This window comes from Nicotiana tabacum, chromosome 8 (genome assembly GCF_000715075.1).
Source record: "Nicotiana tabacum cultivar K326 chromosome 8, ASM71507v2, whole genome shotgun sequence".
Classification (NCBI taxonomy): domain Eukaryota; kingdom Viridiplantae; phylum Streptophyta; class Magnoliopsida; order Solanales; family Solanaceae; genus Nicotiana; species Nicotiana tabacum.
The window spans coordinates 140188516-140260604 of record NC_134087.1 but is presented as its reverse complement, the minus strand read 5'-3'; the positions used below and the strand labels follow the sequence as shown (position 1 = coordinate 140260604).

General features: G+C 37.1%; 2 protein-coding genes across 5 annotated transcripts in view; both read left to right on the top strand.

Moving 5' to 3' along the window:
• LOC107800133 (protein DEFECTIVE IN MERISTEM SILENCING 3) overlaps positions 1 to 10368 on the top strand; it is a 12198-nt gene extending 1830 nt beyond the window's left edge. Inside the window, exons 2-8 of one of the 4 annotated variants that reach the window (XM_075219700.1) lie at positions 7 to 138; positions 316 to 430; positions 619 to 856; positions 1718 to 1909; positions 2000 to 2320; positions 2960 to 3182; positions 10043 to 10368. In XM_075219700.1, the coding sequence (XP_075075801.1) occupies positions 7 to 138; positions 316 to 430; positions 619 to 856; positions 1718 to 1909; positions 2000 to 2320; positions 2960 to 3182; positions 10043 to 10072 (1251 nt within the window). In that variant the 3' untranslated portion in view covers positions 10073 to 10368. Of the gene's footprint in view, positions 1 to 4; positions 139 to 296; positions 431 to 618; positions 857 to 1717; positions 1910 to 1999; positions 2321 to 2959; positions 3183 to 10042 lie in introns of those variants that run through there. The other 3 variants (XM_075219699.1, XM_075219702.1, XM_075219701.1) reach the window with 3 other exon arrangements.
• A 20287-nt stretch (positions 10369 to 30655) lies between these two features.
• Positions 30656 to 36853, top strand: LOC107827560 (E3 ubiquitin-protein ligase SINAT5). Its single transcript, XM_075219698.1, has 4 exons — positions 30656 to 30800; positions 30974 to 31196; positions 33787 to 34173; positions 36307 to 36853. Exons 1-4 carry the CDS (start codon positions 30670 to 30672, stop codon positions 36667 to 36669), a joined length of 1104 nt encoding a protein of 367 aa, XP_075075799.1. The 5' UTR covers positions 30656 to 30669; the 3' UTR covers positions 36670 to 36853.
• Positions 36854 to 72089: the final 35236 nt, after the last annotated feature.

The following is a 72089-nucleotide window of genomic DNA, read 5'->3' as shown; positions in this document are numbered from 1 at the left end:
TGTCAGTTGCCAATCAATGCTAATCCTATAGTTGTGCATGAGCCGAGGTTCAATCAAGGAGGTCAGGCTGATTACTACTCTTTTGCGAGGGACACAATACAAAATGGAACGGCTGAGGCAACTATCTACAACTCCAAGGTTGTTAACATTATGCATGAAATTTCACAAGTTGTATTATTTTATCTTGCAGGAAATGTAATATGTAAAATTAGTGAGTGCCTGTGATTAATGGATACCCGTTTACAGCTGTTACTTGAGATTTACCACATTTTTTAATATTGTGCAAAACCAATCAGTACCAGCTATATACTGCAGAAACTTGAGGATGTTGTGCATGAAATGGGTCTAAAAATTAAACAACACGAAGAGAATATCAAATTCCTGAAGACTCAAAAGAATGGGTTGGATAATTCGATCTTAGATATGCAAGGTACCTTCCTTTTACTTAAGTTTAGCTAGTAATTAGATATGGATGGTCATTCTAGTTATTTTTGTTGAATCAGTGGGTGTCCCTTAATCAATGCATTTACCCTTTGTATTTATGCAAGCTAAGTTTAACATGAGAAAACTACAATATCAAGATCTCTGTTTCACATTTCCTGTTTGTGGGTACTGTAGTCGCTCTTGGCAAGTACCAGACAGAGAGTGAATCTGGTCCTGAAAATGAGGAACTTTCCCATGTATTGAGTGAGCAGGAGACAATTGAACAAATCTTAAGATATGAGAAATCTGCAGCTGGCATCTGGTGCCAACTAAAAACTCGTCATGGAACTCAAGCTTCTCATCTTCCTTTGACGAAGGATGTTCTGGGAATTGTTGCTATGCTTGGGAAAGTTGATGACGACAATCTTAGCAGGTTAATTTTATTTCAATTAATGTATTTGCTTGCCTTTTCTGCTATAATTTAGCTACATCGCAGTTTTTCCCAGTTTTCTTCAGCCATATCCTAAAAATTGTAGCACCTATTCTTTCTATCACAATCAGGATGACGACATGTTGCTAGCTGATATTCAAATTGACTAGAGATATACTTAATACAATTGTGTGCAGAAGTCGGATGGGTTGTAGAAAGGTTTTTACTTCAACAAGCAAGATAATATATTGTGGTGTTCTATGTTAGTTTCATCTCTTAAATATTGAAATTTGCATCCCATAATGTTTGTTCATCTTCCTCATCTTCTTGCTCCTGCATTACTAATGGTGAAAAGACATTCCCATTCCTAACTAATCAAAAACCAATATGATTCAATGTGTTGAAGGTGCTAGTGTTTGTGGGATTTGAGTGTTGAGTAACTTCTTTTGTTCCTCATATTTTCTCTTATTATCGAGTCTTTTCCTTCAGTAATTTCTGGAGAGATTATGAGGTCAAGAATGGATTGGAATGAGATAATGGAAGAAATTGTCCTTAGATATTTAGTGCATTTATTCTAGGCCACTGCAGTTCTCAACTCTTTGTCATGAGCGGATTCACATTTACTTTTAGATGTAAAATGTGTTTGTGCATACCAAACTTGTCACTGTGTTTCTTCATATCTCTATAGTCTCAAAGAACATACAAAAACATGAATTTCTTTCTGTTTGAAAACATGAATTTCTTTCTGTTTGAACTAGTTGTGATGATATGAGAAGTTAAGAAGCATGCAATTTCAAGTAGGGCAAATAATGGCAGCTTGTTCTGTATTATGGCTGACATGTATATTTGATCTCTGAAATCCAGGCTTCTCTCAGATTATTTGGGACTTGAGACTATGCTAGCAATCGTGTGCAAGACATATGATGGTATCAAAGCACTGGAAACATACGATAAGGAAGGCTATATAAACAAGACTTCTGGTTTTCATGGACTTGGATCTTCTATTGGGAGGTCTTTGGATGGCCGATTTCTTGTTATCTGTGTTGAAAACTTAAGGTTTGAGATCAAGATTATGTTTCATGAAAAAACTGATGCACCTCTTTTGACATACCTTTGATCCCTTTCCTTCTTTTGGTTCAATTTTAGACCATATGGCGGTGAGTTCATAGCTGACGACCCTCAAAGGAGGCTTGATATTTTGAAGCCAAGATTACCCAATGGGGAATCTCCACCTGGTTTTCTTGGTTTTGCTGTGAATATGGTCAGTATAGACAGTGTGAACTTATATTGTGCTACAAGCAGTGGTTACGGTCTAAGAGAGACTCTCTTCTATAACCTGTTTTCACGCTTGCACGTATATAGAACAAGAGCAGATATGTTACAGGCTCTCCCTTGTATTAGAGATGGAGCCATATCTTTGGATGGAGGAATAATAAAGCATAACAATGTGTTTGTCCTGGGCAAGAGGTAAAGAAGCTTGTTTTAAATAGTTATATCTCTGTATTTCAGAAACTACAGAAAACAATTTATTTCTATTTTCTGAAGCTGGTGCTGTTTCTGTTTATGCTTATGTGCGTGTAGCTTCAACTTCCTGAGTTCAGCTGTACAGCTTCTATGAACTTCCTCTTACAATCTGTCTCCTGTGGTCCCGAAAATATGTTCGTCAGTCATTTAATGCATAAACAGCAAGGAAGCTACAAAACTGTCTTTATCGATTTGTTTGTCTATTGTATTTTTATTTCATAATGATATGCCCACCATTTATCAGTGAATTCTTCATCCAAAGATAAAAAAGAGACCGCAGTATATAATATAATTTAATCAAGAAAGGTAACCCTATGGTAAGATATATGAATTTGAGCGACTTACATTACAACTCTAGAATATCCTTTTGTGAAAGAAAGACTAGTTCATGAGATTTTCAGGGACTGGACATGACATTAAATTCACAATCTTTTCTGTCAATTATCTTCTCTTGGGCTCTCTTTGGCAGAATGTATTTCCTCTTAGATTTATACCAGGAATAGCATAACTAAGTCATCATGAAATTATATATTCTGAATCTGAGTTGGGTTTATGTCTTTCTTTTGTATTCTTTGGTAAAAGGGAAGTAGATTTGAAATTTCCAAAGAGCTTTGCAAAGTCAAATTTGCCGCAGGACTACTTTGAAATCGAAAGACAGATAAAGGAGATGAAGTGGAAAAAGGAAAGAACTGTAGAAGATATGCAGAGAGAACAAGCATTGCTAGATCATGCAAGGTTCAACTTTGGTATAAAGAAGGAAGAGTATTTGAAGTTTCTTGCACAAAACTCATCTTACACAAGACAGGTAATGACAAAGAGTAGCTTACTCGGCTAGCAATATGCTGGTCATTGATTAATTCTGAACAGTTTGTGTTGCTGATAGTAAGCAGATAATGAAGTCAGTTATCTCTGAGTTGGTTCTGGTAAAAATCGTGGACATTTTTAACTTGATCATCATTGTCCATGAAGGATCCAGCTTTAGTTGATTGAAAGTAACTTTTGATAATTGCGAACACTCAGGAGCATTTTGTTGATTGTGTTGGAACAACTAATCCCACCATTAATCTTACACAAAATGATATAGTGTTTGGTTGGTCGCATAAGAAAAAATAATTGCTGTACAACTAAAGCAGTGTTTGGTTGACGGAACTAAATAAGTACTAGCATTAAGTTATATGGGAATGTATGCATTATTTTATACAGCATGGAATGTGGAATAAGAATACGTGTTCTGGAAATGTGGAGATTAAACTATTTAAAGACAAAAATGCAATCTCTTCATTGTTAATTACCACATAAACAGTCTCTGCGTTATAATTTTCACATAACTAATATGAGAACCAAACGATCCCTTAATGTAATTATTCCTAGCTGAGACTTCTGCATGGAGAGAACATGAGTGGTGTTTCTTTTTTTCCTGGAAACTTCTTAGTGTGCACCTTCTTTCAATATGGCAGTTATGATTATTTTGTTTACGCAATCTAAAGATCTAGAAATCGGGAATGCTAAAATGCTGGTGGATTTTGACTTTGATGTTTTCACGGGAAATCAGCAAAATGGTTTTTGGTTGTATGAAGCAAAGATGTCTCTCACGTAGTCTTTGCTGATACCAGTTCTGTTGTTTGCTTTTAATTTTAAAAACTCTACTCCATTTTACACTGAGCATGTGATATTTATGAATTGTCCTATATACCATCTAAAGTCTCAGCTCTTGAAGTATTTGTAGAGTATTCTAGCACTTTCGAAGACAGCTGTTTATATTAAAGCTCTTCAAGAAAATGCAGTAAGCTCTGTTTCAAGTTTGTAGGGAATTGTTTTTTTTTTGAGAAATGGTAATTATATTGCATATGCAGGCAAGAATAATGCTGAGATATGTACAGGTGAACAAAAAACCAAAATAAGATCCCTTTCTAATCTTGTAGGGATTCTTAGAGGCTAATCAATGATTTTGCTTCATTTACAAGCTCCTCTTTACACCAGAAGGAAAACAAAAAAGTACAACAACAACAACAACAACCCAGTGTAATCCCACAAGTGGGGTCTGGGGAGGGTAATATGTACGCAGACCTTACCTCTACCCCGAGGGGCAGAGAGGCTGTTTCCAGGAGACCCTCGGCTCAAAAAGGCAACAAGAGGCAACAAGAGACACTATATTAGTACTATCAATAGTCTCATAATAAAACACCATAAAATACCATAAAATCCATAACATAACATAAATAGCATACAAACAAAGTAACAGAGTAACAACAATATAAGAGATATAGGAAATACGAGAATATGTAGGGTATTAATACACAGAAGATAAAGCCCATCATTAGTAGTTGATCAATAGCATCCTAAGACTAATTCCTAACTAGCTAGTCTCACTCTAGTGCGCTGTAAAAAAGACATCATAATTTTCCCTAACCTACAACCTTAATGCTCGATCTCCACAATTCCCTGTTTAGGGCCATGTCCTCAGTAACCCTAAGTCGCGCCATATCCTGCCTGATCACCTCTCCCCAATACTTCTTAGGTCTCCCTCTACCTCTCCTCGTACCCACCACCGCCAGTCGTTCACACCTTCTCACCGGTGCATCAGTGTTCCTCCTCTGAATGTGCCCGAACCATCTGAGTCTTGCTTCCCGCATCTTGTCCTCCATGGGGGCCACACCCACCTTATCTCGAATATTTTCATTTCTAATCTTATCCTTCCTTTTATGCCCGCACATCCACCTCAACATCCTCATCTCTGCAACTTTCATCCTTTGGATGTGTGAGATCTTCACCGGCCAACACTCGGTTCCATACAACATAGCAGGCCTAACCACTGCCCTATAAAATTTACCTTTCAGTAACAGAGGCACTTTCTTGTCACACAGGACTCCCGTAGCTAACCTCCATTTCATCCACCCCACCCCTATACGGTGTGTGACATCCTCGTCGATCTCCCCGGACCCCTGAATAAACGACCCCAGGTACTTGAAACTACCCCTCTTAGGGATGACTTGATAATCAAGCCTCACTTCCACTCCCGCTTCCGTCGGCTCTGCCCCAAATTTGCACTCAAGGTATTCCGTCTTTGTCCTGCTCAACCTGAAACCTTTGGACTCAAGGGTATGTCTCCAAACCTCTAACCTCTCGCTGACGCCGCGTCGTGTCTCGTCGATTAGGACTATGTCATCAGCAAATAGCATGCACCATGGCACCTCCCCTGAATATGATGCGTCATAGCATCCATCACCAGGGCAAATAGGAAAGGGCTGAACGCAGACCCTTGGTGCAACCCCGTAATAACCGGAAAATAATCTGAATCGCCTCCTGCTGTCCTAACCCGAGTCTTAGCTCCATCATACATGTCCTTAATCGCCCTAATGTAGGCAACCGGGACCCCTTTAGCCTCTAAGCATCTCCATAAGACCTCCCTAGGAACCCTGTCGTACGCTTTCTCTAGATCGATAAACACCATGTGGAGATCCTTCTTCTTATCCCTGTATTGTTCCACCATCCTCCTAATAAGGTGGATAGCTTCTGTGGTAGATCGCCCCGGCATGAACCCGAACTGGTTGTCTGAAATAGACACCGTCCTTCGCACTCTCATTTCTACCACTCTCTCCCAGACTTTCATGGTATGACTTAGTAATTTAATACCCCTATAGTTGTTACATATCTGGATATCGCCTTTGTTCTTATACAACGGGACCATTGTACTCCACCTCCACTCTTCGGGCATCCTATTAGTCTTGGATATAACATTAAGCAACTTAGTAAGCCATTCCAAGCCTGCTCTACCCACACACCTCCAAAGCTCAACCGGAATTTCATCTGGTCCGGTAGCTCTGCCCCTTCTCATCTTACGCATTGCCTCCATGACCTCATCGACCTCAATGTCCCGACAATCACTTAGTTCATGGGGGCTGTCTGCGTTCCTCAATTCACTTAATACAATATCCTGATCCCCTTCCTCATTTAGAAGTTTATGAAAGTAGGTCTGTCATCTCCTCTTTATCTGGTCATCCCCCAACAAAACTTTGCCGTCCTCATCTTTTATGCACCTCACTTGGTCCAAATCCCGAGCCGTCCTCTCTCTCGCCTTAGCGAGTCGGAGTAACTTCTTCTCCCCGCCTTTGTTCCCTAGTTCCTCATACAAACGAGCAAAAGCTGCCGTCTTTGCCTCCGTCACTGCCATCTTTGCCTCTTTCTGCTACCTTATATTTCGCAATGTTCGCTCTCTTCTCCTCCTCTCCAGTGCTCCCCACTAACCGCAGGTAAGCCACCTTCTTCGCTTCCACTTTACCTTGTACAACTGCATTCCACCACCAGTCTCCTTTGTGGCCACCGGTGCGGCCTGAAGATACCCCTAACACCTCTCTCGCCGCCTTCCTTATATAGTCCGCCGTCGTCGACCTCATAGTGTTTGCGTCCCCACTACTTCTCCAAGCTCCCATTGTCGACAACCTTCCTTCCAACTCCTGGGCTTTAACCTTAGTCAAGGCGTCCCACCTAATCCTCGGGCGGCCTCGTACTGACCTCTGTTTCCTTCTTATCCTAATACTAACGTCCATCACCAAGAGCCTATGTTGCGTTGCAATGGTCTCACCTGGGATAACTTTGCAATCCTCGCACAACCTTCTGTCGCATCTCCTGAGGAGGAGATAGTCAATTTGAGTCTTCGCCACCGAACTTTGGTAAGTAACCAAATGCTCCTCTCGCTTCGGAAAACTCGAGTTTGCATCACTAGATCGAATGCCTTGGCAAAATCCAGCAGTGAGATGCCCTCTCCATTCCGTTCCCCGAAACCAAAGCCGCCATGCACCTCAGTATAACCACCTGCAGACGACCCAATATGGCCATTGAAATCCCCTCCTATGAATAGCCTCTCGGAAGGCGGAATACTACGAACAATGTCATCCAACCCTTCCCAAAAACGCCTTTTAATCTCCTCCTCACAACCTACTTGCGGTGCGTACGCGCTAACGACGTTTAAAGTACACTCACCCACCACCAATTTAATAGTCATTAGTCTATCATTCACACGCCTGACCTCTACCACCGACTCCCTAAGACGGCTATCTACTAGGATACCCACTCCATTCTTACCCCTCACGACTCCAGAGTACCACAACTTATACCCATCCGCATTTCTCGCCCTCGATCCGACCCACCTAGTCTCCTGGACACACGCTATATTAATCTTCCTCTTCTGAAGGATCTTCGCCAACTCTATAGACTTACTCGTTAGCGAACCTATGTTCCATGACCCGATTCTCAACCTATAGGCTCCCTTGCCCCCTCTTCCTCCCCTGCCTCCCGACCCACCCCCTAACCCCGGGCCCACTCTTTGCCCCACACTCTGCCCCACCTGAGGACATGCCCTTAATCTATCATCCCAGACTGCCGCCACTACACCTAATGACAGATCTACAAAAGACTCGCTAGTGCACAATGGACAACGAATCAAACTAGACGGAAACAAGTGACTACCTGTACACCTATTGAATGATTTAACTATTGTGAACTAAAGTAACATCAATTTAGCTAACACCAGTAGATCGGGAGGTACCAATTCCCGAGAACCAAACCTGTGTTGATTTGCAGCCCTCAATATACTTGCAAGCTCACGCACCGCTTCCCACCGCCCTTTGCTGACGCTCGTCCAGGTTGCTCTCCTTTGCTTAGTGCTCGTGCGCCCAATTTGTCTCCAACCACTTTGAGAATTTCCCTGAAAACACAGAAAATACCACGACCCAAAGACCAAAAAGGGCTATCACCGCTACCACTGGTGTAGCACCGAAAGTAACTAGCAGCCGAAATTAACTGAAGAAATATAACAAGCAAGCTTCTGAAATATGCGAGGATATCCGGCAACATAACAACAACAAACCGGTGACCAAATAGAATCTAAAGCATAACTACTACCATTAAATTGCAGTTGTAAGCTAGTAAAGGAAAACTGAAAATAGTAAGTAAAACCAAAGAAAACAGAGCAAACCAAACAAATCTTTTGCTACGTACAGAAAAGCTAGCAATTTCGGTTTTGGAAATGAAAATCCACGACGGCCGGAGCATCGAGGACTCAACCAAACCTCAAACTTCGACCAAAAAGCGAGATCGGAAGGGAGCAAAGCAAAAACTGAAAAGCTTCTGCTAAAATCTTCACAGTTTCGACGGTATGCAGGACCACCGATTATTTCACGGAACGGAGGCCGCCGGAAAAATTCTGCTTCGGAGCAGCGAACTGAGGCGTCGTCGACTTCAGATCTATATTCCTCTTGCGAGCAGTAATGGATCTATATTCTGAAGAAGAAGAAACAGGGCGAAAACAAAAAATATGTTTCCTATGAAGACTTACCAGAGAAATTAAATTCGCGAGAAGAAGCAAAAGACCCTTGAACCCAGTAATGAGATCCTAGTTAAAGCACCGATACAAAATACTGGTTAAAGCAAAATACTAAATTCTTTGTAATAAGATATTCTAATATCAAACAGAAACAAAAATCATATGCTAAATTCTTTATTTTATCTTTAAACCCCTTCTCTCACTGTCAGTCTGTCATTCTTTTTGTAGTGTAAGCATCAAAATTCTCGCCATCGTCTCCGATTCTACCAGCTCAACTCTCTTTATATCAAAGGAGATAACAATTAAACATATTAAACATGCCTGAAATTAGATCTGTAGGGAATATTAAACATGCCTGAAACATATTGTATCTTTATATTAAACATACAATTAAACATAATCTGTAGGGAATATTAGATAACAAATAAACCAGGCTTCTAATATTTGTAAGTTTTGGTGTGTATTTGGAGTTCTCATGTAGCAATATTAGCGAGGAAGTACTATTGTAGGCAAGATATCTGCAGTGCTTGGGAAGAATCTTTTGCAAGTATTAGAAATATAAATTCTGTTCTATCATAACATCTGAAAGAAAGGAGAAGAGATTAGATAATGAAAATAAATATGAGCCGAAGTTTCAGGTTGTGTCAAACCAAATGTTTTACCTATCCAACAGTGCAATCCTCCAAATAGAGCAAGATTGGTTCCGTTGGAAAGTACAAAATGGAAATTTGGATCCACAAAGTGCTTTTCTCAAGAGACAGCCAAAGGTGCATTTATCACACCTTGAAGGAGGAAATAGTGGAGCAGGATAGTTAAATTGGCAGTGGCAGGTGAAAAAGTGCCTCTTGCCTTGGAAGCTCTACAAGCATTGTGAAGATATGATCTCGTATATGTCTGTCTTCCCTTTATGCAATAGAATAATCAGGAAAATTATAGGACCTGAGCTTAATATTTTTCCTAGATGAAGCAGCAGGCGGTCCGTTGAACCTATAAAAAAAGGAAAATGGTTGTTGAAGAAAGTACCCTTGTGTTCCTACAGTATTCTAAATCTGGTGATTATAGACGTTAATTATCCCATGGTAGTTTATTACCATGCTATGTCACCTTTTCTTTTTCCTGGATAGAAAATGGGGAAAACAAAGATATTAAATAAATGATTGAAGACATAATAGAGTGTCAGAGGCTTGCTGATATTGTTAATGACGAGAGACTACATGAAGTTTCACGATGTCAAATTATGAAGGCATTTCTCTTTGACGGGAGTATACCTTTCAAGCTTTTTATAAATGTACTTCTAAAATATTCCTATTTGTGGATGACATATTGTTTCCATGTATATGCAGCACAGCTTCAAGCAGGAGGGGAGCGCTTGACCCCGATATCATGATTTGATGGAAACTCCTTACACCTGTTTCAGTATTGGACAAAAAGAAGCTCTATCAGTAAATCTATCCGCATAAACTCAGTCTGAAAAGTTGCCTTAAAGGATTAATTGAATTACATATGTAGTCTCATGAATTTCTGATTCCTTTTTAGGTCAATTTCAGGCATGTAACAAACTTAATTTCACAATTAGTCAAAGGGACAGTTACGAGAAGAGGTCCAAGGACCGACCTTTCTTGTCTCTCATGTTTGAACCTGTACCAAGTTGCAGAATGTGTTGTTAACTGTACATCTTGTGGTAGTATTGCAGATTTCAATTACAACTGAAGCTGGAAATGGATTTTGATCCAACAAACAAAATTTTCAACTAGTGCACCTTGAAATGTTTGAAATAGCTGGTATACTTGAATCAGATTCATCATTTTGTGTTTGTGTAAAGGCCAGCTGGTCCACTAGCAGTCCCAAGAAACATAATTTTAGGTGAAAATGGCGTTTTATGGATAAATTCTCTGTTGCACACATTTATTGCAGAAAGTGTAGCAAGTAGCACCCCCTTACACTGAAATGGGCTAGTGTAGATTAGAATTTCCCAGCAAGAATATATTTGCCAGTCATATTTTGGTAATCTACTACCAAGAAAACATGTGGGCTTGGCATAGGTGATGAGGTAAAGAGGAAGGAGAAAGGGCTTGAAGAGTTAAATTGGGATTGTGGAGCCTCAAATGACTTCTTGCGGTAAAAATTGTACGGTCGCCCCCATTTAATCTATACCCATTTTTTTAAAAACTTTTAACTTTTACCCATTTTTTAAACAACTTCAGCCCCCTTTCTCCTTCTCCTCCTCAAAGTTATATCCGCCTCTTCTTTCTCAAGCTTCTCCTTCTCCTTTTTCTGCAAAAGTAACTTCAATAATGAGAGAAAGAGAAATCTTTTGCCACCATCAGTTTATTTTCAATACTGTGGATGTTCTTTCTGTTTAGATTAATTACAAGAATAAAAATATATTTCTGTTTTTTGGAAACTAACAGAATGTTCACTCCCCTAGAGAATTGCATGTTTACATTATATCAATGCATCGAAAACTCAATGTAGATGCATATATCAAAGATTGTGTAAATAAAGAGTAGATTATTTTTGTGTGTTGGGTGGTTGTCTACTCTGCCCTTCAACCTCGCACCCCCATCCTTCCCGTTCTTTTATATATCAACAAGGCTTGGTGCTTATTGGTTTTCCTTTTCTTTTTGTTCTTCTCTTCTTTAGCTCTGTTCATCTATTACATGTCGTAGGGAACTCAATACCACAATGCAGTGCAAAAGTTTGTCGATGTGTGCAAGCTGAACGAATGAAATGGCCATGATCCCTGTGAACTGATTAGACATCTCTAGAGCTGAAGCTTACAAACAAAAACTTCAGCTCTAGAGCTGAAGCTTACAAACTGAAGCTTACAAATAAGAGCTGAAGTTCGATAGTTAAAAAACAAAAACTTCAGCTCTAGAGCTGAAGCTTACAAACAAAAATTTCGCCAGTTACAAATAAAAACTTCAGCTCTAGAGCTGAAGTTCGATAGTTACAAAACAAAAACTTCAGCTCTAGAGCTGAACTTCAGGCCCGGCTACTAAAATGCTGAAGTTTTGCGCGATTGTCTTTGCTACTTCAGCCCCGTATGCTGAAGTTATGCAAAAAAGCGGGTACGCTTGCAATTTTTGCAAAGCGGGCACAAGTTAAAACGTGACACAAAAAACGGGTATAGATGCAAATACCCCCTTCTTGCGAGGGCGGGCACTCATAGCCTGTTTGGCCTAAGCTTTTTTTTTTTAGGCCAAAAGTGCTTTTTTTTAAAAGCCAAAAGTATTTTTTAAAAAAAAAAAAAATTGAGGTGTTTGGCCAAGCTTTTAGAATGAAAAAAAAAAGTGCTTTTGAGGAGAAACAGAAGCAGAAAAAGTAGCTTATTTCCAAAAGCACTTTTTTTGAAAAGCACTTTTGAGAAAAATACACTTAGAAGCAGTTTTTAAAAGTTTGGTCAAATACTAATTGTTGTTCAGAAGTGTTTTTTAAATTAATTAGCTAAACACAAACTATTTCTTACAAAAAGTACTATTGAGAAAAACACTTCTTAAAATAAGCTGATTTTTGCAACTTGGCCAAACAGAATATCAGTAAATAATGGAGATTAGCTGCAGTGGATGTCCCTATAATCGTCGGTAGCGGGTTAAGATACATCTTCTACAGAACTGTATATGTACCTTGATATATTTGAATATTTTTCCAGATGCCCCTCCAAAAGTACAACAAGATACAACATAAAAAAGATCAACACCACATTAAAGAGAGACAAACAGCTTATGCTACAAGGAAACAGTTGTATCTTTAGATTCCTTTTTAAGAAATATTAATCTAACTACAAAATTGGAGCTATTACTTTAAGTAAATTTTCAGATAAACTTGATACATAACTAGGTTTGATCAGTATGTCAGTCTAATTTTACCAAATATCAATAGTTATAACACCGGCTTCCAAATGTTGACTATACAAGATGGAGAGTCAAATGTGTTTTTAGACCTTGACAAACTTTTTATTTTTTGTCTTTTTTACAAGAGATTTTTATTTTTTTACATAAGAAATCTGAAAAAGTAACACACAACAGTTCTGAAAAGATCATTTTCTTCTATTTAAATTGTAAGTTTCCATAGCAAAGTGTTTCCTCCAAAAATGAACCATTCAAACATCTAATAAGAAAAACTAGCATCCTCATATTTTTGGAAAATTAGAAGCTATTATGAGGATAAATTTATGAAAAATGTGTGGAAGATTGTACAGGATTAGGAACACACTTGATATGGGTGTAATTCATAAAAAGAACCTAATTTCATACCAGTCCATGAATCATAATTTCAAATTATTATTAAGAACTGCATCTCCATTCGCCCAAACCGAAGAATACTAGATGGTGATGGCTCGTACATGCACAAGCCCAATACATACTTGAAGTAGCTATGTTTTGGTGTTATTTGCTGATTAAAGTATAACCAATAGTGCTCTAATGGCTGGAAATTCGATTGAATACAAACAGTGAGGTAATACAGATAATTCTACCCTATTTTTCAGTTGAATATATCAATTGCTGATTACTTGTGTACTGGCGCAAAAACGTATAAAAAAATAGTTTTAAGCTCATTAATGCGTAATATCAAGGCAGTAACGAGGACATAGCTGCTGCATATATATAGTGCCCAGCCAGCCCACGTGGGCTTTAGTATTGACGGGCTGGACTGGGCTAGCCCACCATTTTGATAGGTCTTATAATGGTCAGCCAATCCCACCCCTATGTGTGCCGCGGGCCCTCACGGGCTAGCTCATCATTTTTAAAAATATAATTTTATATTTTTTTCTTTAAGTTCTGACCCAAAAAAAGATAATTATTTAAAAGTTAGAAAAATATCTTATTGGAAATTTTTTGCAAAACTTAATAACTTTTTATATTGTTCCAATATATCACAATAAACATTAAAAAAAAGGTAAAAGACAAGACTATATTTCATTCACTAAAAGTCAAAACTCAAAACAAACTATTAAGGAGAACGTCCATGATGCTTATGAGATATCCAACAAATCTATCTTCAGCAAACACATTTGAATCTGCTTGTGACAAGGTTATCTTAACATCTTCACTTTCATCTATATCTACAATTCATATGTAATATTAATTAGTTAAATCTTAAGAATAATTAAATTTTAAAAAATTAATAATATTCAAATTCACATAAAACATATTGCCAGTTTGAGTTTGGGAAAAGTTGTGCAGCCAATTTCGAGTAGTAACAAGTGTTTGAACATTTTCATAATAAATGTAACTCCTGTACTTTGTAAGAACACATCACCAATGCTTAATGTTGATTCCGACGCTACAATGGTAATAGGATTACTAAGTACATCACGCGTCATCACTGAAAGATCGAAATATTTTATAGAATGGTCTTTCCAATACATGACAACATCCATCTCTTGGAACTTCTCAAGATCAAGTTTTGGTTCCTCTTAGTAAATATCTAATTCTAACTTTCTATCTCTAGAGGTATACTTTTTATTTTTTACATATTTTAAATAAATATTTTATTAGGCCCATGGGCCGGCCCACCCCATCCTCAATCAAGCCTCACAGGCCACGAGCTTACTCGGGTCGGGCTTAAAAACCTCGTTATTAAATGGGCTCCAAAAATTCTAGCCCAGCCCTGCTAAATCACAAGTTGGGCTGCTCAACACGCCAAACTTATATTGATAGCTCTATATATATACGAGGACTAGTGAATTTTGTGCAGTCTTATAAGGTAAACATGACACAAAATAAGAAATAAAAATAAAGTAAATTGTACAAGAATCCAACTAGGGGCATTTGCATCTATACCCGCTTTTTGGGTCACGTTTTAACTTGTGTCTGCTTTGCAAAAAAAATTGCAAGCATACCCACTTTTTCATGTAACTTCAGCATACGAGGCTGAAGTAGCAAAGACAATCACGCAAAACTTCAGCATTCTAGTAGACGGGACTGAAGTAGCAAGTGTGTTGAACCAAATGTACTGAAGTTTTTGGTTGTAGTTGCTGAACTTAAGCATAGTAGCTGAAGTTTTGTTCTCTATTTACTGAAGTTTTTGTTTGTAATTGCTGAAGTTTTTATTTTTGTAACTGGCGAACTTCAGCTCTAGAGCTGAAGTTTTTGTTTTTGTAATTGGCGAACTTCAGCTCTAGAACTGAAGTTTTTGTTTTGTAACTGTCGAACTTCAGCTCTAGAGCTGAAGTTTTTGTTTGTAACTGGCGAACTTCAGCCTTCTTAGAGTTGAAGTTTAACTGACTTTCCATATGAAAATTAGAGAAGAAGAACAAGATTCTTAACTGTACAAGAATGAAGTAGGAAAACATCAGTACTTAATTCACCCATAAGCTCAAAAGACATTTCATACAGTACAACATAATAACTTAAAGCATGAAATCTTTTTTGCTTTTTTTTTTTTCTTGAGAAGGATAATTAGGATCAGTCTTCTTCTTTTCCATATTGTTCAAGAGTACTTTTCTTGCTTCATAACTGTGTGCACAATAGACTAGTAAAAAAATTAAACCAATGAAACACATGATAAATCGAGCCATTATATTGTTACATCAATATTAAGTTCCGAAGAGATATGGAGATTATTGGGAGAAGGAGAAGGAGAAAGGGGACTGAAGTTGTTTAAAAAGTGGGTACAAATTAAAACTAGGTTAAATGGGGGCGACCAAATAGGACGCCCCATGCAATTTTTATATCATTGACCATGCCAAAAATTTGTGGTGCTGATTTTTTATCCTTTGTAGTCGAATATCTCCTTGATTAGGATCATTTCAAATTGACTATACATACTCTTCCCATTTAAATTACATATGCAATAATATATTCCTCCCCCTCCCCCCGCAATCATGAAACTCGTACTTTATTACACGTGAACGTTGCTCGGATTACATAAATTATTAAAGTATTAAGCCCAGTAAACTTTAGTTGTATCTGTTAATAATAATTCTCCTATCACAATATCTTATGAACCAATGAGACTTATATATCTTAGCAGAGATATTACCGTCAACTCATATTATTCAAAAGAAACTCATTATTATTCAAAAATTATATTACCAAATAAACAATATGAAGGTACTCACAAATTTTAAGTAAAGTCCATACACATACAAAAAGATTGAGAATAACTCCCCCTAACTATTATATACAAAAATTTCATAGTCAACAACGGATGAAGATGCTAGGTTTCCCACAAGCATCCATATTTATATCTTGAAAACATTACTTCTAATAATCCTAATTAGTCGCAATAGTCATCAGTCAAAATAAAATTGTAGAACTCGAGAAGACAAATATATTCCTCCTTTCAAAGAATTAAACATCTAATGGACATTAATTAAATCATATGTGGTAGATTTTCATATCGAATACTACAACCAGCAATTAAATCTATTTACATAAATAAATATTGTAATTGTTATCGTTTAACGGACATCAATTAAATTATATATGCTAGATTCTTATATCGAATACTGCAACCAGCAGTTAATTTTATTTACATACATAAATATTGTAATTATTACACAAAAAATACTTACATAAAAAATAAGGAAAAGTTTCATAAAGTGAAGCCATGCATACAGTAATGCCTGGCATTCATAGTGCCATTTTAAATTCTCGCTCTATAGGCATGCAATGGATGACACTTTAGGTTGATTTAAATGTTTTGATGTTTTTGTCTTTTAATTTTTGTCCAAAATAAGTGATGTTTTGCACAATCAAGAAGACATTCTTTTTATTTTTACAAATTTACCTTTATTTATACATTCATACTATTATATTTTCTATGAGTACATTAAATAGTTACTTTTGTTTTCACACGATATACACATTAAAGAAATGTGGTTTTTCTGTTGTAGCCATATTTATTTTAGTAATTTAGATAATTAGACCCTTTTATAGGATGAATCTTGGAGGTAAACATTTAAAACTTTGGCTCCATATAAATTTTCTTGATGTTTTAAATTAAAATTTTACTTTGGAAGAATTTTGACCACAGGTTGTGGTGTGAGAAAGATGCCTAAAGGGGGGAATGTCCCGACTTTTGGATTTATTCACAAAAAAGGTGCCTAAATGGCAAAGACAGTACTAAGGTATTCGTAAGAGCTATAGGTTATGAAACTGGTAAGCGCATCAGTCAACATTCGATGACGAATGTTCCAAAGGGGGAAATGATGATATGCCCCATATTTTCGTACGTGAGAGTACGTCGTAAGTCAATTGATGTAAGCTCATAAATGAGATTATATTTGAAAGTACATAAAGTCAGTAAATCATGTTACCTTGGAGGTTAAATATTCAAGATCATGAATAACAAGTACCAAGAGGCTTGGAAGGCTTAGAAGCTAAATGAATCAAAGAAGATAAGTTTCTTCGAAAGTCGACAAGTTAGGAATATTATAACATGTACTTTTGGGGTGAGAATAGAGGTGCTTAACATAATAAGGAGGTTATTTTATGAGTTATTTTAGTTGTATGATAGTCGTGTTTTATATTTTAAAGTCATGCGAGTTGTGCAACAAAAGTTGGCAAAGGTCATCACAAGTTACATTCATAAATGTGCTAAAAATTAGGTCAAATGTAGCTGAACTTTTCTCGAAATATACTTAGAATACGGGTGATCTACGTACCAAATTGAAGATCTATGAGTCTAGTTTCTAACTCATTTAAATGTTCAGCAATACGATATTAGAGTAGAGAGATATTTGTATTTTTGCGAGACTTCACAAACTGCATATATGATAAGTAGGTGTGTCACCTAGTTGCTTAAATGAAAGGAGGAAATATGTCCAAAAAGGGGCTAGTTTGACTCGGCCAAACAGCTCTTTTAAGGGCTGATTTACTTTAGATATTACACTCATTATATATCAAAAAAATCAGAGACACACCCCAGCAAACTTCTCACAAAAATTCAACACAAAACCATAAATGATTTTCTCTTCTTTTCAAATTCATTCCATAATAGTAAGAACTCACAGGATGGTGATCGGAAGCCGTGAGTTTGGTTGTTTGAAATGGGTACTTTGGTAGTAACAGAAATGGTGGAAGAGATGCGAGCTGGGGCTGGGTCTTTTTATTGAGAGCTTGGCATGGTAAAAGATAGAAGAGGGGGAAAGGGCTCTGCCGGGCTTTGCTTTTGAGGGATTAGGATTAAATTTAACAGAATTTTTATTTTCTACTGTTAGTTTTAGGGTTGAGGACCAAATCTATCACCTTTTGTTTACATTAAGGACTATTCATATTAAGTGGTAAATATCAAGAACTAAAACATTCCAACCCATATATATTAAGGACCATTTTGATCATTTTCTCTCAAATAGGTTGGCTAATAATTACTTTCATCAAATTGGCAGCTCCAGTCGGAATTTAATACTATATTGTTTTAAAAAAAAAGCAGTTTGAGAAAAGAATAAGTGGTTGTACGATGAAGATCAACTGTAGTTATGTCCCTAATTTTGACGGCTATCCTTATTTCTCTCTCAGACAACCTTGGAAGCCCCGAGAGAGAGAGGGGGGAAGAAAGAAGAAATGAACTTCGTCTTCTGGCAAAAGGGTTCATTTCTTTTTGATTGTTAATCCGAACCCTTTACCCTTGTGTTATTTTTCTCCATTTTCCCTTTCAGGATAAAGAAGAAACATAAGAAAGTTTGTGTCTTGATTGATTTTGTAAATCATTTGGTGAAAAAGTTTGAGTATTTGATGATTAAATGAAAGTGGGTGGTTCAGATTTGTAATAGAACAAATGGAGATGGATAGCATTGAGTGTGTATCATCATCAATGCATTGAAGATGAAGAGATCCAATCTTCTGTTTCATCTCATCAACAATACTCTTCAGCAAAACCACATCCTAATGTTATACCTTTCGGGATTGCCCCTACTAGTGTTTATGATCTGCTCGAATGCCCCGTTTGTACTAATTCTATGTACCCACCTATTCATCAGATTCATTCTCTTCACCTTTTTTTATATTTATTATTATTATTTGGGTTTGTTAAGGCTATCCCTTCTTTCCTTTTGGCATGATCCATATGATACAAATGAAATGAGCAATCGCACAACTATCATAAATGACTTTATTCTTAGAAGTACTAGGAGTTCCTAAGTTCCTGATTTCCCATGTGTCCTATTATTATATCGTCTATTCATGGGTCTTAGAAAGTACGTAAGTTGATAAAGTTTATTTCGTGATATTAACCGAAGGCATATTGATCTTATGCCATCCCAAGAGATCTTATTGACTTACTTTATTATGTATTGCATTCATTTATATATGTACATTGACCCATGACCATATGGTATTATATACGTGTATATTATATGTATATGGGGTATGGGGAAAGGTTACGGCTTACGCACTATGTAATGACCCGATCAGTGCTTAGCGATCCATTCAGTGGTTCGAGGTCTTGACTAGCTACATATGGTGTATTATGACTTGTATGCATGGTCGGATTTGATTTTTGGATGGTTCAGAATGAATGAGTAATTCTCACTTTAGAAGCTTATTTTGAAAATGTTGACCGAGGTTTTGACTTTTGTGGAAACGACCCATGAATGGTGTTTTGATGGCTCCGACAGGTTTGTATCATGATTTTGGACTTAGGCGTATGCCCGGAATCGATTTCGGAGGTCCGTAGGGTGATTAGTGTTGTTTTGCAGTAAGTTGGCAATTTTAAGGCTTTGAATTTTTACGAGTTTGACCGTAGGTTGACTTCATAGCTATCATATTTGAATTTCTGTTCCGGAACTTGTAATAAGTCCGTTTTACCATTTGAAATTTGTCCGCAAAATTTAGCGTCATTCCGAGTTGATTTATAGGAATCGAACGCGCTGTTGTGTTTTTAGAAGTTCTTGAGTTTCATATTGAGTTCTTGTCTTTTGAGGTCCGACTAGTGATTTTGGATGTTATTTTGAATGATTTTATCACACGAGCGAGTTCGTGTTATATTTTTAGACTTGTGTTGATATTTGGTTTAGAGTCCCGAGGGCTCGGGTGAGTTTCAGAAGCGTTGTGAAGTGTTTGATAGAGTATGGAAATTTGCTGGTGTGATCTGATGCCTCAGGTCTCACATTTATGAGATTATGATCACAATTGCGACATTAAGCTGTGGATTGTTAAGTTCACTTTTGCGAACCAAGAGTTCGCATTTGCGAAGGAGGGGCTGGGTATGATGTCTCGCATTTGCGACCAGTCAGGTTGCATTTGCGAGTGTCCATTATTCGCTTTTGCGAAATTTATGTCACATTTGCGACTCTAGAAGGGACGTGGGATCTTCGCTTTTGCGAATGATTTCTTGCATTGTGGGGTTCGGATTTATGAATCTCAGGTCGCAATTGTGACACCTGCGACTGTACATAAGAGCTGAGGTACGGGATTTTGGTCTCATCTTCATATTTTGGAACTCTAGACTCGGTATGAGGCAATTTTGAAGACAATTTTCATCTATAAACTTTGGTTAAGTGATTCTAATATATTTCTAATCATATGAATCAAAGAGCAAATTTGTGAAACTTTGTCAAATTTTTAAAAAATAAGAATTTGAGTTTTGAGCGTTGATTTGGACTCGAATTTTTGAAATTAATCACATATATGAACTCGCGGAGTCATGGGTAGTCGAAATCTACCATTGGACCCGTGTTTTGATCGGGCGGGTCCCGGATTGACTTTGTTGACTTTGAGCAATTGTGTAAAGATCATAGCTTTAATTATCGGAATTGATTTCTCTTGCATTATTTGATGTTATTAAGTCGATTTTGGTCAGATTTATGTTGAGAGGAGGTGAATTGTAAAGGAAAAGCTATTTTAGAGAATTGATTGAAGGCTTTTGAGGTAAGTATCTTGCCTAACATTGTGTGGGGGAACTACCCCGTAGGGATTTGTTGGTTTGTACTATTTGAACTACATGAAAGACGTGTATACGAGGCGACGAATGTGTACATGGCTTATATGTGGAAATTTGACCGACTTAGACTATTAGGTTCTTATGTTCATTAAATATGAAGTTGTCTTATCATGTTAAATCCTCTATTTGCTAAATTTACCCTTATGTGTCTTATTTGAAGTTGATTGATTTGTGTCCTACTCTTGTTTCCAAATAAACTCTTGTATGCCTTAGTTAAAGTTGTTGCCTCTTTTATTGCCATTCTATCTCTTTCGTAATTGCTTAACCTTAATTGAAGTTATTTCTATCTCTTTCGTAATTGCTTAACCTTAATTGAAGTTATTGTTGTCTCTTCCTCAATTGCCTAACCTTAATTGAATTTATTGTTATCTCTTCCGTAATTCCCTAACCTTAATTGAAGTTATTGTTATATCTTCCGTAATTGCTTAACCTTAATTGAAGTTACTGTTATCTCCACCAATGTTGACTTATCCTTATTTGGAATCATTGTTACATGATGTTTCTTTATCGTTGAGTTGTACCTACTTGGAATTATTGTACATGCTATCTCTTTTGTTGTCGAGTTGTACTTATTTGGAAGCATTGTTATATGTTATCCCTTCAATTGTTGAGTTACTCTTATTGGATATCGTTGTTACACATTATCTCTCCCGTTATTGAGTTATTCTTGTTGAAACCATTATTACTTGCTATGTCTTCCATTGTGAACTCGTTCTTCCGTTTCTTTGTATTTTGTAATTCTTCTGTTGATTTACTTGTCGTACTCTAGTGTTATTGTTGTTGTTATTGTTGTACTCAGTGTTGTTGACCTAAGGGCTATGCATGGTTGTAGTATTGGAGTTTATTTTGAGGAAATGTTGTGGCATATGGGCACATATGGTGCAAGTCATTACATTGTATTGTTATGTTTTTTGGCACACGTGATAGTGGTGAGAGGATTGTTAGGGTGTTCGCACATAAGTTGTCTGTGCTATTGTTATCATTGATATCTGCACATGCGGCATGACAAGTAGGGATATATTTTGTTTGGACCTCTAGTAAGTGTCGATGTCGATCCTCGCCACTATTTCTCCAGGGTTAGGCTAGATACTTACTGGGTATGCGTTGATTTACGTACTCATGCTGCACTTCTGCACTAAATATGCAGGATCTGACAGGTCATTTGGTGATCATCTTGGCTTGTAGGCGCACCGGTTGAGGAGACTTCATGTGAGCTGCATTCCATGTTACCTCAGTCCACCGAGTCTTCATTGTATTACTTATTTTATTCTGTATTTTTACATTCGGAAAAGAGGTTGTATTATATTTGTATTCCTTAGAAAAAAATGCTCATGCACTTGTGACACCGGATTTTAGGGTTTTTACGGGTTGTTCATTATTGTATTTGTGAAAATATTATCATTTACTTTGTAAATTCTATTTCTTACTATAATTGATGAAAATTATGATTTCAAAAGTACTAAAATGAGTAATTAAGTTAATCATTCACTGTTGGCTTGCCTGACAGCGGTATTAGGTGCCATCACGACCTTTAGTGGATTTTGGATCGTGACAACTTTTAATTTCCAAACTTCGATAAACGGGTCCGAATCATATCAAAGCATTCCGGAATGATGCCAAACTTTGTGTACAAGTCACAAATCACGATGCGAACCTATTCCAAGGCTCGAAATCTCAAACGGACAGTGTTAACGCCAAAGTCCATTTCAAACTAAACATAAGAAATTCTTAAACTTTTAAAATACCAACTATCCACAATCAGCGCCGAAATGCTTCCGGACCACCCGATACTCAACCCGAACATACGCCCAAGTTCGAAATCATCATACGAACCTGTTGGAACCTTTAAATCTCGATTCCGAGGTCGTTTATTCAAAACTCACACCTTAGTCAATTCTTCCAACTTAAAGCTTCCGAAGTTAGAATTTTCCATCCGAATCAACTCTGAACTTCCCGAAATTCGATTCCGACTATGCATACAAGTCATAAAACATGAAGTGAAGCTACTCAAGACCTCAAACCGCCGAACGACACGCTAGAGCTCAAAATGACCAATCGGGTCATTACAATACATTATGAAAGGATACATAGCGCCCATCCAAACCAGCACAAAGAAATCACAATCAAATAGGAAAAAATGATCAAATGGCCTTAGGGATCGTTTGGTAGGGTGCATAAGAATAATGTTGAATAGGGTGTATTAGTAATGCTGGTATTAGTTATGCTTGCATTAGTTATGTTGGTATTAGTTATGCTGACATATTTCTTATCCATTGTCTGGTTTGATGTATTAAAGCATTGCACAATTTCTAAAAGAATTGTTTGTTTACAAAAATGCCCTCAAAACTAGTTCACACTCTAACTTTTTAAAAGAAGCATATGTTGAGAAATATTTTTATATAAAACAGTTTACAAAAAATTATTTGATTTGTCTACCTATATTGTAAAATAAAATTAAATATTTACTTATAAAAAAGAAAATATGCTAAGTATTTATTTATTTACTAGGGATATAATTTTATTTCTCACTATTTGGATTATTTTGAACTTGCATTAAAATACTAACTAACATATTTTAATCAAACATAAATTTTGAAGGACAATTTTGTCTTTAACTAAGCTAATGCATGCATTAAAACTCATTGCATTGCTAATACCATTATTTTCTATGCATTAGTTATGCATATGATAATACCAAATAGGATGTATAACTAATACTTGCATAACTAATGCATAGGTTCAAAATGTGTACCAAACAATGTATTATTAATACACAAAGCTAATGCATGCATTATTTTACCTAATGCATCCTACCAAACGACCCCTTAATGTATAGGGGTTGGAATATTTTGGTACTTGATATATACCACTTAATTGGAATAGCCCTTACTGTATACAAAAGGTGATAGCTTTGGTCCTCAACCCTAAAACTAACAGTAGAACACAAAATTTTTTGTTAAACTTCACCCCAATCTCTCCCGACTCCCTCCTCCTCTTCTCTCATTCATCATTAACGACCTTAAATTCAAACACTCTAAAAAACAAGAATGGATCTGCTTGGGAAGCTAAATTGTTTTGCTTGTTAGTCTTATGGATTTTATAAATGGAAATCCTTTTTTTCTTGTTTGAATTTATTTGCGAATCTGTTTTAATCACTTCATTTGTTAAAATTTCAGTTTGATTTATAATTTTGCAAATGGAGATACATAGACTTGAATCTAATGCTTGAGCGATGGACCATGAAATATATTCTCTATAGTACTCAAAGTTTGGAAAACCAATTTAATTTCATTAAGTCTTAAGAGAATAGTTTTCAATGTGCTACGGAATTCTAAACTTTTGCTTTGTATATTGATGAAGTTTAAATTTCTTTCTTACTGAGAAAGATTCAAAGAAGTAGAATAATGGTGAACCAGAAAATTCTAGCCATTATAAGACTAGTAATATAGTCGAAGAAGAGGTGATGGGTCAATTCGTGATATGCAACCAGTAATATTGCTTGACAAGATTTCATATTGGCAAAGATTTATAGAAACAGCAATCGCCACAAGGCCAACAAGGACAGTTAAAATCGTCTTGTCCAAGTTGCTTCGTAGATGTTGTGTAAAAACAAGTTTTAATATTTAAATACGGGTTCACTCTTGTTCTTGATATTTTCTTCCATTCAACATATCAATCATGTGTAAAAGTTTTGGTTGTTTGAAATGGGTACTTTGGTAGTAACAGAAATAGTGGAAGAGATGCGAGTTGGGGCTGGTCTTTTTATTGAGAGCTTGGCACGGTAAAAAATAGAAGAAGGGGAAAGGGCTCTGCCAGGCTTTGCTTTTGAGGGATTGGGGTTAAATTTAACAGAATTTTTATTTTCTACTGTTAGTTTTAGGGTTGAGGACCAGATCTATCACCTTTTGTATACATTAAGGACTATTCATATTAAGTGGTAAATATCAAGGACCAAAACATTCCAACCCATATATATTAAGGACCATTTTGATCATTTTCTCTCAAATAGGCTGGATAATAATTATTTTCATCAAATTGGCAGCTCCAGTCGGAATTTAATACTATATTTTTTTTTTAAAAAAAGGCAGTTTGAGAAAAAAATAAGTAGCCGTAAGATGAAGATCAACTATAGTTATGTCCCTAATTTTGACGGCTATCCTTATTTCTCTCTCAGACAACCTTGGAAGCCCCGAGAGAGAGAGAGAGAGAGAGAGAGAGAGAGATAGAGAGAGAGAGGGGGGGTGAGGAGGGAAGAAAGAAGAAAGGAACTTCGTCTTCTGGCAAAAGGGTTCGTTTCTTTTTGATTGTTGATCCGAACCCATTACCCTTGTGTTATTTTTCTCCATTTTCCCTTTCAGGATAAAGAAGAAACATAAGAAAGTTTTTGTCTTGATTAATTTTTTAAGTCATTTGGTGAAAAAGTTTGAATATTTGATGATTAAATGAAAGTGGGTGGTTCAGATTTGTAATGGTAGAAATGAAGATGGATAGCATTGAGTGTGTATCATCATTAATGGGTGGCATTGAAGATGAAGAGATCCAATCTTCTGTTTCATCTCATCAACAATGCTCTTCAGCAAAACCTCATCCTAATGGTATACCTTCCGGGATTGCCCCTACTAGTGTTCATGAATTGCTCGAATGCCCCGTTTGTACTAATTCTATGTACCCACCTATTCATCAGGTTCATTCTATTCACCTTTTTTATTATTATTATTATTATTATTATTATTATTTGGGTTTGTTAAGGCTATCGCTTCTTTCCTTTTGGCATGATCCATATGATACAAACAAAATGAGTAATCGCACAACTATCATAAATCCCTTTATTCTTAGAAGTACTAGGTGTTCCTAAGTTCTTGATTTCCCATGTGTCTTATTATTATTTCGTCTGTTCATGGGTCTTAGAAAATACGTAAGTTGATAAAGTTTATTTCGTGATATTAACCGAAGGTATATTGATCTTATGCCATCCTGAGAGATCTTATAAACTTACTTCATTATGTATTGCGTTCATTTATATATGTACATTGACCCATGACCATATGGTATTATATACGTGTATATTATATGTATATGGGGTATGGGGAAAGGTTACGGCTTACGCACTATGTAATGACCCGATCAGTGCTTAGCGATCCATTCAGTGGTTCGAGGTCTTGACTAGCTACATATGGTGTATTATGACTTGTATGCATGGTTGGATTTGATTTTCGGATGGTTCGGAATGAATGAGTAATTCTTACTTTAGAAGCTTATTTTGAAACTATTGACTGAGGTTTTGACTTTTGTGGAAATGACCCATAAACGGTGTTTTGATGACTCCGATAGGTTTGTGTTATAATTTTGGACTTGGGCGTATGCCCGGAATCGATTTCAGAGGTCCGTAGGGTGATTAGTGTTGTTTTGCAGTAAGTTGGCAATTTTAAGGCTTTGAATTTTTACAAGTTTGACCGTAGGTTGACTTCATAGCTATCATATTTGAATTTCTATTCTGGAACTTGTAATAAGTCCGTTTTACCATTTGAAATTTGTTCGAAAAATTTAGCGTTATTCCGAGTTGATTTATAGGAATTGAACGCGCGGTTGTGTTTTTAGAAGTTCTTGAGTTTCATGTTGAGTTCTTGCCTTTTGAGGTCCGACTAGTGATTTTCAATATTATTTTGATGATTTTATCACACGAGCGAGTTCATGTTATTTTTTTAGACTTGTGTTGATGTTTGGTTTAAAGTCCCGAGGGCTCGGGTGAGTTTCAGAAGCGTTGTAAAGTGTTTGATATAGTATGAAAATTTGTTGGTGTGATATGATGCCTCAGGTCTCACATTTGTGAGATTATGATCACAATTGCGACATTAAGCTGTGGATTGTTAAGTTCACTTTTGCGAACCAAGAGTTCGCATTTGCGAAGGAGGGGCTGGGCATGATGTCTCACATTTGCGAGTGTCCATTATTCACTTTTGCGAAATTTATGTCGCATTTGCAACCCTAGAAGGGATGTGGGATCCTTGCTTTTGCGACTGATGTCTTGTATTTGCGGGGTTTGGATTTGTGAATCTCATGTCGCAATTGTGACACCTGCGTCTGTACATAAGAGCTGAGGCACGAGATTTTGGTCTCATTTTCATATTTTGGAACCCTAGACTCGGTAGGAGGAAATTTTGAAGACAATTTTCATCTACAAACTTTGGTTAAGTGATTCTAATATATTTCTAATCATATGAATCAAAGTGCAAATTTGTGAAACTTTGTCAAATTTTTAAAAAATAAGAATTTGAGTTTTGAGTGTTGATTTGGACTTGACCTTTTGAAACTAATCACATATATGAACTCGTGGGGTCATGGGTAGTCGAAATCTACCATTGGACCCGTGTTTTGATCGGGCGGGTCCCCGATTGACTTTGTTGACTTTTGAGCAATTGTGTAAAGATCATAGTTTTAATTATCGGAATTGATTTCTCTTGCATTATTTGATGTTATTAAGTCGATTTTGGTCAGATTTATGTTGAGAGAAGGTTAATTGTAAAGGAAAAGCTATTTTTGAGAATTGACTGAAGGCTTTTGAGGTAAGTATCTTGCCTAACATTGTGTGGGAAAACTACCCCGTAGGGATTTGTTGGTTTGTACTATTTAAACTACGTGAAAGACGTGTATACGAGGCGAAGAGTGTGTACACGGCTTATATGTGAAAATTTGACTGGCTTAGACTCTTAGGTTCTTATGTTCATTAAATATGAAGTTGTCTTATCATGTTAAATCCTCTATTTGCTAAATTCACCCTTATGTGTCTTATTTGAAGTTGATTGATTTGTGTTCTACTCTTGTTGCCAAATAATCTCTTGTATGCCTTAATTAAAGTTGTTGCCTCTTTTATTGCCATTCTATCTCTTTCGTAATTGCTTAACCTTAATTGAAGTTATTTCTATCTCTCTCGTAATTGCTTAATCTTAATTGAAGTTATTGTTATCACTTCCGCAATTGCCTAACCTTAATTGAATTTATTGTTATCTCTTCCGTAATTCCCTAACCTTAATTGAAGTTATTGTTATCTCTTCCGTAATTGCTTAACCTTAATTGAAGTTATTGTTATCTCCGCTAATGTTGACTTATCCTTATTTGGAATCATTGTTACATGATATTTCCTTATCGTTGAGTTGTACCTACTTGGAATCATTGTACATGCTATCTCTCTTGTCGTCGCGTTGCACTTATTTGGAAGCATTGTTATATGTTATCCCTTCAATTGATGAGTTACTCTTATTGGATATCGTTGTTGCACGTTATTTCTCCCGTTGTTGAGTTATTCTTATTGAAACCATTATTACTTGCTATGTCTTCCATTGTGAACTCGTTCTTCCGTTTCTTTGTATTTTGTAATTCTTCTGTTGATTTACTTGCCGTACTCTAGTGTTATTGTTGTTGTTATTGTTGTACTCAGTGTTGTTGACCTGAGGGCTATGCATGGTTGTAGTATTGGAATTTATTTTGAGGAAATGTTGTGGCATATGGGCACATGTGGTGCAAGTCACTACATTGTATTGTTATGTTTTTTGGCACACGTGATAGTGGTGAGAGGATTGTCAGGGTGTTCGCACATGAGTTGTCCGTGCTATTGTTATCATTGATATCTGCACATGCGACATGACAAGTAGGGATATATTTTGTTTGGACCTCTAGAAAGTGACGATGTCGATCATCGTCACTATTTCTCCGGGGTTAGGCTAGATACTTACTGGGTATGCATTGATTTACGTACTCATGCTGCACTTCTGCACTAAATATGCAGGATCTGACCGGTCATTTGGTGATCATTTTGGCTCGTAGGCGCACCGGTTGAGGAGACTTCATGTGAGCTGCATTCCATGTTACCGCAGTCCACCGAGTCTTCATTGTATTACTTATTTTATTCTATATTTTTACATTCGGAAAAGAGGTTGTATTATATTTGTATTCCTTAGAAAAAAAATGCCCATGCACTTGTGACACCGGGTTTTAGGAGTTCTAACAGGTTGTTCATTATTGTAGTTGTGAAAATATTATCATTTACTTTGTAAATTCTATTTCTTACTATCTAATTGATGAAAATTATGATTTCAAAAATACTAAAATGAGTAATTAAGTTAATCATTCACCGTTGGATTGCATGACGACGGTATTAGGTGCCATCACGACCTTTAGTGGATTTTGGGTCGTGACAACTTTTAATTTCCAAACTTCGACAAACGGGTCCGAATTATATCAAAGCATTCCAGAATGATGCCAAACTTTGCGTACAAGTCACAAATCATGATACGAACCTATTCCAAGACTCGAAATCTCAAACGGACAGCGATAACGCCAAAGTCCATTTCAAACTAAGCACAAGAAATTCTTAAACTTTCAAAATACCAACTTTCCACAATAAGCGCCAAAATGCTTCCGGACCACCCGATACTCAACCCGAACATACGCCCAAGTCCGAAATCATCATACGAACCTGTTGGAACCTTTAAATCTCGATTCCGAGGTCGTTTACTCAAAACTCAAACCTTAGTCAATTCTTCCAACTTAAAGCTTCCAAAATTAGAATTTTCCATCCGAATCAACTCTGAACTTCCCGAAATTCGATTCCAACTATGCATACAAGTCATAAAACATGAAGTGAAGCTACTCAAGACCTCAAACCACTGAACGACGCGCTAGAGCTCAAAATGACCAGTCGGGTCATTACAATACATTATAAAATGATACATAGCACCCATCCAAACCAGCTTAAAGGAATCACATCAAATAGGAAAAAATGATCAAATGTCCTTAATGTATAGGGGTTAGAATATTTTGATCCTTGATATATACCACTTAATTGGAATACTCCTTACTGTATACAAAAGGTGATAGCTTTGGTCCTCAACCCTAAAACTAACAGTAGACCACAAAAAATTCTGTTAAACTTCACCCCAATCTCTCTCGACTCCCTCCTCCTCTTCTCTCATTCACCATTAACGACCTTAAATCCAAACACTCTAAAAAACAAGAATGGATCTGCTTGGGAAGCTAAATTGTTTTGCTTGTTAGTTTTATGGATTTTATAAATGGAAATCCTTTTTTTCTTGTTTGAATTTATTTGCGAATCTGTTTTAATCACTTCATTTGTTAAAATTTCAGTTTGATTTATAATTTTGCAAACAGAGATACATAGACTTGAATCTAATGCTTGAGCGATGGATCATGAAATATATTCTCTATAGTATTCAAAGTTTGGAAAACCAATTTAATTTCATTAAGTCTTAAGAGAATAGTTTTCAATGTGCTACGGAATTCTAAACTTTTGCTTTGTATATTGATGAAGTTTAAATTTCTTTCTTACTGAGAAAGATTCAAAGAAGTAGAATAATGGTGAACCAGAAAATTCTAGCCATTATAAGACTAGTAATATAGTCGAAGAAGAGGTGATGGGTCAATTCGTGATATGCAACCAGTAATATTGCTTGACAAGATTTCATATTAGCAAAGATTGATAGAAAGACCAATCACCACAAGGCCAACAAGGACAGTTAAAATCGTCTTGTCCAAGTTGCTTCATAGCTATTGTGCAAAAACAAGTTTTTATCTTTAAATACGGGTTCACTCTTGTTCTTGATGTTTTCTTCCATTCAACATATCAATCATGTGTAAAAGTTTTGGTTGTTTGAAATGGGTACTTTGGTAGTAACAGAAATGGTGGAAGAGATGCGAGCTGGGGCTGGGTCTTTTTATTGAGAGCTTGGCACGGTAAAAGATAGAAGAAGGGAAAAGGGCTCTGCCAGGCTTTGCTTTTGAGGGATTGAGATTAAATTTAACAGAATTTTTATTTTCTACTGTTAGTTTTAGGGTTGAGGACCAAATCTATCACCTTTTGTTTACATTAAGGACTATTCATATTAAGTGGTAAATATCAAGAACTAAAACATTCCAACCCATATATATTAAGGACCATTTTGATCATTTTCTCTCAAATAGGGTGGCTAATAATTACTTTCATCAAATTGTCAGCTCCAGTCGGAATTTAATACTATATTATTTTTTTAAAAAAAAGCAGTTTGAGAAAAAAATAAGTGGCCGTACGATGAATATCAACTGTAGTTATGTCCCTAATTTTGACGGCTATTCTTATTTCTCTCTCAGACAACCTTGGAAGCCCCGAGAGAGAGAGAGAGGGGAAGAAAGAAGAAACGAACTTCGTCTTCTCGCAAAAGGGTTCGTTTCTTTTTGATTGTTGATCCGAACCCTTTACCCTTGTGTTATTTTTCTCCATTTTCCCTTTCAGGATAAAGAAGAAACATAAGAAAGTTTGTGTCTTGATTGATTTTGTAAGTCATTTGGTGAAAAAGTTTGAATATTTGATGATTAAATGAAAGTGGGTGGTTCAGATTTGTAATGGAAGAAATGGAGATGGATAGCATTGAGTGTGTATCATCATCAATGGATGGCATTGAAGATGAAGAGATCCAATCTTCTGTTTCATCTCATCAACAATACTCTTCAGCAAAACCTCATCCTAATGTTGTACCTTCCGGGATTGCCCCTACTAGTGTTCATGAATTGCTCGAATGCCCCGTTTGTACTAATTCTATGTACCCACCTATTCATCAGGTTCATTCTCTTCACCTTTTTTTATATTTATTATTATTATTATTATTATTATTATTATTATTATTATTATTATTATTATTATTATTATTATTATTATTTGGGTTTGTTAAGGCTATCTCCACTATTATCCAACATGTTTTTGTTTTGTTTGATTGAAATTAAACAGACCCAAATGGATCTATATAGCCGATCTCAACTAGTTGTTGTTAATTGAGGGGAAAACTGAATTCTTTTGTGTAACATTGGTTGTGTTGAGTGCTAACTAAATTCTAAAGGACTAGTAAATTTAGAGATGACAAGGAATATAGATATTGAATTCTGGATTTCTTTTTGTAGGCCTTTCCAATTTGGTTAGGGAATGTGTGTTTTCTAGATCATTGAGAAATTGGATGCCACTGGTAGAGTATACGAAGAGTTGGTCTCTTGCTATTAGAATGCGAAGTTCATTTGAAAAAAATAATAAAGTTGCTATCTTGTAGATGGATAATGAGGCAAAAGAGTTGGTCACAGTAGGTTGATATTGCGCTCTTACGGCCCTTAATCATCTTAAAGCTGGGTTCTTTGGAACTTTCATGGCTATGTTTAGGATCTCTTGAGGAATACTTGGAAAACTTTAAGATATGGATTGAAGCATGATAATATGATTATGGTGTAGCAAGGTTAACAGGGCAATGTACTTTATTAGATTGAGTTTTATCAATTTTGAAGAGGTGAAGAGTTGTTGAAGATGACTGCAGATAGCGTTGTGCTTTTCTTATTGTATTCACGGTATACTATTGGCTGTTTTGGTGAATAACTGCAGTTGATTGTGGATGTTTTTGTGATTGGCTTTCTTACTTTTACTTCGACGATCAGAAGAAGGGAGGATTTTCTGCTTGTGGAATCTACAGCCCGTGCTACGTTCACCTGTGGTTTAAATATTTATGAGGAAATGAATTTAGTAAATCAGAAAGGCAATGTTGGCTCTAGGTAATAAGACTTATTGGAGCTGCAGTATGGGAGTGGTGCACTTAACATTCAATAAGCTTTCCTACTTTAGGTCATGGAAGGATATTTGTAGAGCGATTGGTTGGATTAAAGTAGTTCACTCTGCAGTGTCTTGAATGATCCTTCCTATGTCCTCCATTTGGCACCTGATAATATGATACAAACGTAGATACATTGTTGTATATCGAGGGAGAACGTAAGATTAAGTTGAAAAGACTTTTTGTGTGGAGGTATATTGAACAAGTTGAGCTTAGTAAGAAAACATATCACCAGTTGGTAAAAATTACTTAAAGAGTCCCATTCTTGTAACTTGTTGTATTTGGAGTTCGTTTTGCTGTTGATTGAGACTAGGGCGGCCTGTGATTTTTGGAGTAGATTAAATTCGTTTAGCCGAATTTTATAGTGTTTGGTGGTGCGCTGGGGGTATAGAATTTGCTTTGGTTTTGTGTGTTGTGGGGGGTGGGGTGGGGTGGGGTGGGGTGAGAGATTATCCGCTAGTAAGGTGGGAAAATGATGTGGGACAAGATGAGAATTGAGAGGCATGACCAGTTGACAGAAAGACGATGATGTAAAAGCATATTAGGGTTTTGAGAGTAGGGAAGGGATGTGCCGAACCTTTTGCTCTTCTCCTGTTATATTTTAGAGTAAAAATGTTATTTAAGACATATTTTGTTAGGGTGTTACTCCTGACATAATATTTCTACATTGGAGGATACAAAAGACGGGCTAAATTTTATCCCACTTTACTCCAGCCCTTTGAAAGGCGACAAAACGGTTTTTAAAGCTGAAAGCATAGAAAGGAGTAAGAGAAAAACATTCTGATAATCCTTGATGCATATATAATGATTGAAATCTTGTGAATAATTGAAGTTCTGTCCTCAGTGGTTATACATTGCTGGACAAGGTGTAGGGCTTGTACCTGAGTGAGCGTTAACAATCCAATTTGGCCTTTCAGTAAATGGTCAATGACGCCAGGGATTATTTGATTAGAAAGCAGACATTTTCCTTTTTGGGTAACCCAATATGGCTTTCTCAGAAAATGGTTAATGCCTCTAGGAATTCTTTAACAAAAAATGGACATTCCCTTTTTCTTTTCATTATAGTTGTAGCAGGCGAGTTTTGGGTACATTCTTCGGGATTCAAGTGACTCCTTGACTACATTATTCTTCACCGAACAATACAATCAATTGGATGAGCAGAATTTCACATTATCAGTTTTGAATGAGTACTTTATATGTATGCTTCTTTCAGTGATAGTTTTGGAACATAGCATGTTACATAATACTGGGACTAAATTTATTTTTCTGTAAAAGACAAGATGTTTGGCCTTCCAAAGAAAAGAGAAAAGCAAAATGATAATAATGGATCTTCTCATCCGCGATATATTCTCTATGGCTAAATCAGGTAGTATTCTGTTCTCTCATCCTTAATCCTATCTTTTCTCCTTTATATATTTAGGTCTGGTTGTCATGTGAACGCTTTAGGGCTGGATCAACTGAAAAACTTTAATGCATATCAAGATTCATATTGTTCATTTAGTCTTTTTGATTTTAACTCCTTATGGACTTAAGGTAATCATTTTAAACTTTGTTTTGTTTTGTAGTGTCACAATGGACACACGCTCTGTTCAACTTGCAAAACAAGGGTGCACAATCGATGTCCCACATGCAGACAAGAGCTTGGTGATATAAGGTGTTTAGCGCTAGAGAAGGTAGCAGAGTCGCTTGAACTGCCTTGCAAATATTATTCTTTGGGCTGCCCAGAAATATTCCCATATTACAGCAAACTCAAACATGCGACATTGTGCAATTTTAGACCGTACAATTGCCCATATGCTGGGTCAGAGTGCTCAGTGACCGAAGACATCCCTTATTTGGTTACACATTTAAGAGATGACCACAAAGTGGATATGCACACAGGATGCACATTCAACCATCGTTATGTAAAGTCTAATCCTCGTGAAGTGGAAAATGCCACGTGGATGCTGACGGTAACTCCAACATCTTTTAAGCATCAAACGATTTCTTCTTATCGCTATGCCTAATATTTAATGTGTTTAGTGGGGTTACTGAGCAAGTGTTATGTAGCAAAATATTTAGCTCATCTATTCATCCTAACCACCCAAATGCTGAAAAATGAACTTGCAACTGTTCTGCGGGTGAATTTTTTAAAAGAGAACTTGGATGTCAAATTATCATGTGTCACATCTTTTCTTTGGAATACCTGCTTTACATTTTCATAGTCCAAATGTTCTTTTTTTTTGTCCTTTTCTACTAGACTATATTAGAGAACTCCTAATGTTGGATAATCCTTAAGTACAAAGTATTGGAATATTATGAATCCAAACAGAGCATTTATAATATTGAGGTTTCATATGGCTGACATCAACTAGCCTAGGATTGAGGCATTGTAGTAGTAGTAGTTGTTGTTTCTTTTGTCATAACATATATCTTGGCTTCCTATCTCTTTTTTTTGTAGGTCAATCTTGTTTTTTTGTCCCGTTTCCAATCAATCTATACTATGGCATCTATTTGAAAAGGCTGAATACATAGGCAGCCCCTTGAACTTGTCCAAAAAATCCGTTCACACACCTCAACTAAACGATGTGACCTATTGAACACTTGACTGATGTCCATAGAAAATGTGCCTATCAGACGCAAAGTGGTGACATGGCACAATGCATGATGTGCCCTTCTTTGGGCAGCATGAAATAACTTAAAACGGTGCTAACATTTTCTAATGACATGTTTCAATACAAAAAAGGTACAGTAATTAGTTTACGTTTTGTTTTCTTTTTCTCCTTCATCTTCTCTATCACCGTGCGACCTCCATTGCCGAAAAACCACTCAACTCTCATGCCCTAATCTTCCTCTTCTCTCAGAAAACCCATGAGACCCAAGAAGAAAACAGGGTTCAAAAAGGAGAAACAAAAAGACTGGGATGAGCGGAGGGGGTCAATCTTAGTTGCTCGGACACGGGTACGGATCTAGAAGTCGGATCCTTCGAGATGTAAATTCTAAGATTCGGGGATACGGATCCTAGTACGGATACGGGTGCCGGGATCCGGCTAAAAATAATTCAAAAAAACAAAAATATAAAACATGTCTCTGAATTATGAGAAATTATGTGAAATACTTAAGTATAGATTGTAAAGTGTGGATTTCTTTTTTATTCTCAAGTTGTAGATAAGTAAAGGATTGATTTCTTAGATAATGCATGCTATTTTCTTCAACTTTACCCTAATTATTAGGATTCTGATTTCGGGAACCAAATTGTATCTCGTCTCGAATTTTCCCCCGTCGTGGTCAAAGTATCCGAAATTGTTTGACCAGATCCGGTACGGATCCCATACCCACACCCATACTAGTGTCATGTCGACACGGGTACGACACCTAAACTGCCATGTCGGAGCAACTTAGGAGTCGATAATTTTTTTTTTCACAAAACTTTTTTTGATTATTTAGGATGCCACGTGTCATTACTTCACTGTCTTTGTTGCGGGTGAACTGCACGCTTATGTTTTGGTAGTTCCACTGTTTTGTGTCTAATAGGCACGCTTTTCATGGAACATCAAGTGCTCAATAGGTCACATCCTTAGTTGAAGTGTCTAAATGAAATTTTTGGACAAGTTTAAGGGGCTGTCTATGTATTCAGCCATTTGAAAATAGTTGAAATCATTCTATTGAAGGTTATGTTCTACCCAATTAAGTATAGAGTTTATTGCAATAATGAAGAAAGAGAAGTGCATCTTATGGCCATTGTATTTTATCCTGTCATTTCCCATCTGCTTTGGAAAAGCTTCCTTCTCCAAGTTAAAAACAAAAATGCCTCGTATAACGGTAAAGGGGCCCTAGAACATTATGCTTTGACAGATTCTAATATGAGATAGGTCAGGACAAGGTTTGAGGCATGATTTGTGTTGAGTTTGTCTCTTGACATCTACATAGGGCCTGCATTCTGTATGACGCATGCGCGCCCCTTATTTTATCCTTCCAAGACACTAAATACATGTATCCCATTATATGTTATTGTTGATGAGTTAACGTATCCCAAGTTCATGGTTGCTGCAAGTTCAGAAAAGTAGTGTATTTTGACAGGGTGACTCTTGTTGCTCCTTTATCAGGTCTTCCACTGTTTCGGGCAGTATTTCTGTCTCCATTTCGAGGCGTTCCAGCTTGGCATGGCACCTGTATATATGGCATTTCTACGCTTCATGGGTGATGAAAGTGAGGCACGCAGTTACAGCTACAGTCTAGAGGTAGGAGGAAACGGTAGAAAGCTCTTATGGGAGGGTACCCCAAGAAGTATTCGAGATAGCCACCGCAAGGTGAGAGACAGTCACGATGGTCTTATAATCCAACGTAACATGGCACTTTTCTTTTCCGGTGGTGACCGGAAAGAGCTGAAACTTAGAGTTACTGGACGGATATGGAAGGAACAACAAAATCCAGATGGTGGGGTGTGCATACCAAATCTCTGTAGCTAATTTGGTTTTGTTTTTTTGAGTGTTTGTATACTTTTTTCTGTTGGATGTAATGTGCATGTAACTTGTAAGTTAGACAGCACTATGTTTGTTTGTACCTAAGAAGTCATGCTCTGACCATCATGTACTAGGAATACCTTTTTTTTTAGTTGTATCAATTGTTAATAACCATCTTACCGTTGCATTTCGTGCTCTCTCCTGACATCAAATAGCTAAATACATGATGGATACCATAACAGATAGTATACTAACTTAGCGATAAGAGAAGGAGATTAACTTACACGAGAGTGACTCTCCTTTATCACTTAAAGAAAATAATTGTTTGCCACTATAGGAGCAACATTTTTATTAATTAGACGTAAGACTTGCGGCTTCCTATGATTAAATAACTAGCACCACGTCAGAAATACAAAGTCATGTTGATGAGCTACCCGTTTTCTGAAAGAGTATTACGTAAAACAGTCATACATGTACTAAACAATATAATCACTCCAAATTCAAAAGCAACTATTGATAATAAATAAGTGTATTCACGTGATGATCACAAATCAAAAGCAAATTAACTTCATGCCTTTGTCGCCTCTTAAGATGTGGACAAGGAAAAGTGGGATTCTAAAAGATATTCAAAATAGTCTAAAGAAGTAGAAAATCATCATGTTTAACTCAACTAAATAATTGATTATTATAGGATATTAAAAGAGGGGCAAAAGTTCATTTGTTTTTCTCTTGCTTTTCATGCTTTAACGTACCATTAATAGGGACAAAGTTAAAAACAGATCCTCCTAGTCTTTGAATAATGCTGTGGACGCATTGAGATGTAATGGAGCAGGAAATGAGTTTTTATGGCATTAATTATTGGGTTCCCTTTGGTTTCTTTTCCGATTAGATATACAGGACAAGCATACAAAGGTGTTTCAACAAATTGGTTATCAACATAAGATGAAAACCACATACAGTCGAGACTAATCGTTTTCCTCCGCTGCAGACTACCACTTTTTTTCTCTTCTAATCTTTAGGTATAATTGTACAGGTCATATCGCCAATATTAATAAATATACTACTACAAGAACTAGATGTTGGATGGAACGAAGAATTTCTTACTTGGAAACACCTAATAATTCTATTCAGCGTCACGTGAATTGGACTGACCACTCAATTTGTTATAAACCCAAAACAGGAAAGAACCGAGGGTTCCATTTCCACCAAATAAAATGCCACAACCACAACCGATCATGTCAAACTCAAGCAGTCGAATTATTCGTTGCTTCCACTGTTTTCTATTTTATATTTTAATGACTCGAGCTTACCAAACCTAAATTCGAATTAAGCATTCAATAAGTTTGGTTGAACAGAAGCGCATTTCATGGCTTCTAACTTTTTAAGATTTTTAGATTGGACTCGTTATATTTTTAAATTTATGAGTCATTTTCACTATTTATTGTAATTTCAGCGAATTTTCACTTATTAATTTTTGCTTCACATCGAAAGTTATGGGTTCAATTGATTAAACCCATACCATATTCGTAATGGTGCATCCGCCCTTGTGGCTGGGTTAACTTTTTTCTTTTGTCTTTATATATATATATATATATATATATATATATATATAGATATAGATATAGATAGATAGATAGATAGATAGATAGATAGATAGATAGATAGATAGAGAGAAAGAGGGTATAGGAGAAATGAGGGAAGGGATTACAAGGTGAGGAATCCAACCCTTGCTAACAAGTAAAAGTTCAAGTAGTCAATCACCGAACTACTAACATTCACTTGAGTTTGTCATTGTATCATATTATATTAAAGAAATAAAATCCTCAACAACGGTGATTTTATTTATGCATAAGCTGTTAATATAAAAGTAAAAAAAGGGAATACCAAACAGCTGATAATAAAACATTCTCTTCTCTCTCTCTCTCTCCTCAAAGGGGCTATCAGCAGTGCATGCCGACGACTACCCTTCATGGCCTCCACGGCCGGTGGTCAGCTTCCTCCTGAGGTTGGTCCGTCGTCTTCCTCCCCCCTCAGCCATTACCAACCTCTACAAACCCTAATACAAATCCTAATCCACCTAAAACCTATGCAAATTTATTAAACTCATTGTCATAAATACGCCCATGCAAACCCTAGCTACGCTACTATTGAAACCAATTGAGTTCCTTCATGGAGAATCAGTTGTGAAGTGGAAGAAACAAGAAGTGAAGCAATCCATCGTACAACAATGGCTTCAATTTGCAATTCTTGGAAAATTTTCATATGGGAAGCCCGTTATTGGTGAATTACGTAAAGCGATTCCAATTCAATGTGAGATTAATGGTCATTGTTCAGTTGGCTTGATTGAAGACAATCATGTGTTAATTAGGCTGTCTTTATTGGAGGATTATGTTCATCTTCTCTCAAAGCCAGCTTTTTATTTAAAGGCTCAATCAGATATGTGGCAGATGCATTGTACAAAATGGAATCCATGGTGGACATCTGATGAAGAGACTCCAATTGCAATAGCTTGGGTTAGCTTTCCAGAACTTCCTCCAAATTTCTTTGATAAGGAATGTGTATTTTTATTAGCTCGTGTAGTTGGTAATCTATTACATGTAGACCTACCAACTCAAAATGGGACTAGCCCTAGTTGTGCTAAGGTAAAGATGGAAGTGAATTTGCTAGGTAATTTCCATAAACGTATTAAGATTGTTGAAGAAGCTGATGAATCTGGGCCAGAAGAGTTTAAATGGATTAGAATTAAGTATGATTATATGCCTAAATATTGCAAGCCTTGCAAGAAACAAGGGCATAGCGAGGCAGAATGCTGGGTAATTTATCCTGAATTACACAAGATATTTGATGAAGATGTTGAGGATCAAGGCAAGGAGAAGACAATTGTGGTGAACACTGAAGCAATTGGTACAACTTCAAATTCAACAAAGGTTCTGTCAAGTGGAAAGGTGGTTGGTAAGCTTGCTACTAATCATGCCAAGTAGGAATGGATACAAGCAAGGAAGAACAACTACCAACGGGATAATCGGGGTCATATTGTTGATAACAAACAAGGTAAGGAAGCTGACAAGGGTAAAGTGAAGGCCAAACTTGAGGAAGTAGCAACCAAGAACAAGTTTAATGCACTAGAGGTTGAGGAAGTTCATCAACCTACGCTACAAATTACTGAAGACAAAGGTGAGGATCATAACAATGGTAGGAAGAAGGAACATGGGAAAAAGCAATCCAAGAAGGGCCATGAGAAGGAAAAAGAAGGCAATACCGAAGTGTCAAGCCCTAATCCTAAGGCTTCTGGGGTTAGAGTTGGGAAGGATGCTAATATTAAACCAGCTGGAAAAGGTAATCAACAAGAACTTAAGCGTGTAAAGAATGAAGTAGTTGAAAAAGTGTTGGAAGATCAGTATAATGGGAACTTAGTTAAGGCTAATCCTATTGTTCCTAGTGATCAAAGTACTGATGAAAAGGCTAATAAGGAATCCACAATCGGCTGGTTCATAGAAGGTTTGGAAATAGCAAAGAGGAGCTAAGGCAACTCAATGTGACTACAAACCAATCATGTCAAGATATTTCGTCTCAAACATTTGCAGATTCTGGGTAGCTTGAGAACCTTGATGAGATAAACTCAACAAAGGTTGTAAAGAGTGATGCAATTGAGGTGGAGGATGATCAACTAGGCATGACAAAGACAACAAGAGACAAAGTGAGGGACAACAACCCACCTGGCGATACCAGGCCTAAAGCTAGGCTCCCCAGGCATTAGGCTAGCGACGCCAAGCCTAAAGCCAGGTATCCCAGGCGTTAGGCTGGCGACGCCAGGCCTGGCGCCAGGGTCACCTGATGAAGCAATGATAGTAAACCCTATCCCTAGTGCAATTGGCAAGATTTTGGCCTATGTAGATGATGTTCCGGTGAATGCATTGGAGAACAAACTTGGTGATAATATGAAGGTTAGGGATGATACAGTAGGGTCAGACCAAAGCACAGGCAATGGAAAGGGTGGTAATATCAATAGAACAGACATTTTTGAGCAGACTACCACAGTAATTCCTGGTATATGAGCAGCAATTCAAAATGATGCAGGCTGTTGCTTCTTCTATGGTGAATAGCAATGAAAAGGCTGATGAGCAGGGAATTCTTCCAAAAGTATCTGGGGAAATAGAGGAAGTGCCTATGGAATATGTCACTCATCAAATTATGTAGTTGTATCTTAATGTTCCATTGAAGACTCCACTACAACATTTACATGATTTAGTTACACACAATGTTGCACCAATTGATGAACTTAATGAGACAAAATCCTATGGAGGATGAGTGAGATGATGAATCAACAATAGAAAACTTCAACCAAGTGGCTAGGGATGGGGATCTATCACCTACAGCTAGTGCTAAAGGAGGTAAGAAAATAAAAAAGAATCAGAATAAAGAGACACAACAACATTCAAGAATTATGCCTAGGAGGGCAACTTCTCTATCTAAATAATTATCAAAACATTAATATGGAACATAAGGTCTGTGAATACACAACAGGCCTTTCCTAGGGTGATCAACATGAATAGGAAACATAACTTTTGTGTAGTTACATTGATGGAGCCTTTTCAAAAGAAGAGACACATTGAGAGATATGGAAGAAGGTTGAATATGGAGACTGCTTATGCAAATATTAATGGGGCAAATATGGTTATTCTTTGATGCAGTAGTGGAATGAGAATTAGTGGAGGATACTGAGCAACAGATGACTGTGAGAGTGTTTTACCATGACCTGGGGCAGCACATGATGATGACATTTATTTATGCAAAATATTCAGCAATGGAGAGGTTGGAATTGTGGGATCACTTGTATTACTTAGCAAGTGATATGAAATTGCCATGGTTGGTAGGAGGGGATTTCAATGTGATATTGCATGAAGAGAAAATAGGAGGACTACCAGTACACCCTCCTGATGTGAGGATTTTGCATCTTGTGTAAACTCTTGTGGTTTATTGGAGCAAAGATACAAAGGAAGTCCATTTACATGGTGGAATGGGAGATCCAATGCTGCGTGTATATTCAAAAGATTGGATAGGATCTTTGTAAATTTTCCATTTCAGAACATGTTGCCAACTATTGAAGTTGAACATCTAATCAGAACTGGATCAGATTATGCACCATTGTTAATGACATGTAGGGAGGAGACCACTAATTTTGTCAAGCCTTTCAGGTTCTTGAACTTTTGGACTAAACATGCTACATTTATGGATGTAGTAAGGCAGAATTGGGAAGCTGATTTCATAGGGGATCCGTTTTTTATGTTCAAGCAGAAGCTCAAGAGGTGAAGGCAGCACTGTCAAAATGGAGGAGGGAAATATTTGGTGATATCTTCAAGCAGTTGGCTATTCTGGAAGACATTGTTAGGGTGAAAGAGATGTTATTTGAATAAGAACCTACAATTGAGAAAAGGATTGTGCTTCAAAAGGCTCAATCTGAATTGAAAAAATACTTGAGTATTGAGGAGCAGTATTGGAAGCAAAAAGCTGGGATGACTTGGTTTGCTGAAGGAGATAGGAATACAAGTTTCTTTCACAATCATGTCAATGGCAAAAGAAAGAAATTGCAACTAAAGAGGATCAAAAGTGGAAGTAGGGTATGGATTGAAGACCAGGAGCAATTGGCTATAACTGCAGTGGACTTCTATCGAAAACAATTCACAAATAAAGGTGATACATCTGACTTTTCCTTGCTCAATAATGTACCTTCAATGGTCACTATGGAATAGAATTTGGAACTTAGCAGATTGCCAATAATTGAAGAGGTAAGGACAATAGTTTTTGAGCTTAGTAGGGAGAGTGCTAGTGGTCCAGATGGATTCACTAGCCTGTTTTATCAAACATGCTGGGATGTTATTGGTGTTGATATACACAACATGGTGCTACAATTTTATGGAGGAGCTGCACTGCCTAAATCTATCACTCACACTAATCTAATGTTGCTACCTAAGAAACCTAGAGTTGAGACCTTTTCTGACTTAAGACCTAGTACCTTGAGCAACTTTATTAACAAGGTCTTGTCTAGGGTGTTACATGATAGATTGGAAAACTTTTTGCCTTCTCTAATATCTCCTAATCAATCCGGATTTGTGAAGGGTAGGAGTATATTTGAGAACATCTTATTGACTCAAGAAATTGTCACTGATATAAGGTTAAGGAGAAAGCCAGCTAATGTGGTGATCAAGCTTGATATGGCTAAGGCCTATGATAGGGTTTCATGGAAGTACTTATTGCGTTTACTAAGGAAGATGGGATTTTCTGAGCACTTCATTAACATGGTGTGGAACTTGGTGTCAAATAACTGGTACTTAGTATTGGTGAATGGGCAGTCCTCAGGGTTCTTTAAGTCTACAAGGGGTGTCAAGCAGGGGGATCCTCTATCACCAGCATTGTTCATTCTGTCAGTTGAGGTACTTTCCAGGTCTTTGAATAAGCTATTTGAAGATAGGTTATTTGTGGGATTTGGAATGCCTAAGTGGTCTGATCCTTTAAACCACTTGACATATGCTCATGATACTATAATCTTTGTTTCTGCTCATCCTTTATCCTTGAGCAAGATTATGGCAGTTTTGGGGAACTATGAGAAGATATCAGGTCAGATGATCAACAAAGATAAGGGTTCATACTGCACGTATTCAAAGATTCCTAATGGATTGTGTCAGGTGGTTGGAGCTATTACAGGATTTGCAAGAGGTAAATTCCCCTTCACATATCTAGGGTGTCCTATTTTCTACACTAGAAGGAGGAAGGAATATTATAAGGATCTTATCAAGAAAGTAAAGGCTAAATTGCATTCATGGAAAGGAAAGTTGCTGTCATTTGGAGGAAAGGTAACACTCATTTTAGTGTGTTGCAAAGTATGCCAGTCCACATGTTATCAATCCTTTATCCACCAAAAAATGTCCTGAAGCATCTTCATAAAATTTTTGCCAGGTTCTTTTGGAGAACAAAGGAAGACGGGAGAAGCAGACATTGGGTCTCATGGCAAAATCTTTGTCTTCCTAAAGAGGAAAAGGGCCTAGATTTTAGGTCCTTACATGATGTGTCGAGGGCATTGTTTGCTAAACTATGGTGAAGGTTTAGGACCACAAAATCTTTGTGGTCTAATTTCATGTGGAATAAGTATTCCAAGAAGGGGATACCAACGGTGGTTCAGTTTAGACAGGGGTCTCATGTTTGGAGACAAATGTTGAATGCTAGGGAAGAAGTAGAACATGAGATCCTATGGGAATTGAAGAGTGGAACAACTAATATTTGGCATGAAAATTGGACTGGATTGGGTGCACTTTATCACGTATTACCTGAAGACTTTCCAATCAATGAAGATCTTCAGGATGTGGCAGAATTACGGCAAGGTGAAACATGGGATGATCAGCTGCTTGATCAAACCTTCAATGAGGGAATTGCAGAACATATAAGGCTAAATGTGCAGTATGAAGGCAGTGAGGGATACTGGGATAGGCCATACTGGATGCAAACTCCTTCATGCAAGTTCAATGTTAGTAGTGCTTGGCAAATATTAAGGCATATGGCTGATCCTAATCAGGAATTCAAGTTAATGTGGATTAAAGGTTTGCCATTCAAGATATCCTTCTTCTTGTGGAGATTGTGGAGGTAGAAAATAGCCACTGATGACATGTGGAGGAGGCAAGGGCAAATGGTGATGTCTAGGTGTTGGTGTTGTCAGCAGCCCCAAGAGGAATCCATTGAGCATATATTTGTCACAAGTCCTACTGCCTCTAAGGTATGAAACTTGTTCATGGGGGCTGCTGGAATTTTTGTACAATTGATTCAATTGAAGCAGGTCATAAGGCATTGGTGGTATGCTCAATGTTGTCCAAAGATAAAGCCATTGTTTCAAGCATTACCAACTATCATCACTTGGGAACTTTGGAAGAGAAGAAATGCAGGTAAACATGGAGGTTCAATGTCCACAAATAGGGTGATTCATGAGATCAATAGGACATTGCATCAACTAGCAAGGGTGAGATATGCTTGGATGCCTAATATTCCATTGTTATGGCCAGACATAATCCAATATTTTGAAGGATATAAACCTATATCACTACAAGAGTAACATGGCAGCTTCCTTTTCATGGTTGGTACAAATGCAATACTGATGGAGACTCAAAAGAAAATCCTGGTCCTAGCTCATTAGGCTTTTGTGTGAGGAATGATGAAGGTGATATGGTGTATGCAAGGGAAGTAGACATGGGGGTGACAACTAATGTGGTGGCTGAAGCTGTAAGGCCCTGAGAAATGTTTTGCTCAAAACCCGAGATCTCATAGTGACAAGTTAGCTTGCCGCGATTCAGACCTTTGGACTGGTCGGTGCATTAAAAAGTTAAGAAAAATATTTTTTCAGAAGGGTGCATTTCTGCATTATGCGACCGCATAACAGCAATGCAGGCCACATATCTGCCATAGAGTGAGGTAGTATGTTGGCTAATTTTGAGGTCAACTATGCGGCCAATTATGCGATCGCATAATCAATATGCGGGCCGCATAGTCATCGCATAATCTCCTTGGAATTTTTGCGAGAAGAAGTTCTGCGGAGCATTATGCGACCGCAGAACAGGTATACGGACCGCATTCTTGTCGTATACCTGGGCAGTTTGTTCAGGTTTCAGGGGCCATTTTTGTGGTCCCTTTTGCGGGCCGCATGTCAATTATGCGATCACAGAATTGTGTCGGGGCTCCTAATTTCTAATTTTCTGACCCGAACCCATGTCGATATTATATGCTACCCTTCATTTTAGGCCTATTTCCGATACATTTTAGAGAGAGAGAGAGAGGGGGTCCTAGAGGGAGAAGGGGGTTCATCAATATTCCTCCTAAGATCTTGCTTAAACCTTAAAGATTTGTCAAGAAAGGCACCCAGGTCTTCTTCATAAAAGGTAAGGTTCTATAACCCAAGCTCTTAATTACTAGATATAACAAGAATGGACCATTAGAAGGGAAATCCATGAGGATGGGAGTGGATATCTTGCATGCATGAGTTCTTAAAGTATTTAGTAAGGTTTTGAGCTAGGGATGGGATGAGGGATGGTAGGATATTTCACAAATAGTTTTAAAAGCATAACGCCCACTTAGTGTTTGAAAATATGCTCAAATAAGCTAGAACTATGATCACCTCTCTAATTTGTGTTTCGATTTGTCATGTTCCTAAGAGATTGACGTTGCTAAGAGTCTCGGAGTATAGTAGGACTTAAGGAAAGCTCAATCGAGGTATGTAGGCTAAACTTTATCTCTCGAAAGTGAATTCCATATTGTTTTTGTAAGTTTAAGTGTGATTTGTCTACCAAAATGGTATAGACTTGAGTCACATTTTAAATGAAGGTTAGTATACTAATTGGGCGAGAAGAATTCGATCTGTTTAATGCTCCTAGTTGCTCTTAAGTGTACTAAATGCCTTGATTGAATATGTCCACTTGTTGATAAACTATAAAGATGTTTGGAAATGAATCAAATGAGAAAATGTGAAACAAATTATGAAATAAGCCTCGACTCAACTCTTATGAATTACTTTAAAAATAGAATGGCCTAAAGGCCTTGTACCTGAACTATGCCCATAAGTGGCTGTTTTAGATAATGCTTTTCCTTATAAATACATTCCGATGCTATAAATACATTCAATGTAATGCTAGTCCTTACACATTCCGATGTTGAAATTGTGCATTTGTCATGATGGAAAAAGGGGTAATTCAAGGATAATTGAGGTGATTGCTTGCTTATAACTTCAATGTGTATTTCAATTGTTGGTTGGCATGTTCCCCTTTGGGAAGAATCCTTTGTGTTTGATGAGTTTACTACTATTGACTCGAAAATATATGATTCCCGAAATATTCAGTACATTGATATTGGTTGGTGATCCTTGGAATTAAAGGAGATGGAAAATGTGGAAAACCAAATGCGGCCTTTGTGCTATGAAAAAGATAAATCTTGTGAAAGGCCCAAAGGGCCAAAGAAATATTGATATCGAAAGAGATTGAGGACATTAATAAAACTATAAAATGTCAAAGGTATTGGAGGTAAGCATGGTTGTGTTTATGCTATATTTGTATACTTGTATTTATACTACAATTGTGTGCAATATCAAATCAAATCAAAAATGTTTTTGGGAGTACCATTAGCAAAACCGAGGAAAGGTGGGTCATAAGGCTCACACCTAAAACTACACGTGCCGGTGTAGGGATGGATCGTAGTTATTCTCCTTAATTGGGATGAACTTGGTAACATTTGTAAATTGGTAACGCCAACCCTCACGACATATGTGGGAAGGCAGCCTAGCCGATCAGGCCGTGATCGGACGCCATGCCGCACACATGGTGGTATTGTGCTGGGAATCAAAAACTAGAAATTGTGATTGTGGTACATGTCTCCAATGGGACAACCTAGCCGATCAGATCGTGATCGGACTCCGTGCTAGCAAAGACGGTGGTATAACTCATATCGGTGCTAATGATCTCCCAACCAAAAATTATATATATTATTTTCGTAAACTAGAAGACTTACATGTTTCAAATTGGATGCTAGTGTATTGTTGATTTTGACTTACTGTTTTGTAGTTTCTTTGCTTTTATGGTTATTCTATTCTGAAAGAGGACTTTTAGCCTTACATACTAGTGCTATTCGGCGGCGGTAACGTCCCTTTTACCGGGGGCGCTGTATTGTTTAATAATACAGGTGGTTCTACAGCGGGCGACATCAGCCAGTGATAGCGGTACTCTCTTCCCAGTAGTCTTGGTGAGCCCCACTCCATCCCGGGGTCATGTCATGTATCTTTTGTTCATTTTCTCATCACGTTTTGAGGTATAGCCGGAGCCTTGTTGCCGAAATTTCCCTATTACTCTTCTATTGTATTTAGAGCCTTCGTAGACTGTTTGTAGGTGGTGGTTGATGTTGGGAGTCCAGACTAGAAAAGTTGGTACTTGCTAAGCATGTTTTTCATTAAACTTGTAAACTTGTAATATTTTGTAAACTATGAATAAAGTCATTAACGGAAATGAAATGAAAGTTGCTAATGGAAGATTACTTAGTGTTTTGATAAATGGGATAACATTCCCTCTTTATTCATGAACTAGCTTGGGTAGAATAAAATCTAACAGGCTTGCTCAGTCGGGTTTACTCGATTGAGCGCCGGTCGCGTTCTACGGTTTTTGGGGCGTGACAAACTTGGTATTAGAGCCTAAGGTTTTAAAGTGTCTTAGGATGTCTCGGAGCCGTGTCTAGTAGAGTCCTTCTTATCGGTGTGTTGTCGACCACATCTATAAGTTGGAGGCTATTTGGACATTTAGGAAATTCCACCCTTCTTTGATATTCCGGATCATGCTATAGAGCTCGGGATAGAGATCTAATTTCCTTGTTATGTCCCATTTTCTAGATGAGTAATCCACGAGTCCAAAGCAGCGAGGAAGTAATAACCCCACCATTGAATTTGGGGGAGATTGCGCATGAGTTCGTAGGGAGGATGCGTCAAGCTGTGGAAGGATTGGAAGAACTTATTGCTAAGGGAAGTGTCCTTGTCCCTTCCAATGCTGCCGCACCACCAGAGCATGTGGTGAGAGCATCTAAGAAATGAAAGTGGGTTGTTGGTGCTAATGAGTCGAATTGTTCAGTTTGCAAGAAGCGTCACTTGGGGAGATGTTGGATGACCCTCGAGATATTTTATGGTTGTATAAAGAGGGGGCACAAGAAAAATAAATGGCCTAGGTTGGGTACACCTATTGCGGTATGCCCGGTATATGGGAAGGAACATTTGACGAAGTGTTGTGAATGTGCCCAGCAACGTGTTTGGGGTGGTAGATCAAGGCAATTCCAAGGGCCCGCACAACAAACCAATACTGGAATTGGTACTCCCGCATTGGAAGCTTGGAGGAAGGATAAGGGGGAAGTTTATAATGTATGCAAAAATGGTGAGTATTAGGTCGGTGGGGCGAGTAAGTGGACCTCATCCCCGTTGTGTGAAATGTGGGAAATATCATCCGGGAATATGTTGCTATGGTACCAATGTATGCTACAGGTGTGGTATGTCAGGTCACCTTCAAAGAGCTTGTCATTCATCTCGCCAGATCATGGGCAGGGGTGTGGCGCAGCCAGCCAGTTCCACAGCTACTTCATCTATAACGCCTTCAGGATGTGGAGCAGTCGGGGGTAGTATTCAGAGCTCGGGAGGACCCAACAGGTTCTATGCTATGAGGGGGCATCAAGGGTCGGAAGCTTTCTCAGGTATGGTTACAAGTATGTTGACTTTTCAATCTCATGATGAGTATCCCTTATTGACTCTGGCTCCACTTTGTCATATGCCAATCCTTATACTGCTGTGGAATTTGGGATAGAGTCAGGATGACCTTATGGTCCATTCTGTGTATCTACTCTTTGAGCGAGTTGTATTATTCGTGAAGCCTCTTTATTACAATTATCTTACTTGCAACCTCTTGCGGAATTGAGTTCTATGATGATTTCGTGAACTGAGTCATAATCCGAGGGTAACTATTTCCACTTGCTTTCCTAGACCCTCACCAAGGAACTATATCTGATAAATTTCTTACAGGTCGTTTTATTCAAATGGATAACATCTACTCACTTGTGCTTATGCATGAACGGTCGTAAAATTTGTCTATGTTGTGACCCTTCTTGAGTCGCTCATTTCTCCCTGGTATAGATGGCTTCGATGGTTCAAATAATCACTTTGTTCCTTCGTCAATATTATCATAAAGTATTTTCTCTAACTAGTAACATGAGATCCTATCTCAGCTCCTATCATATGTGTGTATATCAGTGGAAGTAGATCGTTTGTCTGTATAAGTTTCTGAGAAATTTGAGGTTTTTACAAATCCGCCACAAGAAGATCTTTTCTTTGCCCATTGTAGTATGACTTTCGTGCTCACTTAAATCGTTACACAATAAGTAGCTCACTTTATTCTTAGTATTAAAGTTGCCCGTGAAGTGTCACAGTATCGCAGCCGAAGAATTATGATAACAGAACCATGTTAATCTCATAGAAAAGAGTTTATTCCCTCTCCTGCCAACACATGACCCCCCTCCATATTTTTAATAAGTCCTAGCAGTGTGGATTCAATCGTGAAAGGTTCGTATTAGATGTTTCAGATTTGGCACATATCATATTAATAGGAAAGGCAAGTTGTCGTATCTTTAGTACTCTCGTATAGGATCAACTATCGATAAGGGTTGGGTGGTTTGAATTATAGTAATCTCACAAGTGTTTAACTGCTATTTCATTCTCATGGGCTTGTGGCACAGATTCCTTGTGTCAATTAATATTAGGAATGTAATTCGACTTCATATTTTGAAACCCCAATCTCATTCAAGGTGTCAGAGTATTCTCATTCTTGATAAATTGATCTTCCCTACACTCCAGGAGTCGACTGGTGGCACGTACCTGAATAGTCCTCCGTGAATGATTTCTATTGCCGATATGCTATCTAAACTCCATGCCTCATTATTTCAGACCAATGATTTCATCGCAATGATTAATCGTGTCATCATAATCCGTAGTAAGTTTTATTTTTTCCTAAAATAAAATACAACCTCATGAAATACCCTGCTCAACACATCCACATTGATGGATTCTTGAAATACTTCCAGTCCAATCTTGAACCTCATTGTTCCTATTTGTGGTAAATCTATTAAGGGTATGGGTTCAAGCATGTCAAAAGGTAGCATCATTCCATGGTTAATCGTATTGGTAGGAACTCTATGGTCGTATTTATTCTAGCCCCTCACAGAATAATGGTTAAAAGTCGCCAAGTGTTCAACTCGGGTGTCCGGCATAAAAATTTAGAGTTAAATAAAGTAAGCAGACTGTTCTCAAGGTTCCCTCTAGGAAGATGCTATGCGAATTGTCCCTAAGGGTAAAGTAGGTGTGGTGAACTCCAGAAGTTATGGAACCTTGAAAAAGATGGGACAAGTTATGAGTATGATGTCCCCCCATCATATCGTTGCCCTCCATGGTTCCGATGTTCCATGTATCTATGTCTAAGAAGGTAATTGGGAATCTTTGGTATATCATTCCGGTAAGAATTGTTGAAGGTGCAATTAATGGATAGTCGGCTTATAGGGAGTAGCTAATCGCAATCCGGGATTAAACCAGGTTGAGAGTCATGAAGGGAAAATATTTATTCGCTTAATTGTATATTATATGGTCGTGATTCGAGAGGTGCTTTCTGTGTGTTACGCCTTAAATATGTGCAACTCATGTGCATGTATTGTCTTTGATAATAAAATGTTAGATGTGTGGAAAATCTGTGTTATTGGTATATCATACTAGTTGCTTAGTTACGGATGTATTGTTAAATTGTGTTTCTGAGGTTCTCTGATAGGTGGATGGGCCCAGTTACAAAGGAAGCTCTGGCGAAATTTAGGGAGTTAGTCAAATTTGGAATTTCTGGGGTGTGAATGAAGAGTCGAATCCAATATAAAGGGACACCGCCAAGGTGGAGAGTCAATTGTTATTGTTGATGTTGTTGGTAGAAGGAAGAGTAGTGTTGAGGCTATGGCAAGGATTGTGGTGTTGGTACACCAACTGAGCTGGTGGTAAGGGGTTATAAATTTGGTGTGGAAGAGAAAAAGGACGATAATGTATTAGGCTTTTCTCAGAAGATGGCTTCTACCCTTTGGCTTCTAGATTCAGTTTTGTTGTTGCCATTGATGATGTCTAGTGCGTATTCTGGTTCGAGGGTTTAAGATGAACAAGCTAGTTCTCAGTTCTCGGTAGGATATTTTAAGTAGTTGAATGTATTGATTAGGGAATATCAGGAGAATCATTTGATAAGTATATCGCTATGCATAATTGAGGGGCATGTGAAATTTGGAAGCTTGAGGTATGTGAGGAAGGAAATGAGTCCTGTTGGGGTAATTGGGGCAAGCCATGATCCTCATTCAAGGACGAATGATCTTAAGTGGGGGAGGATTAAGGTCCCGTGAAATTTTTTACTCAAAACCCGAGATCTCGTAGTGACAAGTTAGGAATATGTGTTAGAAATTTGTACTGGTCGGACCCTTTGGACTGGTCGGTGCATTAAAAAGTTAAGGAAAATGTTTTTCAGAAGGGTGCATTTCTGCGACCCATTATGCGACCGCATAACAACAATGCGGGCCGCATATCTACCGCAAAGTGAGGCACTGTGTTGGCTAATTTTGAGGTCAACTATGTGGCCAATTATGCGATCGCATAATCAATATGCGGGCCGCATAGTCATCACATAATCTCCTTGGAAATTTTGCGAGAAGAAGTTCTACGGTGCATTATGCGACCGCAGAACAGGTATGCAGACCGCATTCTTATCGCATACCTGGGTAGTTTGTTCAGGTTTTGGGGGCCATTTTTGCGGTCCCTTTTGCGGGCCGCATGTCAATTATGCGATCGCATACGCGATCACAGATTTGTGTCGGGGCTCCTAATTTCTAATTTTCTGACCCGACCCACGTCGATATATTATATGCTACCCTTCATTTTAGGCCTATTTCTGATACATTTTAGAGAGAGAGAGAGAGAGGGTCCTAGAGGGAGAAGGGGGTTCTTCATCAACATTCTTCCTAAGATCCTGCTTAAACCTTAAAGATTTGTCAAGAAAGGCACCCAGGTCTTCTTCATAAAAGGTAAGGTTCTGTAACCCAAGCTCTTAATTACTAGATATAACTACAATGGACCATTAGAAGGGAAATCCATGAGGATGGGAGTGGATATCTTGCATGCATGAGTTCTTAAATTATTTGGTGAGGTTTTGAGCTAAGGATGGGATGAGGGATGGTAGGATCTTTCACAAATAGTTTTAAAAGCATAACGCCCACTTAGTGTTTGAAAATATGCTCAAATGAGCTAGAACTATGATCACCTCTCTAATTTGTGGTTCGATTTGTCATGTTCCTAAGAGATTGACGTTGCTAAGAGTCTCGGAGTATAGTAGGACTTAAAGAAAGCTCAATCGAGGTATGTAGGCTAAACTTTCTCTCTCGGAAGTGAATTCCATATTGTTTTTGTAATTTTAAGTGTGATTTGTCTACCAAAATGGCATAGCCTTGAGTCACATTTTAAATTAAGGTTAGTATACTAATTGGGTGAGAAGAATTCAATCTGTTTAATGCTCCTAGTTGCTCTTATGTGTACTAAATGCCTTGATTGAATATGTCCACTTGTTGATAAACTATAAAGATGTTTGGAAATGAATCGAATGAGAAAATGTGAAACAAATTATGAAATAAGCCTTGACTCAACTCTTATGAACTAACTTTAAAAATAGAATGGCCTAAAGGCCTTGTACCAGAACTATGCCCATAAGTGGTTGTTTTAGATAATGCTTTTCCTTATAAATACATTCAATGTAATGCTAGTCCTTACACATTCCGATGTTGAAATTGTGCATTTGTCATGATGGAAAAAGGGGTAATTCAAGGATAATTGAGGTGATTGCTTGCTTATAACTTCAATGTGTATTTCAATTGTTGGTTGGCATGTTCCCCTTTGGTAAGAATCCTTTGTGTTTGATGAGTTTACTACTATTGACTCGAAAATATATGATTCCCGAAATATTCGGTACATTGATAGTGGTTGGTGATCCTTGGAATTAAAGGAGATGGAAAATGTGGAAAACCAAATGTGGCCTTCGTGCCATGAAAAAGATAAATCTTGTGAAAGGCCCAAAGGGCCAAAGAAATACTGCTATCGAGAGAGATTGAAGACATTAATAAAACTATAAAATGTGAAAGGTATTAGAGGTAAGCATGGTTGTGTTTATGCAATATTTGTATACTTGTATTTGTCCTACAATTGTGTGCAATATCAAATCAAATCAAAAATGTTTTTGGGAGTATAATTAGCAAAACCATGGAAGGGTGGGTCATGAGGCTCACACCTGAAACTACACGTGCCGATGTAGGGATGGATCTGGTTATTCCCCTTAATTGGGATGAACTTGGTAACATTTGTAAATTGGTAATGCCAACCCACACAACATATGTGGGAAGGCAGCCTAGTCGATCAGGCTGTGATCGGACGCCATGCCGCACACATGGTGGTATTGTGCTGGGAATCAAAAACTGGAAATTGTGATTGTGGTACATGTCTCCAAAGGGACGACCTAGCCGATCGGGTCATGATCGGACTCTGTGCTAACAAATATGGTGGTATAACTCATATCCGTGCTAATGATCTCCCAACCAAAAATTATATATATTATTTTCGTAAACTAGAAGACTTACATGTTTCAAATTGGATGCTTGTGTATTGTTGATTTTGACTTACTATTTTTTGGTTTCTTTGCTTGTATGGTTATTCTATTCTGAAAGAGGACTTTTAGCCTTACATACTAGGGCTATTCAACGGTGCTAACGTCCCTTTTGTCGGGGACGCTGTATCGTTTAATGATACAGGTGGTTCCACAGCGGGCGACATCGGTCAGTGATAGCGGTACTCTCTTCCCAGTAGTCTTGGTGAGCCCCACTCCATCCCGGGGTCATGTCATGTATCTTTTGTTCATTTTTTCATCACGTTTTGAGGTATAGCCGGAGCCTTGTTGCCGACATTTTCCTATTACTCTTCTATTGTATTTAGAGGCTCCATAAACTGTTTGTAGGTGGTGGTTGATGTTGGGAGCCCAGACTAGAAAAGCTGGTACTTGATAAGCATGTTTTTCATTATACTTGTAAACTTGTAATATTTTGTAAACTATGAATGAAGTCATTAATGGAAATGAAATGAAAGTTGCTAATGGAAGATTGCTTAGTGTTTTGATAAATGGGATAACATTCCCTCTTTATTCATGAACTAGCTTGGGTAGAATAAAATCTAACAGGCTTGCTCAGTCGGGTTTATTCGGTTGAGCGCCGGTTGCGTTCTACGATTTTTAGGGCGTGACAGAAGCTAAGGCTATTCTTCAAGGATTGGAATATAGTGTGGAGCATGATCTTCACCCTCTCATATTGGAGACTGATTCATTAGTGATGAAGAAAGTGATAGAAGGGGAATGGGATCCTCCTTGGGTAATTGCAAATGATGTGAAGAAAATTATAGAGATGAAGGGCAACTTCAATGTGATCTTTCAACATGTGTTCAGAGAAGGCAGCTCAGTGGCGAATTTTGTAGCTAACCTTGTGTTTTCTTTTACAGGTACATCTGAGTTTCACTCACTCTCTGAACCGCCTAGTCCAAGGAGGAGGTTGATTAATTTAGACAAGTCTCAAACTCCTAACATTAGGGTAGAATAACAAAGAGAAGAGCCTCGGACTTATGGCTTCACAATATTGGAATCTGCACATACCTGTGTGTTTATTTTATGTCTCATTCTATATGCTATTAAGGTACTTTCCAGTGGTATTAACATGGTCACATGCTCATTCTGGGGGTGCTTTGATAGTGTATAGGACCAATGTGATAAACAGGTATTGGATGGTGCAATTTATTCTACTTTTGGTATGTTCAAATGTTAAAGAAAAGGTTAAATCTGTTATGTGGAATTTTGGAGATTGTTGAATCATTTCTCAGTGGTATTAGCATGTCTTCATGCTCAATTTGAGTATCGTTTAGCAATGTTTAGAATTATTTCTACATTAAAGGTTCGGGAAGAGAAGGATTTGAGCTTACAAGATCATAAAATCACCCAACTCCACAGGCCCGGCGGCGCCAGGCTAAAGCCTGGTGATACCCTGACATTACCCTGGCGTCGCCAGCTTAAAGCCAGCCCTGGCCTGGTTTTTGCCTTGCAAAGCCAGCCTAAAGCCAGGCCCAGCCTGGCTTTTGCCTTGCAAAGCCTGCATAAAGCCAACTTCCTGGCTTTTGCCTTGCAAAGCCTGCCTAAAGCCAGCTTTAAGACAGCTGTAGCCAAGATATTTTACATGATAATATTGATGATCGACCACATGATTTATACTTGGATAGAGTCAGTACACTGCCTATGGAGATCATATTGTAGAAACACTAATGATTTGAAGACTATGCTGGCTTCAATTCTATGGTGGAGATGTTTGGAATTCATTTTAGCCTATGGACTGCATACCCTGGCGCCTGGTGAGAGCTTGATAGGTGTTGCTTGGTATTTTCCACTGGCAATTGGATTCACATACACTGACAGGAGAAGGAAGCATTCAGCGGACAATGTTGTAATATCTAGTTCATTAGACTTTAGCTTTTCTATCTTTTTAGTAGCTAGTAGCTTCATGCAACTTCTATTTTGGTTTGGACATCTTGTAAGCTTTGGACCCATTTTAGAATTTTATTTATATATTAGTAACTAGGCAGATATTTGCTAAAAAAATAGCTAACAATAAAAGGCACATGAAATGCCAAACAACCTGTGCACGGGTAAACCTGAGCTCATGGTGCACACCGACTTTCGATAAGATAAATCGAGCTAGAGACATAAGGACAAGGAATCAGAATCGAGGAAAGTGTCTCATTGAGTCAGAGTCCGGGGGCATGACGCCCACCCTCGAGAATATTGGGGCCATGATCCGGGATTGGTCTAAATCCCAAAAGACTTCGGATAATGTTGTCAAGCAACCAAGCACGACCAACAGAAGGCCGTAATATCCGCGACTGGCCGGATATCACGGCGCGGATCTCACAATGCATCGATATAGAACTGGTGATTAGTTAAACAGAAGATTTCTTACCTTTTATAGAACTAGTAATCGTACACGCGCGATGCGCGGTCAATATTAAAAAATATTAATTAAATTAAATTATGATCTGACATGTTTGAACAAATTAGATTGTATTGCTTTAATAAATTTCAATTGTCATCTTATTTGTCAATGTGATATACCCAATAATAAAATCGTTGTAGACATGTGATTTTGACCCTCCCCAAGATTTTTTATATTTTAGCATGTAAATATTTAATTTAGGCCTAATATCGTTATTTCAACTAATTTTGACTCTTTTACTTTATTTTATTAAAAGAAAATAAAAATTACAAAAAAAATAATTTCATTAATATTTTGTAGTCATTTTTAATCTTGGAAAATACCAAAATAGTTTTGTATTAACGGTCAGTCTTATTTTAATAGTTATTTTACTTAAGTAGGACTAATTAATAAATAAGGTCGTATTTTAGTCTCGTTCGCGGAGAAAGAATAAAACTTGGGCTCGAGCAACCCATTTTATGCCTAATTTTGGACCTAGCCCATAATTCCTAGGCCCATACCCCTTAACTTAAAAAACCCTACAAAAACCTAGACCTAGACTCTACAATCAACTATATAGAGACTAACGCCTAAGGAGCTGAAATAAAAACAAAAAAGACTAGACTCTAAGACATAAAAAAATACCCTAGGAGCTAAAGACCTAGGGACAGGAGACTAGAATCCACCGCTGAACATAATACACGACCCTCCCTCTAAATCTCGTCTCCTTCAACAAGAGAAGTGTTATTTCAATGGCTTCTTCTTAACAAAAACACCCCTGACTTCACCTTCTTCAAACATCAACCCACCCACCCCAACCGTTACCCCTCCTGTTAAGCAAACCAGTGACTAAACAACCTAAACCACCGCTATTCGCCAGAAGCTAGAAGTGGCGTCGCCTTTACCCCAACCCGCCGAAAACCAGCTCCACCCTTTAAAGTCTTGACGCTGAAAAGACATCATATATCCCTTTCCTCTTCGTCACTTCTCATCTGCTTTTAAGACCAACTTCACACCAAAGATTTATAGTTGTGTTTCTACCATTTCACACTTGAAAACAAGAAAAAGAAAAATCGAAAAGCTTCATTTGATCAAATAAAAGCAGAGTGATAGGTTCTGTTCATGTCGTTCAACATTTTAGCTTCTTTTTCTGAGTTTTCGATTCCGAAATCATGGATTCCAGTGGAGTTTGATTGAGTTCGTCTTGGTTAAAACTTTTCGGTGCCGAGTCGAGTTCCCAGCTGTTGCTCGAGGTTCCAGTCTAATTTCAGCTCGTGTTTGCTGAACTTCAACCCTCTTTGTTGTGCTTCTCCTTTGGCTCTTTCAATTGTTTCTTGCCCAACCAGGTATTCAACTATGAATTCAAGTTGTACTTGGACATAATATGAACCACATCTTCTGTTCCTCTCCATGAAATTTTGATACATTGTTATCTTTATATGATTGAATCCTTTTCTGAGTAATTTGTTTGTTAGAAGATTTAAACCTATTTTAGCTTATAGCACTGTCGTCAAATTCTGATGGGGAATTACAGAAGTATCAAATTTGTGAAGCATACTTGGTTGTGGTTAATAGAGTGGCTGTGTGTGTAATAAAGTTTAATAGAATTTATTGATTGATAGAATGGTTGTTCGTATAATATGAGATTTCCAATAAGATGTCATTTAGTTGGAAAACTCGAACTTTGGCTCTTTGCATTTTTGGGGGCGTAATTGGGACTAGTCATTTGTAATTTCATTTGAGCTACACTGTTGATGCCACGATTTGAAAAGGAAGTAAAGGAATAATCGACTTTCAAGGCCCAATAATTTCCTTAGCCCACTTGTTTATTGATGAACCAAAGACTAATTTTGTCTCCAAGCTCATGGTTTGAAAGGCACGTATCAAAGTTTTATTTTATATGAATGGATCAAAATCTCAACTCCAACAGTTCCTTTGCCATGGTACGCGGCCTTATGATGAACCTCAAAGTTGTTATAATAAACAAATTATGAATACTTGTAGTTTGCTTTAGGCGCGATTGAATAAAGTGTCATGACTACTTATACGGTTCTCGTGACGTAGTTGGGATACACAATTTCTAAATTTGGGTGTACATTTCATGTGACCTGATTCTAATTTCCAACGAGGTTAAATAGAACGTGTCGTGAACCGCGGGTGCATTTCATGTAGCGTGGCTTAGGATGTGTTTTAAATAACCTTGAATTTTCCTAAAAAATATTAAAAGCGCTTAAAAGGTTAAAGTGGCCATAGGTTTAAAATGTGTAATTAATCAGATAATCAGGCCAATGTTAATAGTTGAGCGACCGTGCTAGAACCACAAAACTCGGAAATGCCTAACACCTTCTCCCGGGTTAACAGAATTTCTTAACCGGATTTCTGTGTTTCGCGGACCATAATTAGAGTCAAACTTTCCTCGATTCGGGATTCTAAACTGGTGACTTGGGACACCATAAATTATCCCAAGTGGCGACTCTGAATAAGTAAATAAATCCCGTTTCGATTGTCACTTAAATTGGAAAAAACTCCCCTATACCCTTTCGGGGTGTGTGAAAAAGGAGGTGTGACAGCTCTGGCGACTCTGCTGGGGACACGAACCCAGAACTTCTAGTTCAGGGTTCAGAATTCGAGCTTAGAATAACTGTTATAGTTGACTTTTATTTATTATCCGATTTTTATATGTTTGAGCCTAATGTGCTAATTGTCGCTTTTTACCGCTTTGATATTGTTTGGACTGTATATAAATTGTTGCGAAATCCTTCTCTCTCTGAGTCTTCTAAATCATCTGGGAAGTGTGCACTTCGTATGACTTTTCTTCTGTTAGAGTTATATTCCAATTTTAGAACGAGGTTCGGACAAGTTGCAAAGCTGGTGAAGCTTCAGCATTCCCGGTACGCTGCCCCCCTCCCCGGCTCAAGTTGTCCGCTCGGGTAAGCCAGATCTAGAACAAATAAACCCAGGTTTTTAAACCTAGAATAACATAGCCTTATGCCGGATCCCTTGTAGGAACGCTTGTTTGCATCACGTGAATCTGACTTTGGGGACTCAACACAGAGGTTGGGTCCGTCTAGGACGGGTGTACCTAAAATAACAGACCATCTTGATTCATCCTATGTGCTACATGTTGCATTTCTTCAAGGGTAAAAGGGTCATTTGGAGGACCAATGATAGTTGAGGGCAAATGGAAAAAGAAAAAAAATGAGAAAGAAAAGAGGTTGAAGCATAAAAATAAAGCAAGTGGGGCCCGGTTATAATTTTCTTGCACGCCTTTTCAAAAAAAAAAGCAAACAAAAATTGAAAAAATGAAAAAATCCAAAAAAAGAGGTTGCACTTTCCCTGTCATTTTTTTTAAAATAAAAAATCAAAAAAAAAAGGGCGGAAAGAAAATCCAAAAAGAGTTAACATGTTTCATCATTTTTCAAAAAAAAAAGGACAAAAAGCATATTTTTCTCTAAATTAGTTGTTGTTGTTTTTAATTCTCGCCCGTATCCAATCAACCTGAACTACACATACCTGATTCTCGTCTTTCGAGGCGTGATACGTAGGCAACCCGCATAGGGTCCGGTCTTCCTAGTAAATCTTAGGTTCTTGGCTTTGCGGGATCTTAGCCAAATTTTGCACTTCTAGTCACTTTTGGCCACATAAGTCATTTTACAAAAATAGTCTCAATCATGTCTTGCGGCGTCTAATAGGGAGGGTTATTGTCTCACAAAGTGTTTTAGGTCTTTGACTTTATTTGGTCTTAATTTTCTCATACAGGTGTTGATTTATTTATCGGGGTTTGAGCATGACAGACGCCCAGGACCATCTAGTCAGGATCGCTCGATCAGAAGTGGCTTAAGGAGATTTTTTTATTTTTTATGTTTTGACTATGTTTTTCTTTTTTATGTCGTCTTTTTATCTTCTAGTTTTGTACAGTAATGTCGAGTCTTTTGTTATTCTATTTCCTATTTTGTATTGAAAAAAAGATGTGTAATAAATCAAAAAAAAGAAGAGATTTTGCGTTTTTATATTTCTGTTAGAAGTTTTCTTTAGAATACTAATTCTAGAAATTAAAAAAAAAAAATTCTTTTGAGGTGGTTTTTCCTTTAGAAAATTAATATCTGAAACTCAAAAAAAAATTGCTTTTATATTTCCTTTAGGATACTAGGACTAAAAACTCAAAAAAGAATGAGATTTTTCTCTTTTGATATCTCTTTGCAAGTTTTCTTTAAGATATTAATTCCAAAATCCAAAAAGATTTTCCTTTGAGGTTCTTCTTTCGGAAATTAAAAAAAAATATATTTTCTATTTTCACTAGAACTTTAGGACATTGTACATAGAAGGAAAAAAAACATACTTTATCTTTTGTTTATCATTAGAATTTCTCCTTTAGGCAATCAAATTGAAATCCAAAAATATTTTGTTTTATCCTTTTCATTGCTTGTTTCGAAATCTTGCGTCAGGATATCAAATGAAAATTCAAAATATTTTTCTGCGGTTTATTTTTTAGATTTCCTTCCTAAAAAAAAGAATCAAAAAATATTCTTCTCTTCTAGAGTTTTTTTCCTTAATAATTTCCCATAAAGTATTTGTTTAAAAAAGAAGAAGATATATGCTCGTATAAGCTTGAATTTAGAATACGTTATAGAACATTAAGTCTATAAAATACAAAAAAAAAGATTTATTTGTTTTTCTTTTTCATAAGAATAGTCATTAAGGTAGTAAAAAAAGAAAAAAAAACGTTAGTTTATTACTTTATTTCCGATCTTTCCGAACTACGCAAAGATCTGATTCATGCGGCATCATGATACGTAGACAACCTACATAGGGTTCGATCGAATCATTTTTTTATTATTAAAATAAAAAAAAGAAAAAGAAAAAAGAAAATCAAAAAAAAGAGATGCAATTATGGGATGTGAGAAACGAGAGGAAAGAAAAGAGTGATAATTAGAAAAAAAGGAAGGAAAATGAGCAAACAAGTGCTAGAAAAAAAACGAAAAGAGAAGATTGAAGGGAACAAATTGGGATGATGCCAAGTGACTGGTGACACTCGAAGTCATTCTAGAACCGTTAATTGTTGCTAGGTGCATTGCATGCAATGTGATATTTTTAGCTGTTAAATGCCCTAATGCTAACAGGATGTCCCTATTTTGTTCCTTTTGTTATCTTCATTAATAGAAGGGTGGTTGGTTTGTGGTTTTTAAGTAACTCATCCATACAACACAAGGTCAAAGAGCAAGGTAGTCATGACTGACAAAGAGTTGGATACAAGGGTCATTGATCCGTCTAAGGGAATTGTTGAATCAGAATATGAGTTGAAAGAAGAGGTCTTAAGGTTGAAAGGACATATGGCCGAAATATACCAAGCTTAGATTAGTGGGCGTCCTCCACCATCAGTTCCCACTAACTACACTGAAAGCCTTGTCACCATTCCGCCACTGTCACAAGCCCAGGATATCTCCCCCACAACTTTTTCACACTCCACCCCCCAGAACCACCTCATATCCCACTCCTTTGACCACTCATGTTTATGTAGCTCATCCACCTACTACCTTTCCTCGATCCTCTAGCGAGACTGTGTTCAAAATCCCTGATGCCCAACACCATGCTCCAGAACCAATTTTCAAGGTCTCGGGTCCATACTCTTACGCTCCTCGTTTTGAGCCTCCCGGTGAAACTGCAAAGCCTGCTAAGACAGTGGAGCAAGATGAGATATCCAGAAAGCTGAAAGGCTTTAAGATGCTAAAGTTTAATTTGTATGATGGGCGTGGAGATCCAGTAGCCTATCTGAGGAGTTATTGTAGTGAAATGAGAAGTGTTGGCAGGAAAGATGAGTTGCTGATGGCGTATTTCAGTCAGAGGTTGAGTGGGGAAGCCTTGGAGTGGTATACTTGTCAAGACATCAATAAGTGGCATACATGGGATGACATGGTTCAAGATTTTGTGTGACACTTTCAGTACAATATAGACATTGTCCCAGATCGCTCCTCCATATCTCATATGGAAAAGAAATCCAAGGAAAGTTTTAGGAAATTTTGGCTCAGATGGAACGAACAAGTTGCTCGGGACAATCCTCCCATTGATAGAAAAGATGTTTCTGAGCCCCACCAATGACAGGATCTAGTAGGCATTCCTGCTAAACGCTTTCAGCCTCAATACCGACCCCATGAACATCCCCAAACTCCACATAATCCACCCCAGTATTATCCTCTGAATAGCGTCCAACCATTTGTCCAACCACTGGATCACTCCAAAAGGCAAGCACGAGCACCGTAAAAGCTTCACCAACCCCCATAAAATTTTCAAGTGCCCTATAACCCACATTCAAGTCAAGGGTGTAGAAGGGAACAAAGGCTGAAAGATAATTTTACACCAATAGGAGGGTCCTATGCAAGCTTGTTTGAGAGATTAAAGCATTGCGACATGATTACACCTATTCCTCTAAATTATATAGACCCAAGTACAAGAAGCTTTGACCCTGCTAAAAGGTGTGAATACCATTCCACTGCTCAGGGGCACAATATTGAAGATTGTCGTGCTTTGAAAAGGAAAATAGAAAGAATGATTCAAGAAGGAATAATTTTGGTCCAAGGCAGTAATACCCCAAGTGTCACACATAATCCTCTACAGGTACATGACAACGCACAGATTGTTGGGACGGTTTGCAATGACGAAAGTTTGGTCAAAGGAGCCAATGAGCCACTTGGTGAAGTTAATGATATTGAAATTGGTAATGGTCTTGGTAATACGGATGTGGAACTCAGTGGCTAAGATGCCGAGCTTGGTAATTGGAAAGACGCTCCTTTCTTGGCTAGCCGGGGAGGAGTCTTGGTGGTTCATTTTGTTGTCATTTATGTTGTCTAGGTTATTTTAGGGTTGTAATCCGAATATTGTCTTGTGACTCAAACCCTTATATCCTTTTTATTTTGCCTAGTTCCTTTAGTCGTAGTAACTCATTTAGCGCTATCTAGGTTTGTTCCAGGGTTGTACCCCAGTTTATTTTGCTTGTCTTGTTGTTCAAACCCTTTCACTGTCTGTCTAATGCAATTTTCTATTTTCTATTATTTCTGGTCATTTTTGTTTAGTTCTCTTTTCCTTTTATAATACTTTTCTGCTGACTCTAGTGATATGACATGCACACATAATTCTAGGCCTAGTCTTAAAAGTTAGTTTAATCATGAATCAATGAAATAATTTTGAAGATGATAGGGGCATTTGAGGGAAATAAGTATAGATTCTAGATATTTTGAGATCATTTAAAGCCCGAATTGTGTGAAACTGTGGCAAATGGTTTGGGAAGTTAAGAGGACGACAAGAATTTGTTACAAGAAAGTGCATCCCAAACAATTTGAAGTGAGCAGTTTTGAGTTCAAGTGCACCTCAAGTAACAAGATAAAGTCAAGGAAGTTTTCTCCGAATTGACGGAGGATATCCATTGTGAAAAGGGAATCACCCAATGAGGGTTCTGTACTTGAAAAGGCGCTAAAGAAAAGTGGAAGGCATATTAGTGATATCAATGCCGAAGCCGCTAAAGAAATATTGTGCATGATCTTCAATTTTCATTTCAAATTGCATATGTTGTACTTGGCATTTTCAGGGATTTGGAGGCCCTCTTTCAGCTACCCAAACACTTATACCATTTGATACCCTTTTGAGCCTGTACTGATTTCTTTGACCTCCCCTCTTTTGGAATCAAGTTAGAGTCATACGAAAAAAAAGGAAAAGGGAAAAAAATTCATGTCCCCATAGGTTTATTCCAAAAGGAAAATTCAAAAAAAAAAAGAAGAGAAAAATAGAGATAAAAAATAGGGAAAAGAAAAAAGAAATAAAAGAAAAAGAAAAATAGCAACACCAAAACGTATCTTCGTGAACTACGTTTGACCTGATTCTTGTCACCACAAGATACGTAGGCAGCCTTACGGTTCGGTCTTACCAAATATTTCATAATCCCATGAAGTCGAGAGTGGGGCAGTCTTTCTTAGAAATTCCATCTCACAAAGAAAATGAAAAAAAAGAGAATCAAATTCCCTTGTTGTGGAAATTGGGGCAACATTGTTAGAATGGATTCCAAAAGTTGTAAATAAATTAACCCCCTTGTCTTAGTTATTTTGAGCCTTTATGATATCCTTCCTTTCTAACCATGTCCAAAAGCCACATCACAGTCCAAAAAAGACCTCACAGATAATCTTTGAGAGTGCTAAGTTTAGACATGCTTGGAGCACATGATGTTTTTACTATGGTCAACACCTTGTCAACAACAGAATCGGAGGAAAGAAGAAGAAAAAAAATGAGAGAGTCTTATCGGTGAAAACCTTCACAGGCACCATAAGGCGATGGTGAGTTGAGAAAAAGAACAAAATGAGAGAGGCTTGATGGTGAAAACGCTCCGGGCACTACAAGTTGGATAAGGATCATGAATCAGATAGGATAATCAGAGCATTGAAGCCCAATGTCATGGCAAAGAGGTATAACAAGAGTTGAACATCAGACTTGCATGATAGATTAGGCCACATAATCCAAAGGTGTATGTCATGGTTATTAGAGTTGGTATCCACATCTGATAAGTTTCTACTTTATAGTTTTCTTGTTAGGAATCATCTCTTTCCATTGTCCTTTAATCTATTCCTTTTGTCTTGTTTACTTCCTCTTCCTGAGTCTGTTTGGTCAGAACAAGGGAGAAATGACTTCAAAATTTGCCATCAGCTTTCCAATTGCACAAAACGGGATCTGGCTAGCACATCAAAGTGGCATAAGTCAGGAAAGAACAACATATGCACTGAGTTGGTAACAATCAACGTGCTTTGGGATTCATGTGGAATACAAAGGTTCGGTAAACGTCAATTCATGAGCAAAATGCAACAAATAGAGGATGTTGGGTTTGAACGGATCAGAGGTATTTTCTGTGATAAGGTCGACGGAGAAAGTAGTTAACCAATAACAAGCAAGGTCTTCCAAGTGGAAATCAAAGTTATCATGGCAAGTGAAAGAGCAATAGACCTCAAGGCCAAGGCCAATGGCATATATAAGGAAAGAACAACAAGCGCACTGAGTTGGTAAAAATCAACGTGTTTTGGGATTCATGTGAAATACAAGGGTTCGGCAAATGTCAATTCATGAGCAAAATGCAACAGATAGAGGATGTTGGGTTTGAACGGATCAGTGGTATTTTCTATGATAAGGGTGATAGAGAAAGTGGTTAGTCAATAAACAAGCAAGGTCTTTCGAGTTGAAATCAAAGTTATCATGGGAAGTGAAGGAGCAATCGTCCTCAAAGTCAAGGACACAATCCTACCACCATGTTTAAACTCACAAGTTTTCTTTGTTTGAAATAGGAATGAAAATTGTGTCCAAATCAAAGCTTGGAAGTTTGAATTTTTTTCAAGTGTCGTGTCCAAATTTTGTCAGCACAAAGGCGGTTTGAGAAGGGGAAAGAAAAATTTGTTCGATCTACAGGAACCCTCCATGAGGAAAAACATGGTTCAGGGGCAAGGAATTTTGTTCGTTCTGCAGAGATCTTCCAGGAAGAAAGCATGGCTCAGGTAAGTTCATTCTCGGCTTTTCAGGACCCTCCTGGATAATGGAATTTAATTTAAATTTTCAGGACTCTCCTGGATAATGGGACATAGTTAAATTTTAAGACCTTCATAGTTAACAAGATTTAGTGTATGTTATACCTTTAGGAAACATAGTTCAGCTTTAAAGTTTTCACTCTTAATATAAGATTTAATTTGAAATTTTCAGGACCCTCCTGGACAATGGGATTTAGCTTTTGAGTTCTTATAGCTCTTTCGATAACAAGATTCGGTTAACACTCACAGATGTTCCCAATATCAAACTGGGGCAGAAAAATTTCTTTTGTTTTGTTGTAATCAGGCGCCCACCTGGAGAATAAGGGAAAACAGCTCAAGTTTCAAAGGAAAGCGGGTCGAGTTCAGCAATCAAGCGCCCGCCTGGAAAACAAAGGGAAAATAATTCAAGTTTCAGAGGAAAGGAAGACAATTCAAGTGTTGGTAATCAGGCGCTCACCTGGAGAACAAAAGGGAAAGCAGTTCAAGTGTTGGAAATCAGGAACCCACCTGGAGAACAAAGGGAAAGCAATTCAAGTATTGGTAATCAGGCGCCCACCTGGAGAACAAAGGGAAGCAGTTCAAGTTTCAAGGAGAAACAGTTCAAGTGTTGGAAATCAGGAGCCCACCTGGAGAACAAAGGGAGAGCAGTTCAAGTGTTGGAAATCAGGAGCCCACCTGGAGAACAAAGGGAAAACAATTCAAGTGTTGGAAATCAGAAGCCCACCTGGAGAACAAAGGGAAAGCAGTTCATATGTTGGAAATCAGGAGTCCACCTAGAGAACAAAGGGAAAACAATTCAAATGTTGGTAATCAGGAGCCCACCTAGAGAACAAAGGGAAGCAGTTCAAGTTTCGAGGAAAAACAATGCAAATGTTGGAAATCAGGAGCCCACCTGGAGAACAAAGGAAAACAGTTCAAGTCTCAAGGAAAAACAGTGCAAATGTTGGAAATCAGGAGCCCACCTGGAGAACAAAGGGAAAATGAGTCAAGGGAAAAACAGTTCAAGTGTTGGAAATCAGGAGCCCACCTGGAGAACAAAGGGAAAGTAATTCGAGTGTTGCTAATCAGGAGTCCACTTGGAGAACAAAGGGAAGCAGTTCAAGTTTCGAGGAGAAACAGTTTAAGTGATGGAAATCAGGAGCCCACCTGGATAACAAATGGAAACAGTTCAAATCTCAAGGAAAAGCAGTGCAAATGTTAGTAATCAGAAGCCCACCTGGAGAATAAAGGGAAGCAGCAATGTTCAAAGGAAGACGGTTCAAGTTCAGCAATCAGGAGCCCACCTGGAGAACAAAGGGAAAACGAGTCAAGAGAAAAGCAGTACAAGTGTTGGAAACAGGAGCTCATTTGGAGAACAAAGGGAAAGAAAAAATGTTCAAAGGAAGACAGTTCGAATATTGGCAATCAGATGCCTACCTGGAGAATAAGAGAATTCACTTCAGAATGCAGTTCAAGTCAGCAACGAAAGAAGCTCGCGAAAAAAATGCGAGTCAACAGTCCGAGATGATCAACGAAAGTTAGTCACACTCCCGAATAAAAATAAAAGAAAGGCAAGAAGTGGATCCAAATGCAGAAGTTGATAAAAGATATGAGCTGCTCAAGACATGACTTAAGTCACAAGCATGGTATGTCCGATTTTGATCCGAAAAGCTGAAGAAGAATGAACTAGCACCTGCAACTAGCAAGCGTCAAGGTTCAAATCCAAAGTCTGCATGAAGAACCATTCAAGACTCAAGATCAAGCTTCAGAAGACTTATAGATAGGAATCTTGTAACTCGTAATTGACAGGCCTAGCTAGTCTTTTTTATTTTTTAATTTTTGATATAATAACAGGACCGCTGACCGGAACCTCGGCGGAACAGAACCTCGACCGGCTCTCCACCTCAGTATACTCCATCACTGTTTCTACTGCTGAACTACACGTGGCCTGATTCCTTTTCCGAGTAATTTATCTGTTAGAAGATTTAAACCTGTTTTAGCTTATAGCACTGTCGTCAAATTCTGGTGGGGAATTACAGAGGTATCAAATTTGTGAAGCATGCTTGGTTGTGGTTAATAGAGTGGCTATGTGTGTAATAAAGTTTAATAGAATTTATTGATTGATAGAATGGTTGTTCGTATAATATGAGATTTCCAATAAGATGTCATTTAGTTGGAAAACTCGAACTTCAGCTCTTTGCATTTTTGGGGACATAATTGGGACTAGTCATTTGTAATTTCATTTGAGCTACACTGTTGATGCCACGATTTGAAAAGGAAGTAAAGGAATAATCGACTTTCAAGGCCCAATAAGTTCCTTAGCCCACTTGTTTATTGATGAACCAGAGACTAATTTTGTCTCCAAGCTCATGGTTTGAAAGGCACGTGTCAAAGTTTTATTTTATATGAATGGATCAAAATCTCAACTCCAACAGTTCCTTTGCCATGGTACGCGGCCTTATGATGAACCTCAAAGTTGTTATAATAAACAAATTATGAATATTTGTAGTTTGCTTTAGGCGCGATTGAATAAAGTGTCATGGCTACTAGTACGGTTCCCGTGACGTAGTTGGGATACACAATTTCTAAATTTGGGTGTACATTTCATGTGACCCGATTCTAATTTCCAACGGTTAAATAGAACGTGTCGTGAACCGCGAGTGCATTTCATGTAGCGTGACTTACGATGTATTTTAAATAACCTTGAATATTCCTAAAAAACGTTAAAAGCGGTTAAAAGGTTAAAATGCACATATGTTTAAAATGTGTAATTAATCAGATAATCAGGACAATGTTAATAATTGAGCGACCGTGCTAGAACCACAGAACTCGGGAATGCCTAACACCTTCTCCCGGGTTAACAGAATTCATTACCCGAATTTCTGTGTTTCGCGGACCATAATTAGAGTCAAACTTTCCTCGATTCGGGATTCTAAACCGGTGACTTGGGACACCATAAATTATCCCAAGTGGCGACTCTGAATAAATAAATAAATCCTGTTTCGATTGTCACTTAAATTGGAAAAAAAATCCCATATACCCTTTCGTGGTGTGTGAAAAAGGAGGTGTGACAATCGCTATTAAATTAAAGGGACATATATAATCATTAAAAACTTTTTTTTTCTATATTTTTCTTTATTCTATTATCTAATGTTTTGGTATTTTTACATTGTTAATAGAAATTTTTATGAGCATATTACTTTGTTTAATATTTTCGTTTGCTCGCTTTCTTTTTGTAATATAAGAGAAGATATATATATATATATATATATATATATATATATATATATTAATCTTGAAATTATTTTTATTTCAAATTTTATTATGTTGTTGTCAATAATTTAATCTGAATTTTAATGATAAAAATCTCTATTAAATTAAAGGAACTTATATAGTCATAGAATAACTCTTTTGTTATATAATTTTTAATTATATTATCCAATATTTAATATAATTACATTGTTAATATACATTCTTATTAACATATTACTGTATTTAATATTTTTTTCTACTACTTTTTTTTGTAATATAGTAAAAGATATATATTTTATTACTCTTGAAATATTTTTTATTTTAAATTTTATCCTATTGTTCTCAATAATATTATCTAAATTTTAATGAATAAAATCTCTATTAAATTAAAGAGAGTTGTATAGTCATTGAATAACTTTTTTGTTTTATATTTTTCTTTATTATATTATTCAATATTTAGTATTATTTTATTGTTAATAGAAACTTTTAGTAGCGTATTACTTTATTTAAAATATTTTATGCTACATTTTTTATAATATAATATAAGATACATTTTTTTTTAATTTTTTAGTTTACTCTATTATTCTCAATAATATTCAGCACAAATAAGTTTTTATTTTAAAAAACAAAAATTATTTATAAAAACAAAGAAATTTTAAATTTCTCAGTTTTTCATTATATGGTAAGTTATTCTGTTGCTATCAATAATATTATCTGAATTTAATGAAAAAAATCTCTATTAAATTAAAGGAACTTATATAGTCATAGAATAACTTTTTTGTTATCTATTTTTTAATTATATTATCCAATATTTAATATAATTGCATTGTTAATATACATTTTTATTAGCATATTACTGTATTTAATATTTTTGTATACTACTTTTTCAGCCATAACAATATATATATATATATATATTTTTGTAATATAATAGAAGATATATATTTTAGTACTCTTTAAATATTTTTTATTTAAAATTTTATCCTATTGTTCTCAATAATATTATCTGAATTTTAATGAATAAAATCTCTATTAAATTAAAGAGAGTTGTATAGTCATTGAATAACTTTTTTGTTTTATATTTTTCTTTATTATATTATTCCAATATTTAGTATTATTGCATTGTTAATAGAAACTTTTAGTAGCATATTACTTTATTTAAATTTTTGTATGCTACTTTCTTTTTATGATATAATATAAGATACATATTTTTTTTTATTTTTTTATTCTATTATTCTCAATAATATTCAGTAAAAATTATAAAAAACAAAAATTATTTAAAAACAAAGAAATTTTACATTTCTAAATTTTTTTATTATATGGTAATTTTTGTTTTATTTGAAAATATTTTAAAAACTCCAACTTGAAATTACTCTCCAATTTGAATGGACTGTTTTTATTTTAGTTTCATTTTTTATTATAAAATATTTTATTTTATTATTTTATAGATATATACATTCAAAAACAATAACCAATAAGTAATTATTAATTAAATAACTAATTATTAACTACTTATATCATGTGACATTTTTCTATACTGCCGCTTGGCTTAAGGAGAGGACATTTTCCTCTCCTTTTAATAATAATATAGATATAGATATGGTAATTTTTGTTTTATTTTAAAATATTTTAAAAACTCCAACTTGAAACTACTCTCCAATTTGAATGGAAAGTTTGTTTTAAAAAAAATTTGTTTTTATTATAAAATATTTTATTTTATTATTTATAGATATTTACATTAAAAATAATAACCAATAAATAGTTATTAACTAAATAACTAATTATTAACTACTTATGCCATGTGGCTTTTTTCTATGCTGCCACTTGGCTTAATGAGAGGGCTTTTTCCTCTCCTTTTAATAATATATAGATTGTACTTAGGGTAAAAATTCCCTACTATATAAATGGGAGTCTGATTATTCATAAGGGGCATTGTAACACGCATATCAAAGCATTACACTATTATTTTTCTGTCATTCAAAGTTCTTGCGTTGTCGATCAGTATTTCATTATTATAAGCCCAGGATCAAAGATGGATACCTCATTGAGGTGCCCTCGAGTCCAGAATCATCCCCCCTTTATTTTTCAAGTGGTTTGATAATTTATTATATCTTTTATCTATTTGTTCTAGCAATCTTTGCCGTTTGTATTGAATAAATCCACGTATCCTTAAAACCAATTACAAATTTAATTGTTATCTAACTTTGAGGGTAAACAGTTTGGCGCCCACCGTGGGGCTAAGGATAATAGTGGCAATTTGACACAATTTTTCATAACAAACTCTATTTCACACTTGTTCTTTGAAATGTCTTTAATTTCAGGCCTGAATTTAAAATGCCGAACTCTTAGTCTGCCCCTCTAAACATGGATGTTGAATTCGGCCACCATGGCAAGAACAACAATATGGTACCAGTAACGAGGTGTCCCTTGCCGATCCCCACGAAGTTTTGGCTGCAGATCCGATCGACGCCAACTCACATGTGGGCATCAATGCGAATTTGCCTATCGATCCTGAGAACAGTGTCCGCGGGGGGAGTCCGATCGGTAGCCCAAAATACACGCTAAGGTGAAGGAGATGGGATCAACTTGCGGGTGATCTTGGAAATGCTACACGCTTAATAGGCAGCGATAGCCCAATTGCAGAACGAAAGTCGTGCTCCCAGTAGAGTTGAGCCTGAACCATCCCGGGGAAGCACTTACAAAAATGAACCGGCCGCAGATAGGCCAAGTGAAGTTGAATTCGGGACCAATCCTGAGATAATAAAGATGCTCGAGGAATTAACAAAATAGGTAGAAACGAGAGAAGAGAAAATCGAAGCTAACAACAAAAAGGTGGAGTCCTACAACTCCAGGGTCGACCAAATCCCAAGAGCACCACCGATACTGAAAGGCTTGGATTCCAAAAAGTTTGTTAAAAAACTTTTCCCTCCGAGCGCAGCTCCTAAGCCGATCCCAAAGAAGTTCTGCATTCCCGAAATTCCC

Bases quoted from the DNA above. Each gene is read 5' to 3' on its own strand.
- LOC107827560 (XM_075219698.1), top strand. From the start codon at position 30,670: ATGAATATCAACTGTAGTTATGTCCCTAATTTTGACGGCTATTCTTAT. The intron at 30,801-30,973 runs GTTCGTTTCTTT...TGGGTGGTTCAG, and splicing joins CTTCGTCTTCTCGCAAAAGG to ATTTGTAATGGAAGAAATGG. The intron at 31,197-33,786 runs GTTCATTCTCTT...TTTGTTTTGTAG, and splicing joins TGTACCCACCTATTCATCAG to TGTCACAATGGACACACGCT.